Below are 72,089 nucleotides of genomic sequence, written 5' to 3' on the forward strand. Positions count from 1 at the left end.
TCAGAAATAGACCACAATGAGCACATTTAGACGTCATTTTTTTAAATAATAGTATTTTTTAAACACCATCTTTTGCGTCGTGGAAGTTTGAAGAAATGTCTTTTTTTTTTTCTTCGATTGAGCTACGGAGCCGTGAAAATTACAAGTTAAACAAATAGAAGGCCTTATTGCTTTAGAGGAATATTTGGATAACATAAGTACAACATACTGACCATATAACAGTTTTAATACAGCTTAACTACTGTCCAGTCAGAATCTGGACGCATATAACTTTGTATTGGTACTGGAATAAGCTAAACCGGTCAAACGTGCGTGGAGTACATCAGTGAAAATACTGTTATCGTTTAGCACTTAACTGTTAGCGCAAACTGTGACTTTCGACGAGAGTAACATGCGACTTGGCAAAGCCTTATTGCATGCATGTTCGTTTTCATGAGTAGTATCGTAACATGTAGGCAACTTGGTTGCAACCCAATAAATAAAACTCCAGAACTTTGTTTTATGCAGATTACTCCCAAAACCTGCACAAACCTGCGAAGCGATTCAATGGTGCGTGCGAAGTTCCCAATGGCCCGTTAACTAAGAGCCCTCTTGATCTGAGAGTTGTGCCCAGCAGTGGGACGTATATATGCTGGGATGACTCCCAAAACCGAAAATAATTTTAATTTTATTTGTTATACGTACTCGTGTCCGGTTGAACCAAAGAGGTTACACGCTAAAACAAAAATTTGGAAAACCCTCGACTTTGCCACTTCAAATATAATATCTCAAAAATTGCAAAACCGATTTTGATGAAACAAGTCTAAGAACCATCGCTAAAAAACCAGATTTCAAATAAAAAACCGCATTCAAATCGGTCCACACGTTTAAGAGCTACGGTGCCACAGGCAGACACACATAGCGGTCAAACTTATAACACCCCTCTTTTTGCGTGGTAATGGTGTTTGAAAAAAAAAACTTTGCCAATCACACCAGTGTAGGTATTGTTCTAGATAGCGTTTGCACTCCAAATGCCGGGACTCGGGGGACTTGGAAAGACTTATCGACATACTTTATAGAAACAAGCCTCCCGTGACCGAAGGGCGGCCTATAGTTCAAGCGAGTCATTGCCACTTAGAAGGGTAATTTTAGCCTCTTTTTTGGGAACATTTTGTCGGCGAGGGACAAGTATTTCTTTGTTTTACTTTTAACAAAATTAACAATCGACGTCATGTGTTACAAATGGTTTTTTCTCAAACATGCTATGTAATGTTTATAAATGTTGTGTTCCTTAAAACAAGCTTCAAAATATACTGTTGCAGGCCTAGGCCTGCAAGACAACAGTCTTTTGTTTCAATGCAAAACGTCAAATGTCCACGATAAAGCTATACACGACTTGAAATTAATAATCCGAATTTCTATGGTTAATTTATTAGTTACTGAATAAATTCACAGGACTATGAATATTCTATATGTAAATATGTAAATATTACCGACGCGTTTTACGTCAAATTACAATTTTATTTACATAATAAAGTGTTAATGTAACTGATTAAATGGGCTGCAGTTCGTGTATAATGGCCCTAAAAGCCGAGCAAACACAATAAAAAAGTTTTGGCGGGAAAATTTACAAGTGTCATTGTTTTTTTTTTGGTGGACTGGACTTGCGCTTTAGCCATTTTGCAAATAAGTTCCATTGTCATTTCAAAAGTTTAGTTTAGAAACGTGATTTTTTATGTTTGCAGTCCGTTATATCTACATGTTTTTTTAAGCAATTTGATTTTATTGCGATTATTTTAACGTTTTAAATCATGTTAGAATGAAATAAACACTTATATAGATGGCAGTTCTAATCTGAGTCTGGTACAATTTTAGTTGTCTTACGAATAAAACATTGATTTCTAGGAGTTTTTATTTCTTTTAGTGCATGTTTGAGAAAAGCACTATACAAGCCTCGGCGTGAAAGAACATACCAGCCTCGTATACCTATCCTATATGTACCTATCCTCGTATGTCTATACATACTCGGCCTGCAAGCCTTTCTTTCCCGGCCTCTGCAGTAATGTACTATAATGTCACACCAAACATTTAGTAAATATCATTCAAATGAGCGCTCTCGGTCGTCGTCATCATTATCATCATTCAGAAGACGCCCACTGTTGAAGCAAAGCCTCCCCTCCTCTTTTCCGCAACTCACACAATGTCCTGAATGTTGGCAGGCATCTAGTGACTGATCCATCTAGTGGGAGCCCTGGCAAGGCTTTGCCTCCCGGCTCGTCATCGCCATTCAAAGCCTTTTCTAACTGTTACCAGTACTTCGAGCGATGTGGCCCGCCCATTGACACTTCAACTTGCATATTCCTCGAGCTATGTGGCTTTAGTTTTCCGGCTAATTTCCACAGGTATTCTGGATTCTTTCACGCAAAGAAACTCCGAGCGTCACTCTCTCCATAGCTCATTGCGCGACTCGCCCCTCCAAGCGGCCAACAGTCAAGGACCACGTATATAGGTATCACTGGCAACACACACTGGTTGAAAACTCGAGTCTTCAAATTTGAGTTCTCAAACCTAACAATACATCGCAAAGACATATTATTGTGACTATTTTACTATCTACTAGCTGTTACCCGCGACTCTGTCCGCGTGGCATAAGGTTTTCTCCTATCCCGCGGGAACTATGCAATTTTCCGGGATAAAAAGTATCCTATGTCCTTCTCTGGGACTTAAACTATCTGTATACCAAATTTCATCTAAATCGGGTCATCGGTTTAAACGTGATGAAGTAACAAACAAACAGACTTACAAACTTTCGCATTTATAATATTAAGTGGAATACTATCGTTCTTAATTATATTGTTGTGTCTTGTGTTGTGAATAAATGTAAATAAATAAATAAATATCATGGGACACTTGACACCAATTGACCTAGTCCCAAACTAAGCAGAGCTTGTACTATGGATACTCGTACTATAGGAAACGGATAAAGTTACTTCTTATATAGATAAATACATACTTAAATACATATTAAACATCCAAGACCCGAGAACAAACATTCGTATTATTCATACAAATATCTGCCCCGGCCGGGAATCGAACCCGGGACCTCAAGCTTCGTAGTCAGGTTCTCTATTCACTAGGCCATCCGGGCGGGTATTTCTTTCTTTCTTTAACACTGGCAGCGATGCCTTGCTGAGTAGCCAGGGAACCCTGCTGCACCAAGTTATGCCCCAAGGTGGGGATCGGGACCCCTACTTTGGGATCTCGGGATGGTGAGGGGTCCTCGAGCTCCCTCGCCCCCTTCCCCAAGGACCCGCTGTTTCGGTAGTGAACGGAATAAATTTATAATTCTGCGTTAGTGCAGCATACTTAGGAGTATTTGGCTGAAATTTATGATTGAAGCTGTGAAAAAATCAAACTTCAAAGGCGATTATTTGAGCGTTTCAAAAGCTCATTTTTCTGGTCACATTTTTTACAAATTGCTTGTAGATTTTGATGTCGTTTTCGATTGTTTGTTAGAGTTCCTGTATTTCTACCAGATAATTAAAAAACTGTACCTATTAGAATATTTGGCTGTTATTACAGAAAAGAAGTGTCTAATTTTTCTGGACTTTTGGAATCATTAAACATCTGTTTTCTTCCAATTTGTCGAAACCTAAGAACCTATTGTGTACTTCTGGTTGTCCTAGAATCTTCAAATTTGGTATGAATACCTACCTACCTATGTATGTAGATATACCAACAAATTTCTACGGAACCCTCAGCATGCGTGAGTCCGACGCCCATACGGCCGGTTTTTTACGTTAGGTACATAACTGATTATCGTGTTAACCATAATATAATAATAATGTCAGATTCTAAGATTTCGGTAGAACAGATGCAGATGTATAAGTCATGCTTAAATCCGGAATACGACTGTCGGAATCAAATCGAATGGCAGTAATCGATGTTTTTAATCGGTAAGCCGTAACAGCGGATGGTTAGCGTCAACATGAAGTAGGGTTGCCACCCGTACCGAAATACTGCCATCATCCTCATCAGCCCTGCCTCAGGTATACGTCCCGCTGCTGGACACAGGGTCTCTCAGAATGAGAGGGCTGGGGCCGTGTAGTTCCCACGCAGCTCCAGTGCGGATTGGAAACTTCACACACACCATTGAATTGCTTCGCAGGTTTGCACAGGTTTCGTCGCGTCTCTTTCACTATAAAACTTGTGGTAAATTTCAAAATTAATTTCGAGAAACTCCAGAGATGCTAGCTCTTCTCAAACTACAAGGCCATCGCAGCCTTTGTGCCATCAAAATAGTTGCACTCTTGTCAGTGGAGTAATTTCTACTTAGTTTATTCTTATTTAAACATCGAAGAGTACAAACACGAACAGAAACAGAAGAGGAAACATATGGATAATTTTTATCCCGGAAAAAAGCAATAATCCCGTCAGATAGAGATCAACAAATTCTGCGCAGCTAGTAGGTACTAATACTGTCTTATTTTATTAAAAAAAAATGAAAAAAATACAATAAGTATTTCTTTTTTTTTACAGGTGGCAACCACAACTTCACGGTTCATTGCAGCTCGTAGCAAATTGACCGTGCGTTGCCGCGGAGAAAAAAAGGAGGTTGAATTGTTTCAATTAGAGTACGCTGCGGCGTGACTTGTTTGATGACTTTACAATTCAAGCTTGTCAAAGGGTTTTGGATGCGGTTGATTATGACCTTAAAAATTGGGGTTTCGTACTTCAAAAGGTTAAAGGGTAAAGTCACGCAAAGGGCTCTCATGTCACTTATTTATATACGAGCGCTATCAGCAAAACCACAATGCCAAGAAGAATGCGCAGCAATAAACTTGGCAGAAAGTCATTTCTTGAAACCAAATATAGTACCTACCTATTCTTACCATATTCTTACTGACCTGCCTTGCTGATCTAATCTAAGGGTTGGTGCCTTTGTGCTACTAATGTCATGTCAACAACCTACACTTGCCAAAGAAATCAAAGCGAAATTGATTGTGAAAAGGTTCCCTCCTGGTACGTGATTCAGTTTCCTCGATTGTATATTACATCTACAGTTTACCTCATCTCGTAATATTATACAAGTCGTGACGCGGGATGCTCTGAGGTCAAATTACAGGCCATGATTGTAATTTCGAGCTGCAAATTACAGCGTTTAGATGTAGCCCGTAGATAGATGCAAGAAGTAACGGTACAGTACTTATGTTTAACAATTTTATTTTCTAGTTGATTTTTATCTTTAAAAGTTTACGAAGGCCATTGTAAACTGCTGTTTGGATTGCTTGGAGACTATCACATTAAAAAGGTGGTTTTGTTTTTCGCTTTATTTTATGAAAGAAACTGGCCAGTCCGTCCGGTATTTCACAAAACTTCTCGTGGAAATTAACAAAAATTACGTCGTGAATTTTATTAATGTTGCATATAAAAACCCCGCCAAATGTCAAGTCCCTACATCTTTATTTAAGTTCAGTTTGCTTATTTTTTGTGGAACTCATCTTTTTTTCGTAAGAACCTTCTACAAGGTACCTACCTAAATATTACAAAACTTTGAAAAAGTTGGATCAAATCGGAGGAGTCGTCCAAGGGAAATAGGAAAATGATATATTGCCTACTATGATCGCTATAGTAAAAATTTTATCAATATTAATGAATATAAAGTAAACAATTAAAAAAAACGTATTTTTGTTCATAACAAGGCCCTTCGTATATTATGAGTCTAACATGCCATTCCGTCAACTTTTTAAAAAACCCATTTATGTGTTGTAACACGAATCTACAATTTAAATGTGTATAACTGCAAGTAAAATTAATATTCATCTTTGTCCGTTTCCTAGTTAAGGCATAAAAAACAACAAAATCGTATTAAACGTTACAAAATCTGCTCTTATGATAATAGCTACGGAACTACCAATTATAATTTTATCTCCGTTTCTTACGTACATTACATACATAATCCATTAACATTGTAGATTGTTTAGAGAGGAATCATCTAGATAATTTAGTGCTTCACACAGCTATGTAGTCACGCGACGCCATTTTCCTGTTGTTTGCTCATTACCGGGCCATCCGATGAGACAGGTAGTCACATGATGACAAACTACATCTGTTTTACAAAACTTAATAGTACACAACCTCCCAGTGATTTGGCTCTCAGAATCCATAGCTGTAATCCCAAGGCTGGTACAAACTGTGATTGTGCACAACTAGGTAAAGTACTTTCAACCAAATACTTAGGGATTATTATCGATCAGAGATTGTCTTGGTACCCACACATAGAACATATAAACACTAGAATTCGTAAACTCATATGGATACCCTCAAAAACCCTACTAAACCAAATTTACATTTCTCTGGCTCAATCTATAATGACGTATTGCATGACTGTTTGGCTGGTGCAGCGAAATCTAAGTACCTTGAAGTGGAACGTGGACAGAGGTGCTTATTGAAAACCATGTTTTTCAAACAATACCGATATCCCACAACTGAACTCTGTAAAAATTGTAAGCTGTTAACGATGCGGAAATTAATGTAACGGCTGTAGTTCTAAAACTTCACAAGAAAATAATATTTCGACCCGTAACTCTTTGTTGAAGAAGAGAAATTGAGGTTGCACCTGTGCCCACGAGCAAATCTGTGTACGCGAGGCAATTTGATGTACAATCCGCACAAATAGGTATGTTATAAAATGAATAAGCAAATTCAGATACATCCCTTAAATCATCATTTACATTGGACTTTTGGGCCAGCGATGTCACGAAAACTGTACAATTTTGCGGAAAAACTTACAGTCTTACACTGCGCGTGTCCCGACACAAGCTTGACCGGCTTCTAATAACGTTTAATCACCTTTCGGTCCAGTGTTATCAGAGAAACGACGCCGAAATTTAATAAACACCACGAATCCTAAATAAACTACTCTAAGTTACTCTAAAATTAGAAGGGCTGATCAAATCTACGCCCAGGTTCAATTTACAAAGGTAAATGCCGTTAAATATTAACTATCGTAATTAAATGCAAACCATAGCTAAACTAAGCAATGTTTTATCTAGCTTCATTACAGGTAGCTCAAATATTAAATATCCATAGATAATTGTCAGTATTTTGATAGGAATTAACTATGGTTCTCAGTCATGTTTATTTGAGAAAAGCAGTGGCTTGATGCTGCAACAAATTTATTCCCACCGGGTTGCCTGAATTGTTTACGTAAAGTCAGTGTTCCTAGGTATGGCGAAGCTTGTGTACGCTAAAAATTGAATCCGAAAACTTAGGTAGATAAATATTTAACACACGCTTCTCTCACACTTTGGATTGCCTAGCGAAAATTATTGCTCCATGCTACTGAAAATTAGTGTAAATTTAAAAAAACAGTTTTTTTGGATATATTTGAAAGGAACGTTTACCTACTATTGATTTTATGATAGAGTTTTTTTTTAATTAAATATCTTAGGGTATTCTTTTCAGAATTATAAAAGAAGAATTTAACCACAAATTTCGTAATTTATATTCCACACATTTTTTGCGAGAAAAAGTACGATGAACTCGACAAAAAAAGAAACCATCAAAGTTCAAGTATCAGAATTTTTTTATAACAATTGAAGATTTTTTAATCTATTTAAAAGGTTCGAAAAGCAAAACAACAATGTCTTGTTCCACCTAGTGGGAGGTCAACGCTTCGTCTTCCGGTTTCTGGTCGCCGAGAACTCTTCTCCGCCAACAGTTATCCGAAACGTCCAGTAATCCTGCCTTCTATTGCGTATGTTACGGCAATATAACACAATAGCAATGTTATCACCACTTTCTATATTATATCGGAATTCCGGAACAGATATATAAGCGCTATTCCAAACACTATTGTCCGGTAATCGGTCCACTATGTTGATGTAACTCATTGTATCAATGATTTGCTTGATGTTATTGTTTGTGTAGATCCGGTTACTATTATCCATATTATAGGTCGGTACGTGGCTATTTGCTATCATTATTTTTATCCAACTGTCCGAAAGAGGGATATGTTTATATTATGTATGTATATTTTTTGGTCCTCTTTGCAGTCTTAACAGCTGGACGGATATTAACATAAGTATCAGGTAACCTGTCGAAGTGACATAGGGTTAAGCCAGACAAGTTCCTATTTAGCCCTCAGTAGAATCCTGTTACAGTCAGCGTTTTCCGCACTTATCAAAAAAAACTTGATAACGACAGCAGAGGCTCCCTGCGACAGGGTTCCACCGAGTGCTAAATAAGAGCTTTTCAGGCTTTATATAATATTTCAATAAAGCGTCCACGAAAAAAAAGATGGCGGGGGTGGGGAGGGATTAAAAAATATTTTGTATTGTACCTAACATTAATTAAATACATTAGAAAACGATAAAAAAATAATTAGAAATACATTTACCGACTTGTCCATTGTTCGATGTATTTATTATTACTCATCATATTAGATACGAGGTACGTAAATGGTCGTAAAATACATTGTTCCGGATAAGGAAATTGATTAGGCATAGCTCACGCATTTACTTAGTACCATTTTAAGAAGCTCATAGAGCCATATAGTAGGGGATGCACCGTAGCATTTTTCCTTTCGATTTCATACCGATTAAATCGCATTTTAAACACCTATTTAATCCTACTTAGGGTAGAAGTACCGTGTTAGGCCACCTTAGCACCGGTTTTGGACAGTTGACATTTAAAGTACCTACATAATATTATGTAAAAAGTTATAGTATTAAAACAATATGTTTGGTGAGTTTTCAAAAGGTTATACTGAAACGAATAAAGTTGGTAATGTTTTATTAATATAAATTTATTTCAAACGTATAATTAAACCATAAATGGGCGTTTTCAAAAAAAAGTGTACCCATTCCGTTTTTTTGATATTTTGGAAAAATATGGTTTTTCCTACTCATAATCAAGAGCACAATCGATTCCGATCGTTTGAAAAAATGTACTTCATTCATTATTATTTATAGTAAAATATTTAAGGTTGTACACTCAAACCTTAATTTTATTCACCATCTTAAGCCGAGTTTAGACTTGCAAGAAAAATCGTGCAAGTTGCATTACATTGCGGCGCTTGGTTGACCACTAAAAACTCGTTGGCTTTACGGCCTCGCAATGTAATGCAACTAGCACGATTTTTCTTGCAAGTCTAAACTCGGCTTTACATGTTGTTTCATTTTCAACATAAAACAGGACTAGAACTTTAAATCAATTTAATGTTGGGGTTTTTTATTTCATATTGTTTACTTTTATCTCCACATCGCTGCAGGAAAGGCTGACGCTTAGAGCCCATAAGTATAAAAGGAAAATTATCCGTATTATAGTTTTAGTCGGCATAAAATGGGTACTTTAATTTCAACTTTGCCTCCCGTACTAATAAAAAAAGATACAATGACAATCAAATAACAACTGATTCGTTCAGGTATTGGACTAACAACCGATCAGGTTTTAGATCCAAATAAGCCTATGAGCATTTTGATGGGAAACATAATCGTTGCATCTATTGGTCTGTTTTAGGTTTCAAATTACGGCGACATTAGGTACTAAGGTTAATGCTTATTATGTTTTATCTTTCCGCTGCCCTAGTTACCTATTAAGGCTGTTTGCGTTTACAAAATTGCTTTAATTTTTAAGTATTACCTTAAGTGCATTGTAAATAATGCAAATCTCTGAGGAAAATATCTCATTTGAATTTTCCGTGCACAATATTCTACCTACAGAGGTTTTAAAGTTAATCCAGAGTGATGGACTAAACTCTCCTTTATATATACTCAGAGGCACAAAGTTTGGCCCACCCTTCATACAAAATTGCCGATTTTGCATACATTTGAGGGCCAGATTTTTTGCCGCTCAGTATATTTTTGACGTTTTTTTCTTTACTGCCGTTCACAAATATTTCCATACAAAATAACACATAGCCTACTTTTTATCGCAATAATTTTCTACGAGATCGTGATGTATTTTTGTAAAATCTCGAAATTAATGATTATTTCATGGACAGATGTTTCCTTGGACAAATTTAGTTCCGCATTGGCGAACCCTGCCTTGAAATAGCAAATCTATGAGAATTGTGGATCAGTTTAAAAAAAATAATACCTCGTTGAGATTCTGACCCGACGAACCGGTAGTAGATTTTTTGACATTCGTAGTAAGTGCTTGTTATATGCCTAAAATATTAATTTCATCATCATCATCAGCCGGAAGACGTCCACTGCTGGACAAAGGCCTCCCCCTTAGAACGCCACAATGAACGACAACTCGCCACTTGCATCCACCGGTTTCCCGCCACTCTCACGATGTCGTCAGTCCACCTGGTGGGAGACCTGCCAACGCTTCGTCTTCCGGTTCGTGGTCGCCACTCGAAAATAAATAAAAAAAAAACCGAAAAAAATCTCGAAAATATTAATTTATGACTAACTAAATGAAATTAAGATATTCTGACTTTGACTTGAATTTGAAAACCATATTCGATCGTTTTGTCATTCCGTGCCGTGCCTAGTTTTAAGAAGGAAGTTAATTTAAGGAGCGGCCACACCGCTGCTTAAAAGACGGTGACGGTACGGAATCGCAGCGCAGTGACGCATCGTATGCGCACTGTTTTTATTGCATGTTCTCCACACCGCTGCTTAGAATACACAAACGGTACGGAATCGCAGTGACGTGCCGTCAACGTTTACCGCATGCTCTCCACCAAAAGTCGTGACGTTTACGGCACGTCACTGCCATTCCGCACCGTCTGCGTATTTTGAGCAGTGTGGAGGGCATGCCATAAAAACGTTGCGCATACGATGCGTCACTGCGATTCCGTACCGTCACCGTTGTTTAAGCAGCGGTGTGACCGCTCCTTTACTCGTAGGTGTGTATAATGCAGCACGTACCGCTTTGTAGCTTGGATTGTGTTATCATTATTTATTAGATAGCGGTATACGGGCTTAATCGAGGCATAATGGAAACTTTACACGTTACTGGGTGAAATAATGTAAGGCAGAAAATGTTTAATAATCGACTATATAAATGGAGGAGTTTCTTACTACGGCAGTAGGTATTTTTATGTTTTTTTAACTTGTTTTTTTAAACTTTGGTTCCATGCAAATTGCTGGAGAATCAAAACCTACTTAAGTACTTTAAGTTGTTCTACAAACTTAAAATTTGATATGAGGGTAGCTCTTGTAGCACGACCAATAAAAAAGTCGGTCACTTTTCCCGCAGGCTACAGGAGCTAGCAAAGTTATTATTAGACGAGACCAGGTTAATTCGATTCTCTAGAGTGAACCTAGGATCACCGAGGTGAACGATCTATCACTTAGAAACTTGCATGAGTCGGGAGTATTTGGGATTTGATAACTAAATTTACAAGTTTATGAATATTCCAGTGTTATTAGTTGTTAGACGTGAGCCTGTGTTAAAATTTTGAGAATTAAATGGCAAATCATTAGCTAAATGATATTGTAACGGATAACTCACGTCTTAGTCTTGTTTCAGGCTAATTCGTAGCCTTTCTTCTTAGGAGCAACGCGATTCGGTGGCTGCCGCAACATGCGCACTAAAAGAAGAACCACGAAGAAAAAAAGGAAAGAAAAAAAAAGAAGGAAGGAAGAAAGGGCTACGAATTAGCCCGAAACACGTCGAGCAAAATTCGATTTAAGACGTGAGTTATCCGTTACAGTATTATATGAGCGAGTCTCAAGGTATTTTCATGTCCAAATTCATTCGTTTTTAACCCCTGATGCAAAAAGTGAGGAGATGCCTGTCTGTGGCATCGTAGCTTTGAAACGAATGGACAGATTTCGATGCGGTTTTTAACGTTAAAGAGAGTTTTTTTCAGTGGTTCTTAGCTAAGTTGGGTAAAAATCGGTCCAGCAGTTTTTAAAATATTAAATTTTGAAATGACAATGTCGGGGCTTTTCCATTTTTTAAAGGAAGGTTTATTTTTAACGTTGGTTAACCTTTTTAGATACGGCACCATAAAAATATGTTTATTTGTATATATTAACAGAGCTGTAATGCTGTAGGTATGTACGAGTAGATTTGAATTATGTTAAGTATATTTCATAGTATAGTTCATATCCGCCTTTGTTTTCACTTTATAGCATGTGCATATACATGCTACGTGCTAAAATTAAATACACAACCCACACAAACATCACGCCTGTATTCCCAAATGGGGTAGGCAGAGCACACGAAACGTTACCGCTTCGGAGCCACTTTTAGATATTTTAGGTTTTAAGTTTGACAAAAACGGTACAAAATAGTGACAGGTTGCTAGCCTGTCGCCTACGGTATACTTTAACCTATATCCTCAGTCGCCTCTTACGACATCCACGGAAGAAATGGAATGGCTAAAATCAAATAGCTCAGGATTTTTACATTTTTTGTTATTCATGCCAATTAAACGGGTCACGCTATGCAATAGCTATAGCTTCCATTTATGTGACGAAAAAAGTATTAAAATAATTTTACTCATCGCTACTTACTGACTTTGCATGTACGACTAAAAATGTTTTCAAGGAAAGGAAGTAACAAATTTTCACTAAATATAACAAAAAAATAAATAAGTAGAGTAGTAGTCTATTATTTCTCTACTTATATATTATATAAGAATTAAGAGACTACTAAACTTGTCACAATATTTTAGACTATCGCGGTCATTACTAATGAATTAAATTACTAAACTTGTTTTTAACCCCCGACGCAAAAAGAGGGGTGTTATAAGTTTGACCGCTACGTGTGTCTGTATTTGTCTGTGGCACCGTAGCTCTTAAACGGGTGAACCAATTGCAATTTGTTTTTTTATTAAATCAGGTTTTCTAGCGATGGTTCTTAGACATGTTTCATCAAAATCGGTTTAGCCGTTTTGAGATATTGAACTTTGAAGTGACAACGTCGGGGTTTTCCCAACTTTTTATTGGTTAGGTTATAAACAGTGTTCGTTTAACTTAAACAAATGTAGGTACCAAGAAGTACAATATTTCAAAAATGGCTGAGCTGACTTTGATATCATCACACATAAATAAACATTTGCCCAACTATTTGCATCCCTGGTCTCCTTGAAATGCAAATCACATCAACAATGATTACAAGTGAACAATGACAATCCTATCGTGATGCCATGACGTATCCCCATTTACTACCATCATAGTATCATCATCAGCTTTTAAATTACAACCAGGCAAACTAACGACAGGATGTAAATCCACTTCTATCCAAATTAAATTGACAACAACGATTTACGATCGCTGATTGGTCATAAATGTCAAACACATCAAACCGAAGCATTTAAGCAAAATTGAAATTAAAATACTCCAGCCACTACGAGTATTTTAATGGGTCGTAAAGTAAGTTATCGAAACGTGCAAAAAGCCCAAATGACTTTAATCCATAGTGCGAATTACTAGCGCTCGGTTTTCTCTACACTTGTTATTGCAGATGCATCTAGAAAATTCTCGACGTACGTAGTCGCCGTATACATGTATAACTTCACGCATATTGCACACAATGACTGCGCACACGCAACCTCGCAAATACCGGTCGAATAACTGGGTTAGTATACCCTCCCTGTCATAGTAAAGTTAGAAATGGCAGTTAGAATTGGCAGGTGGTAGGACCTAATGCAAGGCCCGCCCGGATTGCTACCACCATCTTTCTCGCTAATCCTGCCGCAAAGAAGCAGTGCTTGCACTGTTGTGTTTCGGCGTGGAGAGTGAGGCAGCCGGTGAAATTAATGGCACTTGAGGTATCTCATTGGCAACGCATCTGCAATCCCTCTGGTGTTGCAGGTGTCTGTGGGCGGTAGTGATCTCTTACCACCAGGAGACCCACTTGCTCATTTGCCATCCAATACAATAGAAAAAAATTGGGTAAACGTAGTGGTTTGCAACAGGTGGATGCAAGTGGAAAGTTTTCGTTCATTTTGGCGTTCTAAGGAGGAGGACTTTGTTTGTTTGTTTATACTCTTTATCCCTGAAGTCAGTTAGTCAGTCAACCCTAGTTGTAGAGAAAGGCTATCCAAATAAGAATCGACAAAACTTTGTTCAGCAGTGGACGTCTTCTGGCTGATGATGATGATGATGATTACAGTGGGTTTTAGTAAGAGACAGACAGAAGATGTTTTTATACTATCTGTGCTACCTAGCGCTTGTTTATTAGATCGTTTTCAAAGAAAATCGCTTTATGAAAAAAAACAAAAGGCTGACCAGGAATATAAAAAAAGATGACGCGAGGGCAGCACTATCTACGTACCAAATTCGTCCAGCCGTATTAGCGTGAAGGAGTAACAAACATAAACATACACACACACACACTATAATACGAGTATAAGTAGGATTTTGACGATTTTGATTTTGACGACCAGATGACCCAGTGGTTAGAGAACCTGACTACGAAGCTTGAGGTCCCGGGTTCGATTCCCGTGTCGGGGTAGATATTTGTATGAAAAATACGAATGTTTGTTCTCGGGTCTTGGGTGTTTAATATGTATTTAAGTATGTATCTATATCTATATAATTATATTTATCCGTTGCTTAGTACCCATAACACAAGCTTTGCTAAGCTTACTTTGGGACTAGGTCAATTGGTGTGAATTGTCCCGTGATATTTATTTATTTATTATTTTCTTTAAGATGCCATATTGAAAAACAAACTTAACAACGGCCAACGATACTAGAAGGAAGTTACTGAAGCATAAAAACAAATGACTCTCATTAGTTTTTGTGTAACCTTGGCAGAAATGACTAGAATACACTGCATGAAAACATAATTTGTATGATCGGTTCGCTTTAGATTAAAATGAGTTATTTATGAATATGAAGATGAACTAATTTGTGCAGATAAGGCGATTATTAAACCGTTTTAGAGATTTTTTTCATTTAAAAACCGGCCAAGAGCGTGTCGGACACGTCTGAAATAGGGTTCCGTAGCCATTACGAAAAAAATTAGTAAAATTTTCCTAAGGATTTCGTATTTTGTACGCAATATTCCAAGTTTAGGTATATTTTATACCGTAGGCTGCTATTTACTCTTAAACTACTAATAATTCTCAAGAAAACTTAACCGTTATAATTTTTCCTTGTAAGTTTAATATACTTACTACCATCCTGATTTTTTTCAATTTTTCCACCCACCGGTTTAGAGTTTAGAGGGAGGGGGAGGGACGCTCGATTTTAATGAAAATTTGCACTTTAAAGTTGAATATTTTGAAAACAAATCACTGAATATAAAAATCGTTTTAGCAATCCCGTAATGGTTTTAAAAGACCTATCCAACGATACCCCACACTACAAGGTAGGATGAGAAAAAAAACGCCCCCACTTTACGTCTATGGGAGGCACTCTAAAAAAAATTTTATTTTACCATTTTGTCGGCATAGTTTACATATATATTCGTACAAAATTACAGCTTTCTAGCATTGATAGTCCCTGAGCAAAGCCGCGGACGGACAGACAGACAGAGACATGGCGAAACTATAAGGGTTCCGTTTGTTGTTTGTTTTTTGGCTACGGAACCCTAAAAATTACATTAGTACAGTACCTATCAAACTATTTTCCCTTGAATAGCCCTTGCCCTTGAAATTATTTGACCTTGAAATCCCTAAATCCGGCAAAAGCAGTAGACGGATACGGCTGTTGCATAAATAAGTTTTTGTTGGAAAAAATATTTTTAAAACAATTATCATAATCCGTAACAAGTTTCCAAGTCGATGCCATTAATCGTTAAAGACCGTACTATATCATCGTCTAACCCTCCGGAGACGATCTTGGCCGGACTACAAGAATTTTATGCCTGATTCAATAAATTACCAGAATTTTACTATCGATTATTATAATTATTAACAATACAATTATTGTCACCGAACTTACATACATATTATGGTTTGAAATTTTCGTGATTTTCCCCCATAATGAACAATAAACTTTACTACTCGTGTATTTAGCGTGATAAGTACCATTTATGGTATATAGCCTGTGGAATGGCAGCGCCATATTTAAAATTTACTGTCAAGCGGCGCGGCCATTTTGAAAAAATCTTTCTTGACTGCAGTGACACCTACGAATTAATTTCGCGAATTCGCGAATTTTATTAAAAATATCACCAAAAAAAAACTACTTTAATTTTATAGATAAGCCTTACAGTGATAGTTTAGCATAAAATGGCATATCTAATTAAATAACAATGAATGACCTTCAATTTCTGTGAACTTTATTATTCATTATCAAATATCTGATAACCAAATTTTTCTCAGTCATGTATTAAATAACTATAATTACAAAATAAAACAATTACCTGTAGGAAACACTGATTTATTTCGTAAAATATTAACTTATTTACGAAACAAAGCCCTTTTATAGTCTTTCAATATCAAATAATAGTATAATACGAGGTTTCCAAAAATACCAGCGCACGGCAGCGGCCACACAGTGAAACTTGAGTAAACGATAAGAACGAAATTTCTTCCGTAGTGTTGTCGCGGCCGTTAATAAATGCCATCCTTGTCTATTTATGAACGCATTCTGCAAGAATAAGCAAGCGAGATATAGGTCTAGCAGTTTATATTTGTTAGTGAAATACGTCACCCGCCAACGACCGGGAGCCGGTCGCTTGCCACTCAAGGGTTTTTGACAGCGTGCCGGGAGCCGGTCGCCTGCCAAACAAGGGTGTGCCGGGACCCGGACGCTTGCCACTCCAAGGGCTAATTTAATTACATCGATGTACTCGTATGTCAAATTCCAGCTCATGGAATACCAGGAAGTATTTGGTTATCATCATCATGTCAGCCGAAAGACGTCCACTGCTGGACATAGGCCTCCCCCAAGGCTCTCCACTCAGACCGGTCTTGTGCTTTCCGCATCCACCGCGATCCCGCGATCTTAACCAAGTCGTCGCTCCATCTTGTTGGAGGCCTACCGACAGCTCGTCTCCCGGTCCACCATCGGCCATCCGTCCTGCGAGCAATGTGCCCCGCCCACTGCCACTTTAGATTCGCAATTCTTCGGGCTATGTCGGTAACCTTAGTTCTACTGCGGATATCATCATTTCTAATTCTATCCCGCAGAGAACCCCGAGCATAGCCCTCTGAGTGACTGAGTTTTCTCATGAGGCCCATCGTTAGCGCCCACGTCTCAGAATCGTATGTCATCACTAGCATCACACACTGGTCAAAGACTTTTGACTTCAAACACTGCGGTAATTTGGACGAAAAGACACTGCGAAGCTTCCTTAACGATGCCCAGCCGAGTCGGATTCGACGTGTGATCTCTTTCTCAAAGTTGGACCTACCTAACTGGACCGTTTGTCCCAGGTATACATAGATACATTTGGTTATACAGAAGACCTATTTTTATTTTGTCTAAAGTTTTAAGCATTAATTTTGTTCGTAACATTGTCCTTGTAGTTTGTTTCTGGCTATCATAAAGACCTGCCATACGTAGAATCTATTTTGATTTTGTATAATTTTCGCTTTATGAATTTATGCATTTATTTCCTCGCATAATGCATTGTACAATGACATGTGTTAAAATTGTTGAATGTAGTAATTCTAAACTCGCTGCGCTTGTTTCTTAACATCATCAAAACTCATTGGAATTTGCTTATTTTCCGCACTTGTATCGTATATTATAACTTTAACATTTTAGTTTCATATCGAACTCGTCTAGAACAAACACGACGTCGTGTTTCTTAATTATGTTCTTTAATGAATCATAAGACACACTTTATGACTCACTGCAGTCAATATTGTAAACAATTTCCAATCGTTATGGTTCTTATTACCCATTCTATTAATCACATTTGGAAAATACCCCGAACCTAAAGTAACATTGTTTAACGATTATGTGGACGATTTTATATGAAACTTTAGCTTATATTTAAAACCGGCCAAGAGCATGTCGGACATGCCCAAAATAGGGTTACATAGCCATTACGAAAATATAAGTAATATTTTTCTAAGGATTTCATATTTTATACGGAATCTTCCAAGTTTAGGTATGTTTTATACCTTAGTCTGCTATTGACTCATAAACTACTAATAATACTCAAGAAAACTTAGCCGTTATAGTTTTCCTTGAAAGTTTGATATACTAACTACCATCCTGAATTTTTTCAAATTTTTTCATCTACCGGTTTAGATTTTAGAGGGGGGGGAGCTCGATTTTAATGAAAATTTGCACTTTAAAGTTGAATATTTCGCAAACAAATTACTGAATCGAAAAATTGTTTTAGCAAACCCCTAATGGGTTTAAAAGACCAATCCAACGATACCCCACACTATAGGGTTGGATGAGAAAAAAAAATCACCTCCACTTTACGTCTATGAGAGGTACCCTAAAAAATTTTTTTTTTAATTTTTTATTGTACTATTTTGTCGGCATAGTTTACATATATATCCGTGCAAAATTACAGCTTTCTAGCATTGATAGTCCCTGAGCAAAGCCGCGGACGGACAGACAGATGGACAGACAGACAGACAAACAGACAGACATGGCGAAACTATAAGGGTTCCGTTTTTGCCATTTTGGCTCCGGGTCCCTAAAAATAGCTTTTACCCATGACTTCGTCTGCAAATATATTTTATCGCTTATCGCTATTACGCGGGAACTCTGCAATTATCCAAAATTAAAACTATTTTATGTTCTTCCCCAGGACTAAAACTATCTCGATGGGTACCAAATTTTGCATAAAATCGGTTCCGACATTATTGCTTGATGAAATAAAAAAACAACTCCATCTTATTTATAATATTAGTTGTAAATTATTAGTAATATTTCTCGAACTGGCAACCGATTACAAAATTATCGAAATATGAGTTTTAGTTTCGCCACCTGATACGTTAGGATCAACTGAGCAGCAAATTAAATTAGTTCATCAGTCACTTCTATTAATTCCCAGAATATTGACTAAATTGCTAATATAAATTGTAATGATGTTGTAGTGATGTTGAATGTTTTGGAAAAACTAATGCGACACAGAGCATTAACAATACAACTAGTTCTGTATTCTAGTAGCAACCTGTGTACAAACTAATTACCATTAAAAAAGTGTTAGGCCATAAACTATACTTATCTTCCGACACTAAACATGTTGACCTGTTCGAAAACAATAGGAACACTCCCAAAGCATCAAAAGAGATGATACATAATGTATTCCATGACGCATTGAACCTAAAAAGGTACAAAACAAACCTCCATTGTTCCTCAGCCCGCACCAGCTCGATTTTGTATGCAGAACCACGCGCAAACATTAAACGCACACACGCCACCCGCATACCAACTAAGAAAACACTGTTTCTAAAAAAATATTTATTACGATACAAATAGGATAAGTATGCTAAATGCTTAGGTCTAGATCACTATGGCGCGACTTCGTTGCCGTGAGGGATGCTGTTGTCCTTCAGGGTCGCGTCTTCGGTGTCGGAGGGCGTCGTCGGCTCTTTTCGGTCATCTTCAGAGGTCAACGTGACGGCGGGAATTGTCGTTTGCTCAGCTTTGTCCTTTTGATATGCTGTTCCAGTCTCTGTGATAGGAACCTCACGGTCTGCCGCGTCCTTTGTAGCTTCAGCGCCATTCAAAGGAGCGATTACAACCAGAAAACCATCGCTGTAAAGATCAGCAGTCACGTCAGCCGCACTCGAGTTCGCTGGCAACGTGTAAGTATGGAAGAACTGGCTCGCGAAGACATCGTGGTCATCCTGTTTGGCTTCGTGCGAACCCTGCACGAAGATGAAGTCACCCTTAACCTTGACCTTCAGATCATCCTTCTTGTAATCCTTAACGTTCACGATGACTTGGAACTTGTCGTCATCTGCGATGATCCTCGGCCCAATGTCCGCGAAGCTCGGGAAGAGCCTCCAAAGGGGCGCGAAAAGGTTCCCGAACATGGGGAAACTGAACCAGGGGGAGTCGTCGAAGTCATCGTCAGTGATGGTGGTGACGGGACGCGGGACTGCCGGCTTGTCGGTGGTCGGTAGGGCGCCGACGGCCGCCAGTAACGCGAGTACCGCAAGTAGTCGCGGGGAAAGCATGTTTGTGACCGGCGTGTGCACTGTTAGACTGTGTCGTAATAACTAACGTCCGTGCGAGCATCAGAGGCTATATAGCGGGGTGGGGGCAGCGGTTGCGCGCGCGCAGCCGCGGTCGCCGGCAGAGTAGTTACCGCGGACGTGTCCGGAGGTAAGAACTTATCCTCGCCCATTGTTTTGCCTCTGGGAGGATGTTTCTACTCACATGTTTTGATGGGCGACCGATTCGTTCAAATAAGCATCCGGTGTCTTGTCACAGATCAGTACAGGTACTTTCGTTTTGTACTTCTGCATTGAATTTCCTGATTTCAGTGCGCACGAAAAAAATTGAAAATAAATTTGCACTCAAAATTTTCAGGTCTTAAGTATTATTGATTTTGAACAGCACTGACGATTGTTACTATCTTGTAATTTATGAAAAAAAAATACGAAGTACAGTCAATCAAAATCGAGATATTACTTAATGAAAATGTACTGAACATTTTAGTGATTTCGATAAGTAGATTCCTAATCATATTCAAATATAGAAATCATACAATTAAAATAGATAAGTTCTATTGAGCTCCACATTTTTTTTTAATGAGCTTTAATCTACTTCTACATTCCTTCCTCTATCTCATCTGATGAAAAGTGCAAATAAGGCCATAGATATAGCTCACTGGTTCTGGTAACAGTCTAGCCTTAAATAGTTTTAATGAAACTATCGAACCGCTTCCTTTCTCATAATTTCACTTGCCATATCACCGTTTGCCATAAAATAAATATGTAGAGCCGTGTACTAATTCAGAAATAAATTGCTTTATGACAAATGAGAATTCTAAAACGACACATTATTTTATTGCGTATGAAATTCGAGCAAACGATAGAGAACTCTAAATTGTACAGTCAACTTCATTAATAAGTTATCACTTTTGTACCTTGTCGCTTTCAGTCGGAACACAATTTTGTCGGCTTTTCAAACATGAAGCTAAAATGACAAGGTAAACAAAGTGATCACTTAATTATGACGTTGACTGTACTTAACCGCAAAACGAAACTCACAACGCAAAAAGATACTCTAAACATAAAGCAGCTAATCTAATTATAACGATAAACAGACTAGTCACTCTCCGTCAAACAACAATTCTTTGACGACCTTGCGATACTCGTAGCTTCTAGAGATCTCGCTACGTTAGCTTATTCTTCAATGTGAGTGACTAAGTCACATCGACATACGTGACAATCCCTGCTTTCATATGGCTGACGCATAAATTGTTTTTTGCTGAAAACGCTATTGCTACAGATTCCGTACGTGTAATTGGGTTTGGGGGATTTCTGAACGTGGTGCGTTCCCTTGGGATTCATTTTTTAAATCACGTTCGGAAGGATCATTTCAGAGTTGTTAAAAATACATTGCTACAAATTATAAGTAGAAAACCGGAGGCGATTTGATTGATATCTATCTTTACTTACAATTATATTGGCGTTTGCAAGCGATTAATTTTTTTTTGGTTGGATTGGAAGAGGGTGACATAATATATATTAATAGCAAACAGTTGGGAGGTGACCTGTCGTTTCGCCGAGTTGAATTACGCAGATTTTCGTTTCGCAGACAGCTATTGGCAGATTTTTCTTTTGGCCGAGCAACGTTTGGTATAATTCCATTACGCCTATTATTCGTTTCGCCCAAGTAGTCGGTAGGAAGAATAGCGATAAGTAGATTTACGTTTAGTAGATTGTTTGTTTCGTAATTGTTTCAGTTAACTGAACAAGTGTTCGTCGAAACACGATAAGCAGAGTTATCACATGTCATTCATATTGATAAGTATATTTAATGTTCAGTCAATTTTTGTTAAATCGGTTTATTGTGTAAAATCGGTCAAACGACAGGTAGGATTTTACTGAGTTGACTATTATATACTAGCCGTTATCAAAATATAGTTAGGTGCGACGACGAGCGTCAGCGAGGAGGAGTGTTAGTAGAATTGCGACCAACAACGCACGAGCCGAGCGAGCGAAGCGAGCGTGCGCGCGCAGCGGCCGGCGAAGTGCCAGAACGAACTGCTAGCATCGCGACTTGGTTTGTTTAGACTCCATATAAAATAAATACGAATGATGTTTATGTTTATTACTTGCGTTATACGTTTAAAACTTGTGAGGGTACATAAGAAAATCATAAAGAAGGCGCGGTCAGCACGGCGTGTAAAAATGCTAATGAGGCCATAGTGTAATCAACACATATTCGCGGTATTGAATGCCATTCCCATGCGAAACGATTAATGCGAAAAGTTAAGATGTGCACTGAATAATAGTTCAACCGTTACAAAAGCGAAAGGTTGTTCGACCAAACGTGCAAAATGTGTAGTGATTAACAGGCTAAACGAATTTCTGTGAATAGTTATTCGGCTTAGTGACTCTTATGCCAAGTAAATAGTCTGCTAAAGGTTGAGTTACGAAACGTTAGTCTGCGAAACAATACATCTGCGTACAAATTCATCGGCGTACCGTTACTCGGCGAAACGTTGTCTGCCAATCAATAATCTGTCTAAAAATAGTCGGCGAATCATTAGGTAACCTAATAGCAAACAGTTGGGATCTATTAGTGGAAATTTAGAGCCGGTCGCGATTTTGAATGGGTCCCGACTGTGGGACTTAACAAAACACTAACACTTTACAGAGTTCTGGAGTGTTCTGGTTTTCCTTTTTAGTTTTTATTTACTTTAAGTTTTTTAAGACAGTCAGGTTTTTATTTTTTGAACCTATTCACATACGTAATTATATTATGTGTCTGACTGAGAAACAACACACAATCTGAACTATTGGAGCTAGAAAATTAAAATTTAGCACACTATCCCTTGAGAATCGAAGATCTTTAGGAAGTTTATTTTCAAAAAGTCATACGGGTGGAGTTGGCCTATTTTTTATTCTTCACGAAAACAAATCCTTGCAAAAAAAGGTAACTTTACAAATATTGTTAATGGCGAAAGTTTGAACGTATGTGTATGCATTCGAACGTGCGTGTGTTTCTTGCTCTTTCACGCTCGAAAAAAGAAAAATTCAAACACTCCATTATTTTTAACAGTCGCTGAACTAATGTTGTTCAGTTTGACGTGGACGATCTATGTTTTAATTTTCTGCTCGTATTACAGGCCACACCCGATATATCATAGCTAGCAAAATCATTTGACTAGGCATAGCAGAAAACAATATTTGGCACCGGTATTCTTATGCCACGTTAGTGAAAGCTGCGATGTGATTTTCGGAAATTCACATGAGATTTTTTTTGGAAAATCACGAAATCGAAATTCATATTCTGATTTAATGATTAACGCGAACGAAGCTGCGGGTGGAAGTTAGTGTTACCATAAAGTATAGTATGTTATTTAAAATATTTTCGCGTATTTCTGAGTACAGTCATATCAAACGTGACTATATGTGGCGGTTAGTACGTGGTCCAATCGTAAAACAAGCACGGAACATATGTCAAGCGTAAATAAACGGAATTTAACGGAAAATTAATTTTAAATGCCTAGTTAAAGTACATTAAAAAAGCCGTGGAAAAGCAATGGTGGCCTAGTGGTTTGTAGGTTCGAATCCCGGCGCGCACCTCTGAGTTTTTCGAAATTTACATGCGAAATTACATTTGAAATTTGAAGGAAAACATCTTCAGGAAACCTGCACACACCTGTGAAGTAATTTAATGGTATGTGTGAAGTTCCCAATCCGCACTGGACCCGCGTGGGAACTACGGCCCAAGCCCTCTCATTATGAGAGGAGGCCTGTGCCCAGCAGTAGGACGTTAATAGGCTGGGATGAGTGAGTTAAAGTACAATTATACGTACAATAGCGCAGCATTTACCCGCGGCTTTGCACGCGTAAGCCTTTAATTAAATACCTATAAATAAATATAAATATCATGTGACACTTGACACCAATTGACCTAGTCCCAAACTAAGCAAAGCTTGTATTATGGATACTAGGCAACCTTTACGTTTAGCAGTTGAATAGATGTTCGGTTATTTCACAAAAATATCCGACTTTTACTCATTCCCAAACTAATTTTACTAACGTAGCGTTAAAGCAACCGCGCAAATTCCTTGACTTTATTCTAGCGGTTAAAATTTTGGTATTAAACCCAGATTCCGACCCGAACTTCTTCACATTGAAAATATTATGTTGGTGTGTAGAAAAGGCGATATTTCGGAGATGTTTCTGGGTTATAGATTATCGAGTACATTAATAATATCTTTGTGTATTGTAAAATTACTGATTAACATCATGGACAGGGATGATACGAAATAATTCCGAGCCACATTGGCGATCCCTTCAAACGAAACTACTTTAATAATATGTTGATATGTCGACTAGCCCTATTAAGCCGGCAACGCACCCGCAGTCCTAATAATGGTGTAGGTGTCCATGGGCGGCGGTGATCACTTACCATCAGGTGACCCGCATGCTCGTTTGCCAGCTATTTGATAAAAATATATATTACAAATGGTAAAGTGAGTATGTTTGTTTGTTCCGCTTTTATGTGTTAACTACACGACACAATAAAATACACAGACTTAACTCTTTATGGCTACTTGCTGGAAACACATAAATCTTAGTTAGCGTTAAGCTCAGTTTAGTAGTGTCAAATTGTATGGAACTGTCAAGCTTTGTCTAGATTTATTTTTTCCTGCAAGACGGCCTTAAAGTTTACATCCATACAAAACAAAAATAATTTTCATTGTCATTATAGTTTCGTCAATACAGATCAAAAAATAAAAACAATGTAAGTACCATTTTCTCAAATTCTCCCTCCAAGCAAGTGCGTTGTATGATAAGAACGGCAGTGCTGTAACGATTGCTCTGAGATTTTGCTTACATCATGTTACAGGTCCAGCATAAATAGGATACCTTTCATCTTAAATATAATGACCCGGATAACTCACGTCTTAAATCGAGTTTAGCTCGATATGTTTCGGGCTAATCCGTAGCCCTTCGTCTTCGGAGCAACGCGACTCAGCGGGCTGCTGCAACACGCGCACTGCGCGCCGCCGCTCTGCTCGCGCGACTACCCGCGTTTTCATCATCATTACAACTGTCAAATGTAGGGTAGCACACAACACTAACAACATCGCTCTGTAACATGTCGAGCTAAACTCGATTTAAGACGTGAATTATCCTGGTCTTTATATTTAATATGAGTGAGTCTCACGGTAGTTTCATACCTTTCATCCCTTAAAACTGAGCTGTCCCCTTCCTCTTTTATTCTATTTTGTTCTGGATACGGCACGGGCCTCTGTAACCAAAAAAATATATCACTTATTTGTCAAACACAGGTTAAACAGGTGGTATAATAATCATTATGCTGCGGCCAAGGCCATACAAATACAAATGTCTCGTGTATTCAGTCATGCAGTAAATTATTTATATAACTAGCTTAAAAATGGTTAAAGACTATTTGTCAAAATGGATATTTTCAGTTGTCCACTTATTAAAATAAATCCTGACGCAATTTCAACACAAAAATAAGTAATATAATGTCGGCATATGTTTATACAAAAGCTTGAGGTAAAGACTTCGTGACGTTTTCCTGACGTCAAGAAATTTTGGATGTTTTATTCAGTTTTGTTTTATGATCTCGTTAAGTTAATGTTAGCTAAAGTTAGTTAGTTAGTTTCTATCGTAAGGTCGCGGGTGAGCAAGGAAATTCTTTTAGTTCATTGATATGGACCTCCGCAAAGTAACGCCTGATTCAATAAATTAGTTAAAAGTTGTTTTCTAATAGTAGATTGTTCAACAAGGGACTAAAACAAGCCATAATCACAGGAGATGTTTAGCCACCCGAGCAGATTAAACTCGCGTTAAACACTCTACTTTTTACCTTGAATGCGAGGAAATAAAACAATTTTCTGTTCAAAATTCAAATAAAATAAATATTTTATTGTTTATGAAGTGACGTTTTAAATGCTTGCATAAATAGCCAATAGTTTAAAAATTTAAAACTATCTATGAACTAATTGGACTATGCATAATAAAATGAATAATTTTCTTAATATAATGGAATAAATTCATATTCGTAAACATTAATTGTGTTTCACGAAACTAAATCGTGCTATTTCCGCGCCCTAAAAATCCTCCATTCACAAACACCGTGTTGGCTGTTTAGGGGTTTACAATGTAAATTAAAAAAAAACTTTAATCCCTAGAGACCGATATGCAGAGACTAAAGTAACATTTTAAGAGCATGAGAAGTGAAAAAGCATGAACATTCTCGGTCATCAGTGTATTATTAGTTATAATTAACTGCCTCGAGACAGTCTATCTCTCTCAAATAATGCATATTGACTTATTAAAGTTAACGGATTGATACCAAACTTGTAATTACTATCGGAATTGCAATCACGAAGTTCAAGACCCTCGAGGCACGGGTCCTATTTCGGATAACAAATTCGGAAATCAACAATAATGTTCAAAATACTTAGGAAACATTTAATTGATATTACACAAAGGCGGTACTGCGTATTGAAATTTTGATTGTAGAAATTTTATTATAAAAGAAAGATTGGCGTAGAAAGTAGACATTAGATCACGAAATACGTTTTTAAATTATTCATTTATTCATCAATAGTATTCGAAACCACAAAAACAAACCAATAAGTTCTTACAGGTTTCTATTTAGTTAAGGGCTCAACTCAAGACCTTTTTTTTCATTAGTCAAATTTTAAAATCCATAAAGCAGGTCTTTAATAATCGATCATATTATAACACTATTGCGATTAAAACTCTAATAATATTCAACACAAGCTTTAAAATGTTCATAGTATCTAGAACACAGTAGGTATGAAATCATCCGCTGTCCTTTTTTAAACGGGGTTTTTCCGGCGCTTAAATTATAGTAAATTGTTGTAGCATTCACGACTCATAATGCACTGTTTTGTGTGTGTATTATAACAACGTATTTTTAAAGTTTTTTTTTTTACATAAAACAGATCGTGATTGACCGCTATCTTACCTGATGTTAAGTGCAGTGAGTTAACTGAGTTAAACTGGATAGCCCTGCTCGATATGGAGGACATCATGTTTGTCCGTCTTTCACATCAAAACGGAGCGACGGAACGACGTGAGTTAGTTTATGGGCCAGAGAGTGAGATAGGCCACTTTTTATCCCGGACAAATGCACAGTTCCAATCAAAGAAACTAATGCATGTACAAACTTATCCCAAAAATCAAATTTTTCCACCCACCGGTTTAGATTTTAGAGGGGGTCGGACGCTCGATTTTATTGAAAATTTGCACTTTAAAGTTGAATATTTTGCAAACACATCACTGAATCGAAAAATCGTTTTAGCAACACCCTAATGGTTTTAAAAGATCTATCCAACGATACACCGTACTACAAGATTGGATGAAAAAAAAACACCTCCACTTTACGTCTATGGGAGGTAGGTACTCTAAGAAAAAATATTTTTGAATTTTTTTATTGTACCATTTTGTCGTCATAGTTTACATAATATATTCGTGCAAAATTACAGCTTTCTAGCATTGATAGTCACTGAGCAAAGCCGCGGACGGACAGACAGACAGACAGATAGACATGGCGAAACTATAAGGGTATAAGGGGCTACGGAACCCTAAAAAGGGATCTTTTCAACTCAACAAATTTAACTTAGGGAAAAACTGATTTTGTTCAAGTGAAAGTTATTTTGCCTCCGACAAAATGTAATGGAGTAGTTACCGAGTTAGTGCCAACACAAAATTGTCCAAACATAATTCATAGTTAGAACCCCACAAATAACAATAAACGCCGACTGTCCTAATATTTCAGGCTTTATGAAAGTCTAGACCAAACACAGACTGCCACTGTACAGTGGCTCCGTGAAAACCAAAGATACGAGTAAAATGTGTCTCAATGACAAATTAGCTTTGACTTTGAAAGGAAGAAAGAATAGTACATTGTGTCTTAAGGGCGGTAAATAAGAAATTACGAACGAGAGTCTATTAGAAGCCCGAAGTCGAAGACTGAGTCGATGTTCGTAATTCTAGTACCGCCCGTGCGACATACAATATTTTTCATCACATTTGCGAGTAAAATTGTATATTTGTAAAAGAAAAACTAATATTTTATCAAAAATTGCCGATACCGCTGGCTGCGCTCTTGGCAATCCGCAGCATGTGCATGGCGTGCGTGTGCAGCGCGCGCACGGAGCAGCAGCACACCATGCAGTAACAAACTCGTTTACCGACCACGGGTTTCATGAGAAGCACATTAAGGTCGAGGGTTTTATTTGGGGGGTTGCAACCAAGGTAGCCTGCATGTTACGACACTGTTTACGAGCAAGTGTGATGAAAAATAATTTATTTATAACAGCAGTGACACATTACACAGGTAAGATAAAATAATATTAAGAAGTGTTGCCGCTATAAAAAGGTCCCGGCTCAGCATTTGAGCGGGTTGTAGTTTACAAAATATAACTGAAACATAACGTTACTGAATAACGTTACTGATTTATTGAAGCATTGGCAACACGGCCATCAGCTTAAACTAATTTTACAATAAACAAGTACAAATTATAAGTGTAGAGTTAGAAATGAAGTAGAATTACTGACTATAAGCAAAACACACGAATATCTTAAAATAATGTCAGTATTCAAAAATAAATGCTATCAACTGACTTAAAATTAAAAAATATTTTGGGGTGTCTGAAGTTTTCAGTTATTTAATTAACATCTTGTATATATATTGTTTACCGAATAATGGAAAATACACAAGACACGTAAGATTTTGTCTTCTAATGGATACAGTATTATTTGTTTTAAAAACTAAACTATCTAACTAAACTTACTATACAAAGAATAAAAACAATCTCTGGTACACATCACTGTATTAAAAAATATTTTCAAACATGCAATTCTATCACCAAGCAATAAATCCACTCATTTGCCAGTAGAGCACCCAATTGTCGACCCACTGGGTTCCCAATTTCACACTTTTATCAAAAAAAAACCTTACAATTTTTCCCTCTCACCATTATCAGGGCAGGTATTATTTATTTCGTACATCCCTTTGTTTTCTGCCACCCTCTAAATCACGCCAGTTATGGAATGAATGAGGATATATTTCGCAAAAAACTCGTTTTATACAAAATTGTGTTGTTTATAATTTATACCGCGCATAAAAAGAGCCGCGGCAGGTGTTTATTTCGTAGCTAGTTACTGGTTCAATTCTTACCCATGATGGTTTTACAGGGTTTTACTAAATCTGATATGTGGCAACGTCAGCAACGTTTGTAGGTAGGTATGTATGTAAACTCTTTATTGTGCAAAAGAAAAAAAAAGAAAACACAATTGACAAACTTTGACATACTTATACAAAGGCGGACTTATCCCTTTAAGGGATCTCTACCAGTCAACCTTTGAGTAGATGAGAGGAGTAATCAGTTAGGGACCGACAAAGAGTGAGTTTAAGAGTCAAAAATAGTGGAAGCTACTATACAGTACTACTATAATACTACGCCCGCCCCCCCGCAGAATGTGCCCGACCAGCACGAGCAGCACGCCATGTAGTAACAAACTCATTTACCGACCTCGGGTTTAATGAGAAGCACATTAAGGTCGAGGGTTTTATTTGGGGGGTTGCAACCAAGGTAGTCTGCATGTTACGACATTGTTTACGAGCAAGTGTGATGAAAAAGATTAAGAGTAGGTATGTTTTGGAAGAGGTTTAGTTGCATCAGCATTTCCGACTTTACGGGGCCGGGAACGGAGCACACAAGTCTGTCGCTCGCATTTTTATCTTCTTCTTACGTTTATTTGCAAATTTTGCAAGCAATAATTAACTCACTCCGCGGCTTACGGCGCATGCGTGGAATTCGGTTATAGCGCGCTGTTCCCTCGAGAACTGTGCATTTTTCCGGAATAAAAAGTAGCCTATATCACTTTCTGGCTCATAAACTATCTCTATGCCAAAAATCACGTCGATCCGTCGCTCCGTTTCGACGTGAAAGACGGACGAACAGACATACTTTCGCATTTACTGGGATATCAGCAATATTATCATAAAATATTGGCACGTACGTATATTTATTTTGCTAATTAAAAAAAATATGAATGTTATAATTAATTACCAAGGAATCATCTTTGTATTCATATTTGTATTTCACAAAAGAATAAAAAACGTGTCCAATATCCTCTTATAATTTAACTGACAGTCTAAATACTTACAAGACGACCGGATGGCCAAGTGGTTAGAGAACCTGACTACGAAGCTTGAGGTCCCGGGTTCGATTCCCAGCCGGGGCAGATATTTCTATGAATGCATAATACGAATGTTTATTCTCGGGTCTTGGATGTTTGGTATAATTATATTTAAGTATGTATTTATCTATTTAAAATATATATTAGAGGAAAAACAAAAGTCGCTGACGTGTCATACACAATTAGAAGATTGAAATGGAAATGGGCAGGCCGTCTTATCCGAAACAAAACCTAGTATCCATAGTACAAGCTTTGCTTAGTTAGGGACTAGGTCAATTGGTGTCAAGTGTCCCATGGTATTTTATAAATAGATTTTCTCTTTACCCTGGAATTTACCTAATTTAATACATACCTATACCTACCCAATTTAATCGTCATATTTGCTCCTTTTACTTCAACCTGCTAAACTTCCTACCCGTTAACATGCGAACATAACTCTCAGATTCCAATATATTCAGCAACTTCAGGAAAACTTACACTCATAAATCTATTCGCCTCAATAAGTTGACAATCTTCTGAATTCCAAAGGACTCGGAGTTTCAGATGAGACCTGCGCGAGATCATGTAAATGTTCTCATTAGCTGTCAAAATTGTTCATTCACGCGAATGAACAATTTTGTCGCGAAGTTTGATGTCTACAGAATGTCAAACAATGAAGGTTTCCGTCAAGTTTGTGATTAGTTAGATAATGTTTTTGGAGTGTTTATGTATTTTTCAGTTATTTAATTAACACCTTAACACAACTTCATTCATCCCAGCCTATATACGTCCCACTGCTGGGCACAGGCCTCCTCTCAGAACAAGAGGGCTTGGGCCATAGTTCCCACGCAGGCCCAGTGCGGATTGGGAACTTCACACGCACCATTGAATTGCTTCGCAGGTTGTGCACGATGTTTTCCTTCACCGCATAGCTCGTGGTAAATTTCAAATGTAATTCCGCACATGAATTGCGAAAAACTCAGAGGTGCGAGCCGGGGTTTGAACCCACGACCCTCTGCTTGAGAGGCGATAGGTCAAACCATTAGGCCACCACGGCGATACCTTAACACAAATCACTTACAAATATAATATTTTGTTATAAAACTACTCCATAGAAACTACAGTATACAATAAACATTAACACCTTATATATTGATGATAAAATGTTATTTTTTTCATTTTTATGCCGCGGATCAACAAACGCAGCGTCCACCAACAAGATGGATGATCTGGGTAAAGCCGCGGGTTCGCTATGGATGCAGGCCGCTATCAACCAAAGCAACTGGAGGTCTATGGGGGAGGCCCGTCCTGTGACTGATATGATGATGGTGAAATTTCATTGTTTTTGAGCGATTTCTGACCTTCGAGGCCCAGTTTGGTCGGTGGGTAAGAAAGAACGTTCGTGAACCCTCGTGAGAAATGCTGCACTTACTTCCAAAACATACAACTCTAAGGGGCTGTTCCACCATCCATTAATTAGTATTAACTGACGGATAAATGTGATGCCGTCTCTATTTGTTTTGTTCGAATAGACGGAGACGGCATCACATTTAGGCCCTAAGTAGGTACTTTTTCTGTTATTCATTTGTAATCTCCCCTAATCATTGTTATTAATTTGCTCTCTCTCGAACTGCCTCATCCCGTGAGCCGTGTGTGTTTGGGTCGTCCTACAATATAATATTTAAATCTAATCGCATATTGCAGTTTTATAGACGCTGATGTAAATCTAGTTATTTTGTGAAGAAATAAAGACACATCGAAGTTTACAGTTTTATTTCGAGAATCTTCAAACAACGCGGACCGCTGCGCACCGTTTCCAGCAATAGGCAATCTGACAATAACATTAAAAATATTTTTCAGTAATAATCCTAAGAATCCATCACAGAATGCATCAGCACAGCACAAAAATCATGGCGTTCCAAAATATACCGTTACATTTATAATGAGGCGCCTACATTTCAATAACAGCAACAGTACTTCAAAAACATTATTTTCGAACAGGAAAACTGAATACCGAATGGAAATGAACATTATTCAAAGCGAACATTTTAAAAACTGGATTGAAATTCATTCTTGCCGCGTAAAATAAAAGTCGCGATTCGTATTTCTCTTTCAAAATAACATTATTAGTTTATACACGTGCGATTCACAGTGCTTAGCTTTTGTTGGAGAGGAATCACGACGTATTCGTGTCGTTGATATTCATTTCTTACAGGCGCTTTGATTATTTTCCAAATAAATGTATGCACGCATGCACGCGGTCACAGGGCGGCCACGCCGTACAAAATACGCGTTCTTGAATCTACATAGGCACGACGACGTCTGTACATGCGTCAATGTGTGCGTAAGCTGCACGGGGCTGATTATTACAAAACCGTATAGTACTACAAGTGCTACCAATAACATTTAAAGGTACTCATATGTAGGTATGGCTTAGATATGTGCAAATAAATGTAATCGTTAATCGGTTCTGCCAGAATATCCTCGATTTGTTTAAACCTACTTAAAATGTGTCTGTCTGCGTATTTTAAGCATTATTATTTTCAATTACAATAGATATACGACTACAAACTTAAAAGAATCATTCGGTAGGTAGTTATTTCATGTATTAATCGCGATAATTTCAGAAATCACTATTTATTTAGAAAAAGGAAGTAGGTAGGGTACCGTTACGATTTCGCCATTCTGTACGTTAGTAGGTACTATTATATATTCTGTGACGCGGTGTAAGAACTAGAACTCTACGTTTTCCAACTTTACAGGGAAGCTAAAAAACTGAGAGATTTTCACATCTTCAATTTACACACTGCCTACTAGAGAAATGTTACTTCATACATTGAAATATTCACCAATTATTATTAGCTTTTTTTTTTTCATTAACTAATTGTATTTTATTAGCTTTTGAGAAATCATAAAAATTACGTCTTGAGCTTTATTACCGTTGCATAAAACACCTACGCCATTTCATGTCTCTTGTCCTCGGGGTTGTAATTTATCGCTCTACGCCGTAGATTCTACGGGTACCCTTAGAAATGTTTAATATACTTAGATACATTATAGCCGTTAAGTTTTCTTAAATTTTGAAATTATCTACGTAACTTTCTTATTAATAATGGCTAAAAGGTAGAATAAGAAAAGGTTGGACGACCCAAAAACATTAAATTTAGCACAAGTGTTTGTAAATAAATGCTTCGATACAACTTTTGGGAATTTCCACGAGACCAAGTAAAATTTCGAAGTGTCAATTCAAATCCCACGTTTAATGGTGGACAAGAACGAAGCCGCGCGTAAAAGCTAGTACATACATATACTAGCAACCAATTTCGACAACAAATCACCCATACCTCCCCTCCCTCCATAAACATAAAATAATTTTAATCTCCCCACCTCTTAACATAAAAATAATCAGGACCATAATCTTTACGGCCTTATAAAATGACTTCACCGAAAACTGTACCTTACACATCGATGTTTAAGTCTGTATTGACTTTAGCGGATATTTGATAGACAGAGTTTATTATAAGTATGAGTAAGACGGATTTTGGTAATGTCCTTGTTTACTTTGGGCTTTCAAATTGCGTTGAGTGTTATTTTGAAGAGATTACTGGCATTTGAGGTATCCCATCTTAGACCTCTAGGTTGGCAACGCGTCTGCAATACCCCTGGTTTTGCAGATGTTTTTGGGCTGTGGTGACTCTTACCATCAGGAGACGCAATTGCTCGTTTGCCATCCAGTCGAATAAAAAAAAAGATAAGTATAGGCAAATTATTAAATTTGAAATAGGAATCATAATTGCTTACGGCGACGAGCAAGATACGGATTTATCCTAATTATCCGTGTTTCTCATTTGTCGTGACAGTTTTTTTAGGCCTAGTAGGCCTGTAGGCTTTTTTAAATCTCTATTTGAGGCTTAAACTGACAGTTCTTGCATGTATCTGACAGGACGTAAAAGCCTGTAAGTGGACGTTAGCAACTAGCGAAGCCGGCAGACGTTGGCCTGCCCGAAAAACGATGCATTAAAATTATGATAACATACCAACAACAGCGCCTTTTTTAGTTTACGACTAGTAGTCTAACAAATTGAATCATGTAGGGTGGAAACTTTAGTTCGTACAGTCGCGGAATGAAAAGGTTGACCACCTTAAGGTCTGTTTTTGCTTGTTCAGTATAATTGCTTTATCGACCGAGTATGACACATTCATATTCGGTCATAATGTCATTCAAAAAGGTTACAAACAAGCTTGCAACGTGTAAACGAATGAGGGTTTTCACAGAGGCGAAATGTCACTAGATGGCGTTAGTATCGTGAGGTCCGTTTATATATGTCGGCGGCCGATCGTAAAATCCGCCAGATCACGAAATTCCTAGGCATATCGTGAAATCCCGCCATTTCATGAATTGGCTAAGGGACATCCGCCATATCGTTCAAAACTCACCGTTTAGCGATTTGCCTAGTGACGTTTAGGCAGATCATGAAATTCCTAGGCATATCATGAAACGCCGCCATATCGGTTTAGGCATCATTTCGGCCGGCCGCCATATCGGTTCTGGCATTTCGCCGGCCGCTGCCGAGGCACGCTCGCTTCGCTCGCTGCGCTCGTGCTTCGTGATCACAATTAATACTAACCACTCCTCGCTTCGCTCGTCGTACCTAATTTTTTTTTAATTCAAAGAGTTTTAATTTTTAATTCAAAGAGTTAAAAAATACTGTGTCTATAATCGTTTAATGCAAGGAGTAGTGTAACCACAAGATATTATGGTGAATTTAATTTTTAATTGATTGTAACAAAACTTTTTTACATATTTTTGCATATTCTTTCTTAATAGAGGAGAGAATAAGAATAGATGTACAGAGTCAGAAAAACGGCTGAACCGATTTTGATAAAACATATCTAAGAACCATCGTTAGAAAACCTGCTTTCAAATAAAAAACCGCATTCAAATCGGTTCACTCGTTTAAGAGCTACGGTGCCACAGACAGACACACATAGCGGTTAAACTTATAACACCCCTCTTTTTGCGTCGGGGGTTAAAAATATGTATGTTCACCACTTAAGAGTCACCTGTAGACTTGAAACGACTAATTTACCTCCAAGCGATTCTCCGAGAGCTCGACATCGCTTAACCTAGTCACTTATTCGGTCGTTAAGTCGGATCGATTTTATCGCTCAGCAGGGCTACTACGAAACTCGAAACTCGAAGTTCGTGTCGTGCGGTCCCTCTCGCTCTCGTATTAAATAGTATAAGTGTCAGAGGGACCGCACGACATGAACTTCGAGTTTCGAGTTTCATAGTAGCCCTACTGGTTGGGCTTTAGTTTGCCGTCGCAAGAGATTTGAGAACAGTAGGAATGCAGGTACGAGAATGAGCCGAGTATGTCTAAATCTGAGGCAACTAGACCATAATAGTGAAGCTGAAACGGATGACGGAAATTGGATCTAGTGCTTAAACTATCATACAAATAGTTTTATGACTACTCTGGTCCATATTTTCACGGATTCGGACCGGATTAGAATCGGACGTATTGACTGCGAAACCTCTCTTACTGGAATGCTTTGATTTTTTCTGATAAATATGCCCCCGCCTCTTTAGGATGACAATTCCATTCATTTTATTGTTAGCTATTTTATATATACATAAATTTAGTTTTCTTGAGGTATTAATATAAATTACGAATTATTAAAAAAATATATACAAATACAAATAGTTTATTTCTAAAAATATTAAAGACACAGAATACATTTGTGCTGACCCCCACACTAGGCATGGCCTGTCTCGTGGGGTAAAAAATATGATTTACAAGAAACAATGGTTAGCGGCAAATGGCAACTATGTTTAAGAAACAGAAATAATAAAGAAAAATATTTAATTAGCCTCTAAACAATAATACATAAACCAAAACTAAAAAATATAAACTTTTGCTTGTAGCGGTTGGTACCATCAGCCAAATAAGTGGTCTATCAATTTTTTATCAAGTTCCTATCAAATGAATATGTCGCTAAAATCGAACTTTCAAGTTAACAGACACGTCTATTGGCATTATTGTTTTATGACATGCAAACGATTATCAACTTTAGGGTGGCAAACCACATATTTGGCTGATGGTACCTGATTGCCTTGGTTTTAGACGAAGATTTTACTTCATGTACTAGAGCACAACCCGTCATTTTGTGTCGCCTAGATCCACTATAAATACGATGTTTACTAGCATGTGAAGTGAAACTAAACTTTGTGCATACGTCGTCTTCATCCACTGTGCGACAATGTCCACTGTGTTACGGAGTGTTACGCGTCCGTATTACGACGTCGTTACCGGGATGCACATCCTGACCGCCATAATACGCTCTGACCCGGCATTACACGTTATATTACATTACATTACACCTGTTTACCACAAATGACTATCACCTACATAGCCTAACGACTATCTTGTTACTTGCTAAGTACCCTTTAGCGAGTGCTAAAGGGTAACAGGTCTTTTATTCGTGGTACTGGGAGAGAGCAAAACCATGCGAGGGATTAAACGACAGCGTTAAGTTACAGAATTGGACAGCACGTATTGTGATTGGTTTTTCGGAGTCTTTTTGTATTTTTTATTCCAACTCATACATACATATTCATACATATCTCAGGTTGCTTATTTTAACCTGAGATATGTATGCATAGGAAAAAATCGTGTCTAGATTCCTGTCCAGCAGTGGTTTAGGGGTTATAGCCCGCAGCATGGATTGCTGAGGACCTGGGTTCGATTCCCAGTACTGGTCTCTTTTTCTGGTTTTTCTGTGCATCCATGTCTCAGTTTGTATTTTCGATATGGTTTCACGAGATATCCGTAAAAGTAACAAATTTGGAGTTGAAATAAACTCCAAAAAAACAATCATAATTTGATTGCTTAGTAGCGACATCTCTTGTCTGGGTGAGCGGTTAGTTCCGAAAGAGTGTGACGTCTGTCCACGAAACATAGACGTCGCTAGTGCTGCTGCTTAAGTAGCATAGTAGAAATAAGCAACCTGAGATAATGTATGCATAGGAAAAATTCGTGTCCAGATTCCTGTCCAGCATAGTGGTGTAGGGGTTATAACACGCAGCACGGATGGCTGAGGACCATGGGTTCGATTCCCAGTGCTGGTCTCTTTTTCTGGTTTTTCTGTGCATACATGTCTCAGTTTGTATTTTCGAGCACGTATTGCTCAATTGTAACACATGTATTTACATGCAATTCGTGTCTCATTAGTGATTGATATAAGTATGTAAACATACAATTGAAGTTAGGACTAACAATGATTGCAAGCTCCTCGCGCGAGCTCTGGTGCCGTTTGAACAGGCTGAGAACTGGGCATGGGCGTTGTTATTCCCTGCAACATAAATGGGGTTGGAGGGATTCTCCACTCTGCGATTGTGGTGAGGAGGAGCAAACCATCGAGCACATCTTCCGGCGCTGTCCCCTGCATTCCTACCCCGGACCTGCTGAGGACTTGGACGATCTGACTCCTTACCGACGTTGTGGGAGTTTTCCTACTTTTTGTTGGTTAGGTTATCATAACTCAGGCTAAAATAACTAAGTAAATGTTGATTATGTAACTCGTTAGTTACCTTAACAGCGACTTTTCATTAAACTTTACGACTGTATACAGCGAGTAAAAAATAATTAGCTGCACGGGCAGCGACGGCCAAGTCTAACTTTGTAGAGAACTAATCGTTGCCCACAACTTTTTCCACGAAGCGCGATAACTTTGTTTATTACACAGAGTTATCGCGTGTCATCAATTAGGTCATCTATTTTTTAAAGGTTGAGGCATCTTAAGGGCTAAAGGCATTAGGTCTAGGTGGGGCCTTTATTTACTTGTATTTAGGGGCTGTTTAACCACCAATGATTAATTTTATTTGACGGCTAAATGTATTGCCGTCTCCGTCTATTCGAACAAAACAAACAGAGACGGCATCACATTTAATCGTCGGTGGTGAAACAGGAGGTAAATGGCATACGAGGCTCTCTGTAAAGATGTGGGTGTGTAGTCGGGAAAAATCCATTATGAACTACTGGGAAGGAAGTGCCGAACTCTCACCGGCTAAAAACCTGGCTGCACGGCCCAGGAGCTAAACGGTATTTGACTATATTTTATATGTTTTATAAAATTAAAACTTCAGAATGCCTGCTATCGAATAGAGAAAAAAAATTGAAGCTACCTTTATAAATAACATAGAGGTTTGATAGTCAAGTTTCGACAGAGAAAGACATACTTGCATGTGACGTCACACGCAAGTACAACCATACTTGCTGCATAGAGAAAAGCGTTTGAAAAAGAGACAGGTGAGTATATAGATTTTTCCAATTCAATTCAAATCCAATTTTCAACCAATTTAAGTTTTCTCTTCGCTAAACACTGTCTGTATATCTTCCATATTTTCTCTTCTATATTAATATCATAATAATTATTATTAACCAGTAGAGCCTACATTTTTGAGCCGTTTGGGGTAGAAACCATGGGTCCTTGGGGTTTGAGTGCTTTTAATATTTATAAATCATTGTCGTCCAAATTGATTACGGCTTCGGGTGACCAGAGGGCTGGCTTTTTCTAAGCACAAAGATTAAGCATTTCCATACAGCGTGGTAATGCTGCCAGCCTTCTGGGCACCTTACCACCTGGCCGTGATTTTGGGCAACTTTTTTATTTATAATTTTAGTTTGTATGTAGTTCTAGTTACCTTTATTTTGTTTTATATTATACATTATTAAGATTCTCAATGTATTCTGGTAATTTTAGTCAAACACTTATCTCTAAACGAGCAATTTAAAAAATATATATTTTATTCTAATAACTTCGCAAATGTTGGTCGCTTATCACATAACACAGAAAACTGTCACAAAAATACAGCTTCAGCCATCAAAAAAAACTCCTACATATTTTTCTACCAAATTGCCAGCCATAACAAACGTATTTTTCTTGCAAGTACAGCGTCGACGGAGACAATTCCCCCTGTCACTATACAAATGGGATCCATTACACAGCTAGTTACCCAGCTCTAGCTCAATTAGTAAACTAAGTGTGAACCGTAAGCTCCGTATCCCAAAACCAACCGTAATATGAGGGGATAGAGTGCTAAAAGGTTTGCGTGTAGCATACAGTGGTGGAAGAGATAATGTTAGACAATGAATGTTGCCAGAACGATGGATCGGCGGAAATGTGCCTAAATTCATCGCCATTTTGAATTCTGGCTTCGCCAGGCTAATAATCGGACTGTAGAGTAAAGCACGGTTTCCACCGCGAACGGAGCGGAATACGTTAAACTGAGTCCGTACGGAGCTCCGCCTCACGGTGTAAATTGGGCTTTAAACGGCTGTAATTCATCAGTTTAATCAATAACTTAGCAACTGGTCGGTACTAAACGTCTAAGCACAGTATTTTTTTTTATCGACTGGATGGAAACTAGCAAGTGGGTCTCATGATGGTAAGAGATCACCTCCGCCCATAGACACCTGCAACACCAGGGGGATTGCAGATGCGTTGCCAACCTGGAGGCCTTAGATGGGATAGCTGAAGTGCTATTAATTTCACCGGTTGTCTTACTTTCCACGCCGATACACGGCAGGATTAGCGAGCAAGATGGTGGTAGCAATCCGGGCGGACCTTGCACAAGGTCCTACCACCTGCGTAACCGTACGCGCCAATTACGTGACGCATTTGCCAAAATTAGGTCACGTTTTGACAACATCCGCCGCGGGATTTCGGTTAGCGCCTGACCCGAAATTCGGTTGTATGCAAAAGTTTACATAAACTCTTAATTTTGGCTTGTGATTTTGCCAAGCGTTGCGGGCGTAATAACACTGAAATTTAATCCGCTAAGTAACCACTTACTCCGAAGTTACGCGACTGTAGCTCCAACAAAAACGGACTTCAGGTCCTATAACATCTGACATTGTAAATTTACAATTATTTATTAGGTGTCGTTTAAAAAACACCATTGCATTTAAAAAATTTTTATTCGACTGGATGGCAAACGAGCACGTGGGTCTCCTGATGGTAAGAGATCACCACCGCCCATAAACACCTGCAACACCAGGGGTATTGCAGATGCGTTGCCAACCTAGAGGCCTAAGATGGGATACCTCAAGTGCCAGTAATTTCACCGGCTGTCTTACTCTCCACGCCGAAACACAACAGTGCAAGCACTGCTGCTTCACGGCAGGATTAGCGAGCAAGATGGTGGTAGCAATCCGGGCGGACCTTGCACAAGGACCCCACCACCACCTGCAAAAATTTTAACCTGAATTTTAACCCCCGACGCAAAGAGAGGTTGTTATAAGTTTGACCGCTATGTGTGTCTGTCTGTGACATCATAGCTCTTAAACGGTTGGACCGATTGTAATGCGTTTTTTTTATTTAAAAGCAAGTTTTCTAGCAATGGTTCGTAAACATGTTTCATCAAAATCGGTTTACCCGTCTTTGAGCTATTGAGCTTTGAAGTGACAAAGTCGGGGGTTTTCCAACTTTTCGTTAGTTAGGTTAGGTTATTCAACAAGGCGTTTGCGCATGCGAGTCGTTAAGTGTAGCCGGACCTTTACCAACAGATTTTCAGTTTCCAATGCATCGTCTCAATATTTGCATTTACAAAATGACATTTCCGACGTACTTCCAGGAATCTTTGGAGCCTTTGACAATGGGCATTGTTACAGGGTGTCAACAACCAGATAGTGTTCAAGAAATATCCCGTACCCGGCGTTGTTGTAAGCAGAGATAAAGTTAAACTAGCGGAGCTCAGACTAATGTCAGTTACTAAGCTAACTACCCGAAAATAGAAAATATGAGCATGTATGTGAATACAATATATTATTATATATTTTGCAGGTGGGAGGACCTTGTGCAAGGTCCGCCCGGATTGCTACCGCCATCTTGCTCTCTAATCCTGCCGTGAAGCAGCAGCGCTTGCACTGTTGTGTTTCGGCGTGGAGAGTAAGACAGCCGGTGAAATAACTGGCACTTGAGGTATCCCATCTTAGGCCTCTAGGTTGGCAACGCATCTGCAATACCCGTAGTGTTGCAGATTTTTATGGGCGGTGGTGATCTCTTGCCATCAGGAGACCCACTTGCTCGTTTACCATCCAGTCAAATAATAATAAAAAAAAACAAACAAAACGTCCAAATCCTGCTTTCAAATAAAAAAACAACGCATTTAAATCGGTTCACCCGTTTAAGAGCTACGGTGCCACAGACAGACACACACACAGACACACATAGGGGTTAAACTTATAAGTTATAACTCCCCTCTTTTTGCGTCGGGGGTTAAAAAGAATGTCGCACACGCTCAAGATAAGGCTCCGTAGCCATTACGAAAAAATCAAGGTAATATTTTTCTTAGGATTTCGTAGGTATTGTGCACGGAATCTTCCAAGCTTAGGTATATTATATACCTTAAGCTGCTATTTACTGTTAAACTACTAAAAATTCTCAATCAATCCTGAATTTTTTCCACGCAACAGTTTAAATTTTAGAAGGGAGGGGGGGATATTCGATTTTAAAGTTGAATAATTCGCCAACACAACAGAACAGATCACTGAATCGAAAAATTTAATACATAGCGGTGAAACTTATAAGTTATAACACCCCTCTTTTTGCGTCGGGGGTTAAAAGGCTATTGGTGTACGTGTGGCTTTAGGCTTTACTTACGTGCCTAAGCCACACGTACACCAATATAGTGGTTATTCGTGTATTTGCTCGCCACTGCCTTGAATCCAAACATCATTTAGTAGGGTCACCCGTTGCCAATAAAGCTGTGACCCAATGTATCAATAACGATAGTGGCCGAGTCAGGAGCGAGTGAATGAGGGTTTCAGCCGTAGGACGTCCACTGGCTGGACATAGGCCTCCCCCAAGGCTCTCCACTCAGACCGGTCTTGTGCTTTCCGCATCCACCGCGATCCCGCGATCTTCACCAGGTCGTCGCTCCATCTTGTTGGAGGCCTACCGACAGCTCGTCTCCCGGTCCGCAGACGCCATTCGAGAACCTTCTGCGAGCAATGTACCTCGCCCACTGCCACTTAAGTTTCGCAATTCTTCGAGCTATGTCGGTAACCTTAGGAAGGAGTGAATGAGGGTTTATTGACTGGAAAATCGCTAGATGGCGTTAGCATCGTGAATCGTCGTCTCGTGATCATGGCGCATGCAGCTGCACCGAAATATCGAGTTTTTCAAAAATCAAGGTAGGTACGCGGAACAAAACCCAAATTTATCCATACTACCCTCGTGCCTATATTATCCTTCCTTTGGGAAGGATATAAGAAATAATTATAATTGGACACTGATGGCCTTTGTAAAGTACATAGTGAAAAACTAGTATGAAAAGCCGGAGATTTTTTCTTCTATTTTTCCTGAACATGTTAAGCTCTAAGCAATATAATTTAAATGTTTCAAAAAATTATTCCAAAAAAGGACTTTTGGTAGGCAGGAGGATCTATAATATTATAAATGCGAAAGTGTGTTTGTATGTTTGTCCGTCTTTCACGTCGAAACGGAGCGACGGATCGACGTGATTTTTGATATAGAGATAGTTTATGGGCCAGGGAGTGACATAGGCCACTTTCTCGGAAAAGAGTATTTCTCAAAAATTTGCCCCGTTATGTATGAAATTGACAAGAAATCAGTTATGTCAAGAAATTATTAACCCCAAGGACGAGATCATAAAACATAAACTACATAAAACATTCAAAAATTCTTGACGTCAGGAAAAATCTTGTGAGGAAAAAAATCGTAATTTTGTTTTGTATTACAAAACAATATTACTTATTGTTGGTGGTGAAATAGCGTCAGTTTTTTTTTTAATAAGTGGACAACTGAAAAATTGAATAATGGACAACTTTTTGAGAAATAGTCAAAAATGCACAGTTCCCGAGGGAACAGCGCGCGATAACCGAATTCCACTCGGGCGAAGCCGCGGGCAAAAGCTAGTATCATATAATTAGCATCGTGAAGTCCGTTTGACGTTGGTCTTACTTGCGATTGGCATATCTACAGAAGCACAAGAAACTGATATAATGTACAGTCAACCAATTCGATTTCTAAGCCATCATAGAACCGTATCGTGATGACATTTTACGTCATTCGATAAACATTGTTATAGACAAATAATATTATTTACGACGACAGGGTTCCATGGTGGCTTAGAAATCAAATTGGTTGACTGTACCTGGGTGGAACCTTTTAATAATCAATTTCACTACGATTTCCTTGGCAAATATATGGGATGTCAACATGACATTAGAACCACAAAGGTGATCCAATTTACAACAAGTTCGACTGTAGAAGAAGAAGAAGAGAACAGAAGAAGTGGGAAAGGGAGAGAGTAGAAGAAGAGGGAAAGTATATTAAATATTCGTCATCATCATCATCTTCTCCCAATGCAAAACCAACAAATGTAAAAAAATGTAGTGGGCCGGCAACGCTGCGTCTTAAGCCCAAGGACTAAGTCTTGTTTTTTTTTGAACAGAACTAATATGTAGTTCTAGAGTTAGAACTACAATCAAAGTAAATGAAGAATCATCATCAGCGTCTTAAAAGTAAATAATAGATTGTAAAACGAGAGCATAAAACGTGCCATTTTACCCGAGGCGTTCATATAGCCACCGGAGCCGGTACGGAAAATAAGTTTAATGCTCGAGTTTTACACTCTGCTTTTTACTTAGATTGCGAGGAAATGAAATAGCAACAGTGGAAACAATTGTTGACTTGCTAGGTACCTTTATTTTTCATGGATTACCATATAATTATAAATTTTTAGTTTTATTGATTTATTTTGATAGATTTTTAGTTGAACATTTAGTAAAAATTATTAAAAAAATATATTGAAACTTTTTTGTTTGTGGCTGTTGACACCTAAATACCTTAGTCTTAGACGAAGATTTTACTTTATGCACTAATAAAAAGTCATTTTATGTCGCCTAGATCCAGCATAAATACCAATTTTAAGAGCATAGGAAGTGGAAAAGAAATTCGCAATGTGATCGAAACGTCTAGGTAATTTTAGCAATACATAGTACGATGCATAGGAGTAGAACCCAAAATCTTATTACACTCGTTTGAGACAAATGTGAGAAAGAGATGATATGATTTTCTTTCCTACTTTCGTGCCATCCATTATAATAGATAGTTGTGATTAAGCCTCTCGAGATATAAATAACCGCTTTCCTCTTCTAACTTGACAAAACCACGACGGCATCGGCTTCCAAATCAAACAGGACACGAAGGTAAATCACCAACACTGTGCCGATCGGCACGTCACTTCCTACCCTCCGCCCACGTCCCAGCGTTCAAATTCAATCAACAAGAGACAGTCATCCTAACTATATTGATGTGACGGCAATATTTTCGACTCACACGCAAGTAAACATCATGGTTATTGACATATTGATGTACTCTCGGAAGTATTATTGACTTTTGTCAGATTTACTCGACTGTGCTTTATTACATTGTTGTTCCACTGATATATTAGGGTTCCGTACCTCTTGTGGAAATATAATAAAGAGTTGTTGAAACCCCTCAAAACTTTAAATTGTCCGATGGCATCTTTAGAGAAAAGAAGGAACTATCCTTTTCTAGTAGTTTTCTTCTCTCTTTAAGATATGGCTTTTCTGTCCTAACTAATAGGACAATTTCGCCAATGTCAAGGTAAACGTTGTACGGTGATTGTAGTTTATGCAACTTGAGTAAAATTCCAGAAACCACGTGGAGACGACTTGCGCATTAAAATGTTAGACACGAGAGCAATATACAATTTTGTGATCACTGTTCACTGTTAAGGAAATCGCCCGCATAAAACACTATCAAATTATACTTCAATAGCCAAAGAAACAGAAATATCAAAATTAGATATTGTCTACATCCGCCATGTCGAATGCTACAAATCGAGTCTTTTCTAGTAGTTGCAACAGCTCTCTATAGATATCAGAAGTTTACATGTCATTAATTTGACGTAAACTAAAACTAATTAACGCCATACAGGTGCAGTATTTATTTCATATAAAACGTCACGTAATAAATACGATGATTGATCAGTGTTCGGAGGTGTTCGGAAATCGTCGTGAACAGCCAATTGTCTTTTTCCGAAGACCGATGTGCAATCATTATCGCCGGGTACTGTACCATTGTGTCATGGTGCGAGGGAAAAACTTCCTTAGTACGGGGGCTTTAAATAATTTGACATTTATCAACATGCTGTCCATTTAGTATTGTATTGCATAGGTACATTGAACTTTACATTAAATCTGTAAAAAAAAACACTGGGCATATTTTAAAAATGTTGCGGAACAAAATTGTAGCTCAGTTATGCGGGTAGAATCGAACCTGGCATTTAACGTCCCATGGTCATAGGCACTCCATATAACCCGAATCAAATACACCGTGGGCTCTAATAACCAAGGAGCGGAATTCTCATAGCAAAAACCAAATGTCACGAGGGATTGACCATTGTGTTTTATCGACTATTCCAGTTATAGATTTTTCGCATGTTACCGACTTTTATCATTATTCTGTAACATTTGACCTCTTTGATCTTCTTCTTCTTCTCTTTTAAAATATGGCTTTTCTGTCCTAATTAATAGGACAATTTCGCCAGTGTCAAAGTATACTCTCTTTGAGAGGGACGTTGTACTGTGGTTGTAGTTTTTGCAACTTGATAGTAAAATTCCAGAAACCACGTGGACACAACTTGTGCATTAAAAAATGTCAGACACGAGAGAAATATAGAATTTTGTGATCACTGTTCACTGTTAAGGTAAATCGCCGCATAAAACACTATCAAAATTATACTTCAACTAGCCAAAGAACAGAAATAGCAAAATTAGATACTGTCTACATCCGCCATGTTCGAATGCTACAAATCGAAATCCGACCTCTTTGATCATGCATCTCTTTATTAAAATAAATTTCGTCACGTCACATTTGACGTGCTTGAGTTTTCATTAGTATTATTTATTAGGTTCCTGTGTTAACCAAAATGGTTAATCGTAAAAAAAAAACGATTAACAAATGGATAAACTAATATCCTTCTCTTAATTTTAAATTATTCTCTTACTTCTCTTAGTTTAAATGGTGACAATGTAGAGAAAATAATGACAATTGTTTGTTACTACAGACAAGATGAAGAAAATGTATAAATTACTACTGATATAGAATTCGATTCTGTTATTTTGAATGAAGGTTAGTCTATCGTCAGTTACACTGTTTAACATTTCCATTTCGGTTTCATGTTTAAATTGTAACAAACACACAGGTTTTTGCTAGCCTATAGTGTCCCAATGCAGGACAAAGGCCTCCCCCATTACAGGTCTAATTTCATTAGCTATAACATATCGTGCTAACTGACAATTAAACATCGACAGTCGATAAAACAATGGTCAATCCCTCTTGACATTTGATTTTTGCTATGAAAATTCCGCTCCTGCTAATAACCTGAAAGATTTTAACAGCGTATTCCTGACGATAATGCGAGTCAATTAATTATTTTTGAACAAAATTAATTAATTAAATCTAGTACCTACTTCCTTGTGAATAAATGTTTAGTTAAAAGAGTGAGAAAGATAATCCAATCCCAAGTTGAGAAACAGAGTAAGCAAACGACACTTCACGAGTTGCTCCGACATCATATGATGTACGGCGAGTGCGGCGAGGGATTTAGTGCTATAGCAACGTTAAAACAACAGTCTCTTTGGAGATATCACGGCCAATCAACATCGATCTACTTAGTTCGCTATTGGTCGAAATGGTAGGGTTTTTATGGTCACCTTTAAACAAAATTCGGTTCTATAGCAACGTTAAAACAACAGTCTCTTTGGAGATATCTCGGCCAATCAACATCGATCTACTTAGTTCGCTATTGGTCGAAATGGTAGGGTTTTTATGGTCACCTTTAAACAAAATTTGGTTCTATAGCAACGTTAAAACAACAGTCTCTTTGGAGATATCGCGGCCAATCAGCATCGATCTACTTAGGTCGTAATGGTAGAGTTGCTAATGGTCACCTTAAATAAGATTATGTTTAGCAGGTTGCCAGGTTGACGCAATTTGTCATACTCAATTGGTAAAGCAGATGATCGCCCAACTGTATACGTCACACACATCCTTAGGGTGTTAGACTTGAGATTTTACAACTCGAGTTTTTTATTAAATAATGAATATCTCGAAAAGTATGCTCTATTGTACTACATGTTATACCACTTTGCTTACTTTAATAAGGCTTTAGAATCGTTGGTTTAAATCCTTCGAGTTATTAGAGCCCACGGTGTATATTCAATGCTAAAATTGCACTCTTCCTTTTCACTCTACCCCCATCTCTTAAAAAACACTTACTGTCCCTCTTTGTTAGCTTACTTATTTCCCATTAAACTTAAAAGCTTCGATCATCAAAGATTTAAAAAATCCAATAATAAAACCCTTTCAGGAACCTTTACAATAATTAAGCAAGAATATTATGATAATGCACCTTACTTGTGGTTCCTTACTCAGACGGAAAAAATGAACCTTTAAAGAATCACTTCGTTGTCCTCCTGCCAAGATACGTTTTAGAAGAAACGCGTGGAAGTACCAAGTACAGTACGACCCACAGATATAGATTACACTAGATAACGCAAACACCTCAATCTGTATGAAAACCAACCGTGTCACTTTTTTATATCTACTGTGACGTCTCAAGAGCGAATTAGCGATGTGAATTCCCCGATGTCCGCGCAAAATCGATTCAAATGCGCCGCCCGCCCGCGCCGTGGGGCTCGAGTTAGTCACTAGTCATGATTAGTCAGTTAGCGGTCAGTCTTTGTATGGGGCCAACCCCGGCGTTTGGTCGGGGTTCGGACACGCCAAGTAGATGCATTTGCCTAATCTAGTGTAATCTATATCTGTGGTACGACCGGAAGGTTAATGACGCTCGGCACTCGTCGGCTTTCCTCGTTTTCCTAAAGATTAAAAAGAGAAAGAAAAAGAAAATCGTCTTTTTGAGTTTTCGAGATATTTGTCTCGATTTTCGAACGTTATAAGCTATAGTTTAATTGTACTCGGGTCTGCAATCCCTTCAAGCTGTGTTGAGTATTGTCATGGACGTAGTACGTCCATGAGTATTGTATACACCGCGTTTTTCTAACTAAGACAGATGGCTCAGTTCATTGATACCTGTCACTTTATCGATCAAAAATGACAATTTGCTGTCTGTTAAAACGGCAATTGACGTTTTAGCTCAATCTACTTTATTTTATTATACTTTCTTAAAAGGCCGGCAACGGATCAATGACTCTCCTTGAGTAGTTGGTACTCGTGGGCAGTGGTATTCATTTCCCATCAGATGACCCTCTTGCTCGTTTGCCTCCCTCTTGTAATAAAAAAATATATGTTTTTCATATTCACAGTCATTTTGTTAAAGCTCAAATTGTAAAATACACAAGCTTAACATTGACACAGTCAAAAGATGGCCATCAAAAGAAAATTTATTTTTTTAACCTTTTTTGCTAATTATGTGCGGGTTAAAATATTTAAGTTATTGACTTTAAAAAAAACATAAATTCATAATTTGTTTAACTGTGCACATATAATTAAGTATCTTAATTCTTAATCATTTTTTAAACAGCCAGAGTTAGGCCACTGCAGTGTCTTAGAGAACTTCATTTTGACCTGTTGAATGTTCCCTCAAAGTAAACGAAAATAAGAAATTACATATCTTGACACGTTCAAAAGATACAGATTCATACAGTAAGTATGGAAATGGAAACAATTAGATTTCTGTATAAATGTACAGTAATCCGCTAAAAATAGTTTTCTTTTACAAAAATGCAAAATACAAACCTTTTTCTTTGAAATTTGTACGCGCGTTGAGACTTCGAATCACACTTGACGATTGTTTTACCTAAAAAAACATCCAGCCTTTCAGTGTAAGAGGAATTCGAATTTATAATGAGTTTCTTTTGAGAGAAGGCTTTACGATATTAAAGAGGGCCTAAGATGGTGTAAGCGCCTTACCGGATCGGGGTGGCATCGATTATTAAGTAGGGCTTTGGAACTTTAACGTGCGGTTTATACTGCCACTGGCCAAAGCAGTAAGGTAACCCAAGTTGCTTCACGGCAGGATTAGCGAGCAAGATGATGGTAGCAATCCGGGCGGACCTTGCAAAAAAGTCCTACCACCTGCAAAAGTTATAACTGTAGTTGTGATAAATAACCACTTAATCAGTGAACTAAAACAATAACCCGCCAGCTTATCGCACCTTTAAAATTAAACTGAAACAATTCGAAACAATCATTTCCAAAATAAACTTTAAATAAAACACAATCAGGTTGAATTTTAAAATAAGAAAATTTCTAATTATTCCAGTTTAATTTTAAAGGTGCGTTATGACATCTACGTTTATGCAACAAATGTGTGTTCGTGCTGTTCCTCTTCCTCCCTGTAAGAACGCAGAAATAACGCAAACCATTTATCATCACTTTCGCACTAGACCAGAGCTCATCTTCAGAGCAACACCGTTCTCCATGCTACCACATGTCAGACATTTAGACGTTTTAGTTTACAATATTAGGGGCTGCTTCACCACCCATTGACTAATTTTATTTGACGGATAAATGTGATGCCATCTCCGTCTATTCGAACAAAACGAACAAAAACGGCATCAGAATGTGTGAAACAGGGAGTTAATCTTTTTAATGATGAATTTGAATGATATAATGAATACTTCACGTATGTACAGTTGAGTTCATAAACTAGTGAGCAAAAATTTTATCAAAAATATCAGAGATATTCTCAAAGTATGTACTCTACTTAAATCACCACTACTATCGTAAACTATTCTCACATATAACTTAAATAAGATAGAAATTTTACTGAAAGGACATTATTTTTAAAAACACCAAATTGAGCCTGGTCCCAAATTAAAAAAACTTATACTGCGATCGAAAGGCTCAATCAGAAGGTTAAAGTAACTAGCAAATTTAATACATTTACAATTGGATGAATACACTACAAATACTGATATAATTTTAAAAAGTAAATATTACTAATAAGTACCAATGAGAAATACAACATTTCCCTATTCGTTAGAAGCACATGATAAGATAATAATTCTGCATGGAACACATTTTCTATTTTTTAAACGACTTGCCGTATTGTGATTGTAAGGAGACAACTTATTTATCACATTATTATTTTATCGTGTACTTTTAAAGAAATTTAGTATGTATTTATTTCTCAAGTGTAATTATTAGTAATACTTTAAATAATACCATTAGTATTAGAAGCACTCCTGGAATTGTAAATAAAATTTAAAAATTTATTATTCAAAAATCTTTGAATGCAGTAAAACCCGTTTTAAAATCAAAACTCCCAGTAAAATTGTTTATCTACAATATTTAAGGTACTTCCCCTCCATGTGGCATAGCCGTGGGACGCCCTGTATAGTTCATTCTTATCTTAGCCCTTCATATTACCCCTGCCAAAGAGCCGTGTAATATCACTCCCAAGGAATATTAAACTTAACTAATTGTATTAGATGCGCATACTCAATGTTAACAAATTGCCTAACCGCGACAACGTCATATTAATATTAATTTTATGAAATATTAATCCTAAATTGTAGCGTTGCGAGCGAGTACAGTCAGCTTGAAAATGGTAATAGGTATATTATATTATGGTGATTTACTATTTAACTGAACCGACCGAATAGTCCAGTGGAGAAACTGAGTACGAAGCTTGAGATTCCGGGTTCCCCAGATTTTTGTACATAAATATATTTTTTTTCCAGTCTCGGGTATTTAATTGATGTATTTAAGTATTTATCCATATTATTATAAAATAAGAAATTTCTATTATTATACCATAATTTACATAATTTTCGGCCACTTTTTTGGTTTATGTATCCCAGACGGTGTACTACCGTTTCGGCAAAATGTTTTTCGCCAAATTTCACTTCCAGAAAAACTTATCGCAGTAGTTTAATTTCCCAAACGAATCTTTAGCATATTAACATTTCGCATTTTATTTATTTGGTCAAATTATCATTTGGCATAATTTTAAGTTTTATTATGACAAACGTTTATTAAACGAACGTTTTCTTTTGGCTAATATTATTTTCCAAAAAAATGTTTGTTCAAAATGACACTTCGCACACGAACCAACCACAGAAACCAACTGCTACCAGAAAAGTAGGTTAGGTTAGGTTAGAACAGCGCCCCCCACAGAAATGAACTGCTATCAGAGAAGTAGGATAGGTTAGGTTAGAACTGCGTCCCCCACAGAAACGAACTGCTACCAGAAAAGTAGGTTATTATGCCATGCAATATTTTGGGAAGTGCTTTATGCGAAACGATACATTTGACGAAATAATACTTGATAATATTATGAAACATGGCTAAGTAATTATTTTTGAAACAATAACTTGCCAAGAAAAAAATTACTAACTGCAAAATTGCGATAAGTTGTTTTAGCAAATGATATTTTGCCAAATGATAATTTAAGTAAAATATTTTGGGACGTTATACTTTGGGAAAAGTTTTTTGCCCATACATTAGTAATCCATACCAGACATCAACACTCTTGTTACGTTTCTATAAACTCATGCGAAAAAAAACTGTCATTCGTCATAATATTAACTAAGCTTTTACGATTAAGAATACCTAAAGCATAAGATAAAATTAGGACCGTATGGGACTAGGTACAGTTTATGTATCGCTTCCACTTATTTGATTCTATTCAAAAATGTTCACATTATTATTATTTTTAAAAGCAAGTTAAGTTTATTGTAGATATTATTTTTGTATTATTTTCGTGCGGTGTCGGGTTAGAATTACACCTCTCCATTTGTTTCGTAGATGTCGTATGAGGCGACTGAGGATATAGGTTAAGGTATACCGTAGGCGACAGGCTAGCAACCTGTCACTATTGTACCGTTTTTGTCAAACTTAAAACCTAAAATTGCTAAAAGTGGCTCCGAAGCGGTAACGTTTCGTGTGCTCTGTCATTTGGGAATACAGGCGTGATGTTTGTGTGTGTATTATTTTTGTATTTTGATTTTAATCCACGACGATTATATTCGAAATAACATTACAAACCTAAAGCGTATTTCCCTTACTAATATTTCTGAGCAACTGTACTGCGCTCGTCATGCGAAAGGAGGTTTATAAAAGAAAATTAAATTCTACTTTAGGGCTCTTTGATCACTCGGTCCAATTAACGTCATAATCGTGTCATAATGAAAAAATCTGTTTTTGATTGAAGCTGATAGCTGTCTAAATTAACAAATAATGGATGAAAATAGTTTTAAAAGTCTCGATTACGAATATAAGCAGTATTTGGAAATTATGAGACCGCATCTTGGTCAGTTGATGGATCAACATGTGATCTCTGTGTGCAACGCCTGGATTCAAAGATTGTCTGCGTGTAAAGAGAGTGAGAAAGTTCTGCGCAATAAATATTTACTAAAACTTTGCTATCAACTAGCTAAAGGAATACTAGACGTGCCTTTTCTTAAGGAACCTACGGATAAGGAATTAATTTCTATTTCTGAACCAAATTTTAGCAAACTATCTTCTGAATGCGAGGGCACGGAATCAGATGATATCGGGAGCACTAGAGTGATTTTTAGTAAGAAAATGTCCACATCAGACATTGACACTATGTCGCAAGACACGGAAGAGTTTGAAAGTAGAGATGACAAAACATATACCGCTAGTAAAATGAGTACGCGGCTGAATGCGGCACCATACAATCAAACATTCTTTTGCTATAATTGTCCAGAATTGTATCAAAATATTAATAAATTTGAACATTTGAAAGAAGGATATGAATACAGAACGAACAACATTATTACTAAATTGAGAGAAATTAAAAAACAAAATATGCTTTTACATAATGAACTTCAAGAGCTTAGAGAGAAATCCGGAGATGAAGATTGTGGTCGAGAGAGTATTATTACTATGAACAATATTAAAAACTCTTGTGATCGTTCAAAAGAAAGCCACTCTACATTGAATTCCTTAAAAGACAAGTTAAAAGATGCACATGATGTTCGAAATACCCTGATAGATAAAATCCAAAATATGCAAGAGACGCTTGATAACCTCAATGATATGAAAAGTCAAGAGATAGAAGACTTAAAGGCAAAACATAGATTAGAAATAATTAATGTCAAATCAAGCATCAGAGAAGAAGAAAGGCAAAGTTATGAGAGTATATTAGATGAATTAAAACGGAAAAAAGAAACCGAAATCAATGAGCTCAAAATGAGTAATTTGAAGACAATACAAGAGTTAACTGCAGCAAAAGACGATATAATCGCTGAGAAAGACAATTTGATACAACAACAAAATTCAGAGAAAGCGCAATTATTAGAGGAAATACGTGATAGCAAGCAGCATCTAAATTCAATTTTGGAAAAGCTAAAAGAAAAATCTTCGGAAGAAAATGTACAAAGTTATAAGGCCAGGAATTCGTTTCTAGAAAAGCGTTTACATAAATTAGAAAAATCTAAAAATAAATGCATTAGAGCATTTGAAACAAAATTAGCTACTTTCGAACGAGAGAAACATTTAGCTGAATGCTCACTTCATCTTCAACTAGCAAGGCAAAGGGCGCAGGTTGTGAGTGACGTAGCAGATGAACATCAAAGCGAAATAAGACGGACACTTGACAAGTTAGAAGCCAAATACAAAGACGTCGTAGCAAATGTCCAAGCGACGGCCATTCAAAGACGAATGCAAGACCAAATGGCTGTTGAATCGATACTTCAAGCGGCATGCGGTATCCAGAGCGAAACATACCTTTCTGCAGCCGGTTTATCAGGGAACCCTATGCTTCTAAAAAGGGATAAGAACCATAGCTATGACAGCGAAGTTTCTTCTCTATTCCGTGGTAACAAAGTATTTAATAACTTAGCTGGAGGTGGTAATAAGTCTTTTGGGGATGGAAGTGGGTACTGCGTAAATGGAGAGCTAGGTAATGCGAGTATGTTCGAGAAGGTGTACACTCCTCAAAGGGACACTGGGGACAAGTTACGGAACTAGCTAAACTATAGCTGAACTATGCCTTTGTGAAACTCGTGTGAATTGTTTGGCAGTTTAGTAATAATTTTGTAAAAATACTTGTTGTTTCATTTTAACTTTTACTAGACTTTAAAGCTACAACTTCATACCTGACTATTTCTCAAAAAGTTGTCCATTTTCAGTTATCCACTTATAAAATATATATATATATATATATACTCAACCTGACGCTATTTCAACACAAAAAGTTAGTAATATTGTGTTTAAAGAATAATACAAAACTTTGTGGTAAAGGTGATAAAAAGTCCGATAATCTTTGTTGTGGATCCAATAGAAAGTTTCGATGTAGTTACAAAATAACGATTTTTTCCTCACAAGATTTCGTGACGTTTTCCTGACGTCAAGAAATTTTGGATGTTTTATGCAGTTTATGTTTTATGATATCATCCTTACTGTTAATAATTTATTGACAAACCTGATTTCTTGTCTATTTCATGACGGGACAACTTTCTGAAAAATACTAACCTAATATATTTAATAGAGAACTAAATTAACCGGGTGAGGTGTACAGAGATATTCCGAAACATCGTAAGCCATATTTTTCCATTTTGAGTTTTTAATGTATTTGTGTTCCAAATGTTTTATAAGTTTCTCCTGAAACTCGTGACTTTGCTTGGCTTGGTGTTTTTGAAATTACGTATTCAAGTAAAACAAAATTTGGTCATTTTACTTGTCGGTTTGCCTGTTTATGAGTAGCTTCAGCTTATTTTGATGAATTAAGTTAATTATTTACAGGTTATAATTAGGCGAATAACGGTAAAGCCTGAATAAAAATACATACTTCCATACTAATATTATTAACACGAAATTAACTAAATCTGTTCGTCTGTCCTCTTTATGCTTAAACTGCCCAACGCGGACTGGAAATTTCACACACGGCTTTGAATTGCTTCGCAGGTTTGTGCAGGTTTCATCACGATGTTTCTAATGATGTAAAGCACTTGGTAAGTCGAATGTAATTTGGTACATGAATTTCGAAAAACTCGAAGATGCGAATCCGGGTTGGAACCCAGGATCATCTGCTTAAAGGGTCATAGGTCAAACCAAGCCACTGCAGCTTTTCAGCTTTACAAATCAATTGCAAACTTCATATTCCTCGCCTTATTCCAACTTGGCAATGTTATCTACAACTGTTTATATAGAAAATCTCCAACTTGTTAAGTGTACCAAACTTTTCGTAGTATCCCTAAGTTAACAAGGGAAAAGTAGAGTAACTTTATACACCTACGATAGTTATTCAAAAGGCTGTTTTAGCAAGTTGTCTCTGAAATTCAAAGCGTTTTTGTTCAGAGGTATAATAATTATTGTGAATACGATATTAATCAAAGGCCTATGTGCATTTTATTAAAACATTAACCAAGAAGTAGTTTAAAGGCACTGTGACATATCCTTCACAGTATTTCCACGAAAAATACAGAAAACATTTTTCGGATAAATGGTTTCAGAACATTTCTTTTTTTTTTTATTCGACCGGATGGCAAACGAGCAAGTGGGTCTCCTGATGGTAAGAGATCACCACCGCAATCCAATACCAGGGTCTGCAATACCAGGGTTATTTTAAACTTCAAACTTCTTTCAACATCATCATCATCCCAGCCTTTATACGTCCCACTGCTGGGCACAGGCCTCCTCTCAGAACTAGAGGGCTTGGGCCATAGTTCCCACGCGGGCCCAGTGCGGATTGGGAACTTCGCACGCACCATTATGAATCGCTTCGCAGGTTTGTGCAGGTTTCTTCACGATGTTTTCCTTCACCGCAAAGCTCGTGGTAAATTTCAAACTTCTTTATTTGCACAGAATAATACCTTCATGCACATTGTGTAGCACTGCTTGGAGTAGAAAGCCATCCTAGGCGCTCGTCGGTGGACCAACCTCCCAGGATTTCTGGTATTTCGAGGAAATGCAGTTTTTGCCGTTCTAAATAGATTCATATGCTTTTTAACAAAGATACAAGCTTCCAATATATATAAACATGGTAATGGCAATATATCTAACTTCCCAAAAATAGGTTTACAGCTTTCATATGTTGCTAGACCACATATTGCTCTAAAACATTTATTTGGGCTATGAATGCTGTGTTGAATTTTGAGCAGTTGCCCCATAATATGAGGCCGTATCTTAACTGTGAGCTAATGTAGCCATGGTATGCGGCCAAAGTTGCTTCTAACGTTGCAGTGCGCCTTAGTCTACTCAGAACATAAGCAAATCTATTGATTTTACAACACACATGTTCAATTTGAGTTTCCCAATTCAAGTTTTTATCTATTTTTAGTCCTAGAAATGTGACACTCCGTTTCGTTAATATTTTCATGGTTATATTGCAGATGCGTTGCCAACCTAGAGGCCTAAGATGGGATACCTCAAGTGCCAGTAATTTCACCGGCTGTCTTACTCTCCACGCCGAAACACAACAGTGCAAGCACTGCTGCTTCACGGCAGGATTAGCGAGCAAGGTGGTGATGGGTCTTATTCGTTTTACTGAAAAAAACTTTTCATAGTCTGTGTCAATTTAAGAGTAGAAAAAAGCACTTACATTTATCGGAAAATCTACCAGTTCGGAAAACCTTTTTTAATGCTCCAGAGAGAAACTCGACAATATCACTCGTTTGTTGTACCAATAGGTATTCCAGATCTAGACTGGTTATTTCAAAATGAAATGTTGCATGATTCAAGTTGTGCGGTCACTGTGAATCTTGCTAGTGGCTATTCTATTATTTAAACAGTAAGCTAGAGGTTTCTCAGGATATTCACAGTAAATGGAGGTGAAACAATATGCGAATGTCTTGGTGAGTGTTTCTAAAGTGAGCTATTTGAGCACGCGTTTATGGGCATGAAACTAACGGATAACTCACGTCTAAAATCGAGTATAGCTCGACGTGAGATATTCGGTTTTTTTTTTCACTATGCGTATATGGTTCCAAATAGCTGTACAGGGATCGTGCACGACGACAGCGCCACAAGCGGCGGCAAATTTCTCATTTTTTGTTTGACTGGCAAAAGAAAACCACATGTCAATCTCACCGACAGGCTAATTATACATATAGGAATAATATACTCAGCAGCACAAAATTTGGCCCACTCTCCATACAAAATTACCTACTGCATACATTTGAGGGTCAGATTTTTTGCCGTTCAGTATATTTTTTTAACCGGAAACTACACAATTGAAAAGAAAAATAACTAATTGATTGAATCAGGCGCTACTTTATGGAGGTCCATATCAATGAGCTTGCCCAGCAGTGGGACACAGATGTTGGTTAAATATACAAAAAAGTTTAATGGTACGCTTGTGAAAGAAATTATGTGTGGAGGTGGAGGAACTGCATGAACACACATTTCTTAAATAAACATAGCTATCACAAGATTACGGGTGAGTAAAGTAATTTAGTTTATAGAAATATCACTTTTTCTTAGTAAATCTGTGTACTGTGACACAAATAGCTAAAGTCCTCGGACAGCGGAAGCAACCGCAAACAGGAAACAGGAACACCGGAAATTGACTGCAATGGACTGCATCATGCAAATTTATGGGAGTAGGGGTATCGGGGGAACCGGGGCTTGGGGGTTTCGGGGGTTTCGGGGGCTTGCGGGTTTCGGGGGATGGAGATTTTAACGGCTTAATGCTACAGTTAATTATGCATTTCTGCGATTTGTGTTTGGGAATGCCTTTAGACAATTTAGTCAGAGATTTTAATTTAACTACTGTGATGGATTAAAGAAGGTTAGCTATGGGACATAGCTTGATGTGGTGATGGGACAAAAGGCAACGAATATTTTGTGATATAGGGTTATCCCGGACGAGCGTATTTTTGAGATATGAGTCGCGTATCTTCGGCTTTTTTTTTTTATACGACTGGAAGGCAAACGAGCAAGTGGGTCTCCTGATGGTAAGAGGTCACCACCGCCCATAAACATCTGCAACACCAGGGGTATTGCAAACGCGTTGCCAACCTAGAGGCCTAAGATGGGATACCTCACGTGCCAGTAATTTCACCGGCTGTCTTACTCTCCACGCCGAAACACAACAATGCAAGCACTGCTGCTTCACGGCAGGATTAGCGAGCAAGATGGTGGTAGCAATCCGGGCGGACCTTGCACAAGGTCCTACCACCTGCAAATAAATGCGTAATTTTGGTTTCATACAAAAGTCCTATTCGTATACAACTCGTTTTGAGACGCCGTAAGGCATAATTAACCAGTCTTTTGTACAAAAGCGAATGCAGCCGAAATTATGCGACCGAAAATACGCAGCTCACTACTCAAATAGTTATTTGTGTCACAAGGGAGCAAAATAATGTATTTAAGGCGAGGGCGTTACATTAAATCCAGAATGTAGCAAAGGATTCTACAATGGAGTCCTTAGCGTAGCGAGGGATTCAAGTGTTGACGCCCAAAATGAAAATAATTTTTCACACCGACTATGACGAAAATTGAAAAAAAAAACTAATTCTAAATATAATTTAATAGCAACCAGCATAGAAAATGGCGTGGTTTGATGCATTTGCAAAAAAACACTTAGAAAAGCCTTGCACTTGATCGCTCTCGTCAGGGTGGAAAAGTTACTTTTCTGAATAAGAGGTGTGAAAAAAATAGTTTCGTCTAGCTTCACCCATAACTAATTCTATTGCCGACTTTTTCTAAAGATCTTGCATCAGAATAAAGAAAAACGGTAGGTACGCTGACCCGGCAGGTAATATCTACCTACATAAGTATACAACCTATCATATTACCTGAGCGAATCCAATATTGTGAAGTTACATTTCCATCTTCAAACGACAATAGAATATTCGTATTGACCTTTGATATTTCGTGCGACATTCGATGTATCAGGGTAGTGCCTTTCAACAACGGCAAAGATAGAAAGAAATATATTTTTAATATAAAAAAAGACTAAATGCATTTAACCTAGCGGCTTATTATCTCATAGTAATTTTAAAATGAAAAACTATAGTGAATGTTTTTTTATTTATTTTATAAATCAAACTTGTCAATGCGCGTTGTCGAACGGAATTTAAAAGTATTTCTTATGTTATATGCTAAACATTATCGTCCGACAGCCCACAGGCATCCGATGGTGCCGCCAACAAATCGATGTCAGCTCCGATATCCGATATCGGGCCGGACAATGTGAAAGACAGGTACATATCCATACATGTTACTTTATCGTAACCTCGCCCGATACCGATATCGGATCGGATAGTTTGAAAACGCTCTTAAATTCAACGGAGTTTGTTATAAAGGTTTGTTGTTTGCGTATTGGGTTATAAAGGTTTGAAACTCAAAATAAAACGAAGAAATAAACACTTGCATATGATGTCACATACAAAGAGACAGACAGATACATACAATTTTTAATAAATCAATGTAAATAAATTCCATTTTCAAGCATTATTTTGTCCTCGCTAAACATTGACAGTATAAATGATATTATAACGGATAACTCACATCTTAAATCGAGTTTAGCTCGACTTGTTTCGGGCTATTTCGTAGCCCTTCTTCACAGGAGCACGCGACTCGGCGGCTGCCGCAACACGCGCAACGAGCCACCGTCTGCTCGCGTGACTGTCCGACAAAACTGTCGAAAACCGTCGACTGTCGAAACTGTCGAAAACCGACGAAAAACGTCGAACAGTCCGTCTTTCTTGTCGATACAGAGCGACGGATTGACGTGATTTTTAGCATAGAAATAGTTTATGGGCCAGAGAGTGACATAGGTACTTTTTATCCCGGATAAATGCACAGTTCCCGAGGGAACAGCGCGCGATAACCGAATACCACGCGGACGAAGCTGCGGGCAAAAGCTAGTAATCTATATTTTCATTATAATAGGAATACAGGGTGACTTTGACCATGAAGCTATAAATGCTGTTTTTTTTTATTCGACTGGATGGCAAACGAGCAAGTGGGTCTCCTGATGGTAAGAGATCACCACCGCCCACAAACATCTGCAACACCAGGGGTATTGCAGATGCGTTGCCAACCTAGAGGCCTAAGATGGGATACCTCAAGTGCCAGTAATTTCACCGGCTGTCTTACTCTCCACGCCGAAACACAACAGTGCAAGCACTGCTGCTTCACGGCAAGATTAGCGAGCAAGATTGTTCGATTGTACTCGCACAACTGAGCTACTACGCTAGTTTTGACCTAGCTACGAACTTTTCAACACTTACTCTGGCCCAAACCATGCGAGTGGCATCCCTAGCAAGTCTTGAAGGGTGTAAGGAGCAATTTGTAGGCCCTTTGCAAATTGAACGATGCTTATTGGCGAGCAATGACACCTTTTTGATTTCAATTTAAAGAAACAGTCGATTATTGGAATCGAGTTTTATTTACACTCGGCTTTTCACTTAGATTGCGAGGAAATGAAATAGCAACAATAGAAACAATTGTTCACTTTCTATGTACCTTTTATTTTTAATGCATATAATTATATTTTTCTAGTTTTATTGATTTATTTTGATTGATTCGATTGATTTTTAGTTTTATATACTTAAATTAAAAATTATTAAAAAAAAATTTAGAAACTTTTGTGTCTGTGGCTGTTGGTCTTAGACGAAGATTTGACTTTATGCACTAGAGCATAAAAAGTAATTACAATATAATAGATACAGCATAAACACGAACTTTACGAGATGTAAAGTGAAAAATATATTTTCATCTCTCCTGTTCGGAAAGTTTAATTTTCATGGGTAGATAGCCGAATGGAAAATTGCGTTTTCATCTCTTGGGTGGAAAGTAATTTTTTTCCCGCGAACCCATTTCCCCTCGATCTATTTGCGCTCTCACTTCTTTCGAGCGCCAGAAATATCTCAGGTGAAATGGGTCACTTTCCTCCCTTGATTATCAATCTACTATTTGACTACAGAGCACAAAAATACGTCTTATTTACATATTCCAACCCTGCTTTGTTCCCTGTCTTGTAACTTATCTTACCGAGCCCTCTAAGCAAACTAACACTTAGTTAAGAAAACCGATAAAGCTCAGGATCTTGAGGCAATGCTGGAACATTTCCATATTCCCGGAATCGATCTCAAGTCCCGCAATATCCGACTCGCTTCCGACGCTCTGTTTATGATACTAAGTGGGTAAAGTTAGAAAAGATAATCAAAAAAATTTGGACAAAAAACAGAAAAAATAAAAAAACTGGATAAGTGCGTGTTGGACTCGCGCACGAAGGGTTCCGTACCATTATCTACATTTACACCATCAGAAAAAAACACGATTGTTGTGTAGGCTCCCCTTAAATAGGTATTTATTTTATTTTAATTTTATTATTAAAGTAAATATCCTATGAATACCTATTTCAAGCGTCTACCTTTTGCCGTTTACACAAAAGATCCCTACGGGTCGAAGTGTATCCGCAAGGACCCCTAAACATAAGATAACCTTTTGCCGTTATTAATATAGAGCAAAAACCGCCAAAAAATCACGCTTGTTGTATGGGAGCCCCCCTTAAATATTTATTTTATTCTGCTTTTAGTATATTTTTTGTCATAGCAACCATAATCTGTGAAAATTTCAACGGTCTAGCTATCACGGTTCATGAGATACAGCCTGGTGACAGACTGAAGGACATGCTGACGGACTGCGTATTCTTAGTAATAGGGTTTCCGTTTTTACCCTTTGTGTACGGAGCCCTAAAAACTATATAACTTTAATCGTTTGGATTCTGTCAATTAGTGGCCTGTCCTGTCGTGCCATTAATAGCTGATAATGATAATGATGATGGTGCAAATAGAAATTTTAACAGATAGCTCTCTACCTATTGATACAACGCTTTTAACAACTTTTTCATCACATTTGCTCGTAAACAGGGTCGTAACATGCTGGCTACCTTTGTTGCAACCCCCCAAATAAAACCCTCGACCTTAATGTGCTTGTCATGAAACCCGTGGACGGTAAATGAGTCATTGCCCGTACTGACACTGCTGCGCGCGCTCCTGCTCCGCGCACAGCAAAAGGACCACACACACACGCACGTCAGGAGTATGCTGCGGGAGGGGGAGGGCGGCACTGCCAGGGTCAAGAGCGCAGCCTAAGGTATCATATTTGGAATAATTATATTTTTCCTTTTACAAATATAAAATGTTACTCGGAAATGTACTTGAATTACAAACATTGACTCATCAAAGTCCTCAGTCTTCGACTTCGGGCTTCTAGTATACTCTCTTTCGTAATTCCTTATTTAGCGCCCTTAAGACACAATGTACTATTGTGCACGGAACTCTAAACGTGGACTCGTGTAAAAGTCCCATTAAACTATCTTTTGGTGTCTCGCAATTGGTTTTAAGCGCCATTAGAGGATAATGAACTAATTCGAACGGGACTCTTGAGCAGAACCCATTATTGCAGCTACGGATAATTGCGTCGAACGCCATAAGTCGATTTGTTAGGGCCACGAGAAGCACGTGTAGGAAGGAAGCGCTACATGAATAAGTTCACCAACTTAAAATTAATGAATAAATTAATATTATTAGATTGAAAATACAAACTGAAATATAGATGCACAGAAAAACCAGAAAAATAAGACCATCACTGGGAATCGAACCCAGGTCCTCGGTATTCCGTACGGCGTGCTATACCGCTACACCACTGATGGTCAACGGTACCTACACGAATTTCCCCTATGCACCTCATATCTCAGCTTGTTTGTTTCTTACTTAGCCACTTAAGCAGTGACGCTAGCGACATCTATGCCGTAGCCCTCATCAAGAAACTTTTTTCGGCACTCCATTGGAACTAACCGCTCACCCGGACAAGAGATATCGTTACTAAGCAATCAAATTAATTTTTTTTTTAGGTTTTACAGGATGACCGTAAAAGTAAAAATTTGGAATCGAAAACAAAAATACAAAAAGATTCCAAAAAACCAATCTTAATATTATTAGCTTAGGATCTTCTTTGAAAATGAACTACAAACAGTTTACCTTGCTCACGCGCGAGAGGTTTTTTTTCTATTCTTGTCCTTATTATAAAGATAGTAAGGACAAGAAGAGAAAATAATATGAGAAGAGAAAAGGAGAATAAGATCACGGATGGGCTAAGTAATTGTTTGTAGTTCGTTAATTATGGACCTTAACTAAACAATATTAAATGTATAACTATTATTTAATAAAAAAAACATGTAACAATAATAACTATATGAGTTATATGACACATTCACCTTATTGGAGAATTTCTTTCTGAAACTGATATCTGAGTGGGGGGGGGGTTGCCAATACTCGCCACGCTTGGTAAGCGGTTTAGCGAGCGCAGTATAGAATGAAAAGGTTGCCAAGAAGACGTTGCTGTTCACCTTCTGGGGCCTTCAAATTACGCCAAGTGATAATTAGACCAAACGAATAAAATGCGAAATTTATAATGTGCTAAAGACTTGTTCGAAATGAAATTTCTGTGATAAGTACGTTTTTTGGGAAGTAAAATTCAGCGAAAAATATTTTGCCTAAACGGCCACCGTGCTGAAACCTTAATGCCTAAGGCAGGCGGTCTGGCCCGACGTTTGGGATCTCAGAATCTGTTGTAGATTCTCAAGGGTGCGTGGAGTCTCCTACCGTAACTTTGATTCCACACCTGCGCCTCGACTTATTGAGTTAACTCGTTATTTGTCGCGGTAATTGCGGTTGGATTGATTTACAGAATAATTTCAAGATTCTAGATTAATCATGGCACGTAGATTATACTGTAGCTGGATAAAACATCATCGTTAAGAAGCTATATATTTAGGTCTAGGTTTCAGCATGGTGTACTGCAGTTTAGGCAAAATATTTTACGCCGAATTTTACTTCCCAAAAAACGTACTTACCTATCACAGAAATTTCATTTCGAACAAGTCTTTAGAACATTTACATTTCTCATTTTATTCGTTTGGTCTAATTATCACTTGGCGTAATTTGACTTTATCAAATGTTTATTAAGCAAACGTTTTCCTTGGGCTAATAGGTTTTATATAAAAAAAATGTTTGTTTGAACTGTCACTTGGCATACTTAACTTATAAGTTAAATTAAGTAGCAAGCGAACAAGAAAAAGGTCTGGTCAGAAGACTAAACCATTGGTCTGTGGGGTTATTTTTTTTAAAGCCATAAAACCTTTCCTGACAGCGAAATCTTCTTCTTCTTCTTCTCTTTTAAAATATGGCTTTTCTGTCCTAATTACTAGGACAATTTCGCCAGTGTCAAAGTATACTCTCGTTGAGAGGGACGTTGTACGGTGGTTGTAGTTTTTGCAACTTGATAGTAAAATTCCAGAAACCACGTGGACACAACTTGTGCATTAAAAAATGTCAGACACGAGAGAAATATAGAATTTTGTGATCACTGTTCACTGTTAAGGTAAATCGCCGCATAAAACACTATCAAAATTATACTTCAACTAGCCAAAGAAACAGAAATAGCAAAATTAGATATTGTCTACATCCGCCATGTTCGAATGCTACAAATCGTATCTAGCGAAATCTCTATAAGGATATAAACATTATGTCATGAAATATTTTAGGAAGAGTATGTTATGTCAAACGATACTTTTGACGATAAAACAAAATGTGACCAAGAAATTATTTGTCAAACAATAATTTGCCGTAAAAAATATGCTAACTCGAAAATTTCAATAAATTAATAAATACTTTGGATTGCGATAATTTTAGGATGTGATAAGAGTGTTTTACATATCATCATCATCATCATCCCAGCCTATACACGTCCCAATGCTGGGCACAGGCCTCCTCTCAGAACAAGAGGGCTTGGGCCATAGTTCCCACGCGGGCCCAGTGCGGATTGGGAACTTCACACGCACCATTGAATTGCTTCGCAGCTTTGTGCAGGTTTCCTCACGATGTTTTCCTTCACCGCAAAGCTCGTGCTAAATTTCATATGTAATTCCGCACATGAATTTCGAAAAACTCAGAGGTGCGAGCCGGGGTTTGAACCCACGAACCTCTGCTTGAGAGGCGATAGGTCAAACCACTAGGCCACCACGGCTTTCAGTAATACTTTTAGCACACTGATTTTAATTTTGTAAACCTTACCATAACTTAACATAGCATAAATGACTCAATTACGACTGTGTGTAATAGTGTGCTGTAATTCGACAACGAGCGACTTTACTGTGAAGGAAAATATCGTAAGGAAACATAGACAAACCTGTGAAGCAATTCAATGGTGTTGTCATTATGTGACTTTGCTCTCATACCGGCAGTATTCTTAGCTTCTATACATCTTTTAAGCCTGTACCTTTTAGAGCAACATCCGCAGCGCTCCAGCTCCATATTTCAGGGTCGACGGCAACTGGCGACGCTCCAAATCGCCGTGATTTGTATTGTCAACTGTAGCCACCTTTGTTTCCGGGATTAATTCACCTATTGCCTTAATCAGACCCTTAAGGGGATGCCTGCTATATCCAAACCAACATAGAAACCTTGGGAAACTCCTTGCGTTTTCATTTCAAAGTTCAACATTTCAAAAACGGTTGAAGCGATTTTAATAAAACATAACTAACCACCGCGAGAAAACTAGCTTTCGAAAAAAAAAGTTTCTCGATGAGGGCTACGGCATAGATGTCGCTAGCGTCACTGCTTAAGTGACTAAGTAAGAAACAAACAAGCTGAGATATGAGGTGCATAGGGGAAATTCGTGTCGGTACCGTTGACCATCAGTGGTGTAGCGGTATAGCACGCGGTACGGATTACCGAGGACCTGGGTTCGATTCCCAGTGATGGTCTTATTTTTCTGTTTTTTCTGTGCATCTTTATTTCAGTTTGTATTTTCAATTTAGGTTTTACGGGATGACCGTAAAAGTAAAAATTTGGAATTGAAATAAAAAATACAAAAAAGATTCCAAAAAACCAATCTTAAAACTAGCTTTCTTGTAAAAAAGAAACCGTGTCCGAATCGGTCCATTTGTTTGATAGCTGAGATGCGACAGACTGACAGACATTGCCGTTAATTTTATAACACCCCTCTCTATGCATCAGGGGTTAGAATGGGGTACTAAATCACAATAATATTTCTTAAATATTCCAGCAAGTGGTTACGTTGTTAGTGTAACTGGACTCCGTTAATGCTTTTGCCCCGACACAAAAAAGGGGTGTTATAAGTTGACGACCTGATGGCCAAGTGGTTGGAAAACCTGACTACGACGCTTGAGGTCCCGGGTTCGATTCCCGGCCGGGGCAGATATTTGTATGAATAATACGAATGTTTGTTATCGGGTCTTGGATGTTGAATCGAGTACTGCCTTTTCGCAACGTAACGTTTGGCAAACTGTTTCATTTCGCAACTTTTCATTTCGCAAACTCTAAAACTGTAAATATTTCAGGATTTATTTCAGGGCCATCGTGTAGAACCCTTTAGGTTAGGTTAGGTTAGTTTTATAAAAATCTTGAAATATTTACAGTTACAGAAATATTAAACAGTTGGGAAATGAAAAGTTGCGAAATGAAACAGGTTGCCAAACGTTATTCGCCGAAACATTAGTAAACCATGTTTAATATGTGTTTAAGGATGTCTTTATACTTTGATGAAATAACAGTTATAATTCATTAAAGTCTTTATATATACATTTAAGTATGTTTATCCGTTGCCTAGTATCCTAAGTACGAGCTTTGCTTAGTTTGGGGCTAGGTCAATTGGTGTCAAACATCCTGTGATATTTATTTTTATATTCCAGCAAGTGGTTACGTTGGTGTGACAGGACCCCACTGTAAATGCTTTTGCCCCGATATAAAAAAGAGGTGTTAGAAGTTTGTCGCCAATGTCTGTTTACCGGTCTGTGGTGTCTTAGCTCTCAAACGAATGGAGCAATTTCATTGGTTTCTTTTACGTGAAAGTTAGTTTTCTTGCTGTTATTTTTAGCTAGGTATGTTTCAATAAAATGAATATTTTCTTTATTTTCATACCTACTGTAAGGTGTAAAGTTACATTTCACCTTGATGTCCTTTAAAAAAATCTCAAAAACGTATTTCAAAGGCCTCATTTGTCATCAACAATAATTTGTAATTGGTTTTTAAAGGTAAAACGCCACAAACCGTCGAAAACAGCTCAAAGCACTATATTATTCAAGTCACCGCGACTTAACTAAAATAAATCTTACGAAGTCAAAGCCATAAGTCCTAAAATAAGCTTCCACTTAACTTGGCATAACTCCAAATTAGCGAGGTGCCTTCTAATGGGGTTACCATAATGAACTTTGAGAAGTCGGGACAAAAACATTCTAAGTCGCTACTTAGTCGCTACACTCTTGAGGGAATAGGCGTGGTCGTCAGGTACAAGTCAACGCACGTAAAAAGAGCTCTGGGTGGCTAGTAGAGGGGATACGTTTGCGCATCTGTCAACTAACAAGCCAATGGCGTGACGGCCGCGCGCGCGCTCCTACGCCCCCTCCCGCGTCCCCCACTGCTCCGCCGCCATTTTGGTCCGTATTTCGCTCACTGCGCAGGTATATCGCCAGGAGCTCTTTTTACGTGCGTTGACTTGTAGTGATGACTTTCTTGGTAATAAATAAGTTCTTGGTAAAACTTTTATTTTTAATACAAGCTTTTTATGCTGACTGTACTTTTTGTCGACTTTACTTGCATTGTCACCCAAATCACATTTGCATACCAAATTTCAAGTTGACGCCATTAACCGTTGAAGAGTTCCGTCCTGCGGAGAAGATCCTGGCTGAACTACTAGGAAATCACTACCAGATTATTGTGTTGTCACGCAATTATCATAAGCATTCCAAATTTCAAGTCAATCCCACTACAGAAAGTTGATGGAATTTAACTTGCAAGATTTTTTTTTATTCGACTGGATGGCAAATGAGCAAGTGAGTCTCCTGGTGGTAAAAGATCACCACCGCCCATAAACACCTGCAACACCAGGGAGATTGCAGATGCGTTGCCAACCTAGAGGCCTAAGGTGGGATACTTGACTACAGACAACGGGACAGGTGAAACTAAATAAAAGCTTGTAATAAAATAGTGCATTGGTTTCCTTTTCCCTTTCTTTCCCCTCCGTACCTACTTCAGAGCTGGAGTCTGAAGTTCGTAGCTGATAATAGTCACCCACTGACAGTGATGGATCTCTCCTATTTTAAAACCGGACATGCCGAGAAAATTCCGGAAGTTTTGAAAGAAAGAAAGAAATCCTTTATTCGTGACATGACAAAGTAGGAAATAACAAAAATAAATTTAAATTTATAAAAGTTGTATGTCACATACAGGCATACTCACGATCTTTGGATCCAATATGAGTATGATGATAAAATATGATTTTTTAGTTAAATAAAAAAATATATAAAGTCAATGAGTGAAAGGCCAAAATTCCCGATATGTCCGGATAAATCCGGACGTATAGTAACCCTACTTCTACATAGACGTAGCTTTCAGAATCGCTGTACATAATTCAGTAGTGACGAAGGGGTGGGAAATCAACCCTTATTTGAAGGGCTTAAAGTCTTTCGCGTCATAGTAAGGGGTGATATTAAATGCTACTCTAGAGTGTACTGAGTAGAGGTAGTGATGCACCTACAGGCGCTACAGGAGGTTATCCGCATTCTTTTATTTTACATAAAACTGACCCGTGATTGATTCCTACCTACTCACCTGATGAAAAGTGCAGCATTTCGCATTGTGAAAGACTAGCGTTTGCCCGCGATTTAGTCCGTATGGAATACGGTTATCACGTGCTGTTTCCTCGGGAACTGTGCATTTTTTCGGGATAAAAAGTAGCCTATGTCACTCTCTGGCCCATAAACTATCTCTTTTCCAAAAATCACGTCGATCCGTTGCTCCGTTGCGGCGTGAAAGAAGGACAAACATACAAACTCACAAACACACACACACACCTTTTACGTTTATAATATTAGTATGGATGAAGCGAACTGCTTCGTGCAGACTAATGTATCGAATTGTCTGTGCCTCACGATATTTTTAATTCAGCTCATCAAAGTAACACCTAAAATACATTTTATTCATTTCGTTCTGAGAGGAAGCTTGTCCTCTGCAGTGGGACGTATATAGACTGGAATATTGATGATGATGAAAAAAAAATCACATTTACTAATTCCGTAACAGTCACATAAATTAATATTTTGACCATTTTTGGCTGCATATTTCAGTGTTAAATTGTTAAATTTGCATTCGCAATCCGCATTCGTATCCGCAATACACATCTGCATCTGCAGAATCACATCCGCAGCGTAACAGGAAATTGACTAATGTATCGGACTAGGCGCGTCCCCGTGTAATTCTGATCGTTTGCACTAATTGGAAACAAAGCTATTATTTGATCTAATTCGCTCTCGCAAATCGGAGACGGATAGGGATTTGAATTTGAAGGTGGGTAATTTGATTTCAGCGCGATAGGGATCTGTGTGGGTGTTGCCATACCTTTAGATTTGGCCTAATGTCACGGTTTCTAGAATCACTGCGGGATTTTGAAAGTCGGGGGATCTAGACTATTTTTGGTGGTAACACCTTATACAGGAAAGGAAGGTTCTCAAATGGCGTCCGGAGACTGGGAGACGAGCTGTCAGTAGGCTTTCAACAAGATGGTTAAGATCGCGGGATCACGGTGGATGCGGAAAGCACAAGACCGGTCTGAGAGGAGAGCCTTGGGGGAGGCCTATGTCCAGCAGTGGACGTGTTTCTTTTTTCGTCCCGAAGGTCTTAAAGATTTAAAAAGACAACTTAAAAAGTTAACACCCCCACCACTTTTATCTCAAATTTGAATATATCATAAACGGCTGAATCGATTTTAATAAAACATAGCTAAGAACCATCTCGATTAAACTAGCTTTCGATAAAAAAAAGTATTAATACTGGTTTATCTGTCTGGGAGCTGTGACACCACTGACACACACACAGACACAATCATATTCAACTATAACCTTTTATTTTAGAAAATAAATTTGTATTTTCTCGCACAAAGAAAATCACCTTTGCGATCAAATTTAAAAATTTGTATGTTGATTTTTGTTCATCATGTCAGCCGAAAGACGTCCACTGCTGGACATAGGCCTCCCCCAAGGCTCTCCACTCAGACCGGTCTTGTGCTTTCCGCATCCACCGCGATCCCGCGATCTTAACCAAGTCGTCGCTCCATCTTGTTGGAGGCCTACCGACAGCTCGTCTCCCGGTCCGCGGACGCCATTCGAGAACCTTCTGGCCCCATCGGCCATCAGTCCTGCGAGCAATGTGCCCCGCCCACTGCCACTTTAGTTTCGCAATTCTTCGGGCTATGTCGGTAACCTTAGTTCTACTGCGGATATCATGTATCATGTGATGTTGATTTTTGTTAGGATTTTAAAACTTTCCCTCTGGTAACCTCATGTGTACGGCGTGCAATTTGTGTTAGAAATTGGTTGATGTGCCAGCGTTAATACACATTACATACATTACGCATTGCAAGCAATCGTTGAATACAAAGGAGACTGCTTAGATAGATATTGATGTTTCTAAACCATAGTATGTACTGTCACTCACATGAGCTGGATTGTTTTTCACTATTAGTATTAGTCATAGTAGAATGGACGATGGTCTTTATGAAATCGTTTTTAAAATTGTTTCAGTAGTTTCAAAGATTACTGTCGACATTATAAATATCACGAATAAATAAATATCACGGGACAATTCACACCAATTGACCTAGTCCCAAAGTAAGCTTAGCAAAGCTTGTGTTATGGGTACTAAGCAACGGATAAATATAATTATATAGATAGATACATACTTAAATACATAGTAAACACCCAAGACCCGAGAACAAACATTCGTATTTTTCATACAAATATCTGCCCCGACACGGGAATCGAACCCGGGATCTCAAGCTTCGTAGTCATATTCTCTAACCACTAGGCCATCTGGTCGTCTGGTCTGGTCGTCGTATTATGAACAAACAAACTTAAAAAGTTAACCTCTTTACTACGTTGCAATAGACGATTGTCTTAAAATTAGTCTCTTGTAAGTTTTGGTTAAACATTTAATTTCTAATAACATTTTCATATTTATTTTTTTTTTTTTGCTGACTGTACTTTTTGTTGACTGGATGCAATGTCATCTAAACTACATTTCCATACCAAATTTCAAGTCGATGTCATCAACCGTTGAGGAGTTACGTCCTGCGGAGACGAGCCTGGCCGAACTACCCGGATGACACTACCAGATTATTCTAATGTCACCAGATTTAAATAAGTATGCCAAATTTCAAGTCAATCCGACTTCTGAAAGTTGATCGAATTTGACCCGTACATAATCTTGTAAAAATAGCTAATAATAATAATAATAAAATCATTTGTTGCCACAGAAAATATGACTACACGATTAAAAAAAACAATTACACGTAAGCAGATGGCAATAGGCTCAGGCTAAGCATAAGCTGCGAGCAAAAGAAACTTGCAGCGCTGATTTCCGCCTGCCCCCGTCCCACAGCGTAAAATTTAACTCTAGGGCCGGGTAAGGCTGCATTTTGCTAATAAACTTCTGGTACTATCAAAAAGTTAAAGTTGGCACTTAGCTAAAAAGAGAAAAGGCACTACGCCTCGCCGTGACAACTCAACAAAACTAAAATGACACCTACGCCAACCTCTTGTCGAAACTCATCTCGGAAATTGGGACGCCGTCAAAAATCCTCAACCCTTCCAATTTGGCGTGGGCAAAATTGACATTTCTAATTTGCCCAGCAGCACCCATAAAGAGGCAAGTGGTATTCAATTAGGCAAACACTTTCCGAAGGATTAACAGCACCCTTTTCGGGGATCGATTGACACCGATTGACTTCTGTAATAATTGATTTTCGCCACTTCGCCCTGACGAATGGAACTTCGATATAAATCGATTTTCAAGTGTTTTTGTGT

At 38.0% G+C, this 72,089-nt stretch overlaps 2 protein-coding genes across 2 annotated transcripts; one reads left to right on the plus strand and one right to left on the minus strand.

The window, feature by feature from the left end:
- Nucleotides 1-19,264: 19,264 nt before the first annotated feature.
- Nucleotides 19,265-20,082, minus strand: LOC141437667 (alpha-crystallin A chain-like). Its single transcript, XM_074101118.1, has one exon. The coding sequence runs from the start codon at nt 19,994-19,996 to the stop codon at nt 19,325-19,327; it is 672 nt and encodes a 223-aa protein (XP_073957219.1). The 5' UTR covers nt 19,997-20,082; the 3' UTR covers nt 19,265-19,324.
- Nucleotides 20,083-52,449: 32,367 nt separating this feature from the next.
- Nucleotides 52,450-54,264, plus strand: LOC141438035 (uncharacterized). The gene has a single exon (XM_074101673.1). The coding sequence runs from the start codon at nt 52,466-52,468 to the stop codon at nt 54,221-54,223; it is 1,758 nt and encodes a 585-aa protein (XP_073957774.1). The 5' UTR covers nt 52,450-52,465; the 3' UTR covers nt 54,224-54,264.
- Nucleotides 54,265-72,089: the final 17,825 nt, after the last annotated feature.

The sequence above is a fragment of the Choristoneura fumiferana genome, chromosome 18 (genome assembly GCF_025370935.1).
Source record: "Choristoneura fumiferana chromosome 18, NRCan_CFum_1, whole genome shotgun sequence".
Lineage (NCBI taxonomy): Eukaryota > Metazoa > Arthropoda > Insecta > Lepidoptera > Tortricidae > Choristoneura > Choristoneura fumiferana.

Coding starts and splice junctions, on each gene's coding strand:
- LOC141437667 (XM_074101118.1), bottom strand. CDS start 19,996: ATGCTTTCCCCGCGACTACTTGCGGTACTCGCGTTACTGGCGGCCGTC.
- LOC141438035 (XM_074101673.1), top strand. CDS start 52,466: ATGGATGAAAATAGTTTTAAAAGTCTCGATTACGAATATAAGCAGTAT.